At 43.9% G+C, this 72,089-nt stretch overlaps 1 long non-coding RNA gene across 1 annotated transcript; it reads right to left on the reverse strand.

Annotated features, from left to right (window-relative positions):
- Positions 1-17,261: 17,261 nt before the first annotated feature.
- Positions 17,262-32,899, reverse strand: LOC115471084. The gene is made up of 3 exons (XR_003942275.1): positions 32,890-32,899; positions 23,765-23,768; positions 17,262-17,344 (listed from the first exon to the last, which is right to left on the reverse strand). It is a non-coding gene; the product is annotated as an uncharacterized LOC115471084 (long non-coding RNA).
- Positions 32,900-72,089: the final 39,190 nt, after the last annotated feature.

A 72,089-nucleotide genomic window follows, 5' to 3' on the forward strand; every position in this document is an offset into this window, starting at 1 on the left:
ACTGTACCATATACCACTTGGTATACATGTGTTTAGTTGACATTTTATATCACATCATATCATAAGATTCCTGAAGAAGGCGCCTTGGTACACATAGCTGTGTAGAGTCATTGTTTGAAATTAACAATAAACTTTTTTTTTAATTATATACATCTCTCTCACTGATTGGAAAGAGCCTATCTTCCCCACTCCTTCGTTTGTGCATTGGACTCTTTCTCCCCCCATGGTTACCATACAGCCTTTGCACTTACCACATTAGGATTAGCTGTTAATGCATGGTAAGTGCAAAATTTTACCATACTTTAGTAAACAGCTAAGTTTAATAGGGCAGGATGACTAGCAGCAGCCAAATTATATTTCACCTATTGGGGTTGGGTAGGGAATATTCAAATGCAAAGCTTTGTCTGTGTACTTCCTGATATTATCCAGTTCAATCTTTTGACTGTTGGTCTGTTTGGTCATGTGTTCATCATAAGCATGCCTTTCAGAGGCATGCTTACAGAGGATCACGTTTGACGAACATGCTAGGAATATCCTCTGCATCATTTGTGTATATCTAAGCTCCTCATCTATTGCAAGTCTGCACATGCAGAATCTCAACCTTCTGGACATTTGGAGTTTAAGTTGTTTGTTTATTCTAATGTCTATATTTCCACCTAGACTTTGGTGATTGGTGAAATGCAAAAGTCGAATCACTTAACCCTCCATTGCCCCAGGTACAAATAAGTACCTGTATATAATATGTAAGCCGCATTGAACCTACTATGAGTGGGAAAGCGCGGGGTACAAATGTAACAAAAAAAAAATAATGAAACTCCCTAAACCTTTCTTTGTTCTGTTTGTTTGTCTGTCTATCTATCTATCTATCTATCTATCTATCTATCTATCTATCTATCTATCTATCTATCTATCTATCCAAGTTTCCATCCATCCCCCCCCCCCCCATAAGGACCTTCTTTTATGTGTTTGTGTACAGCTCTGTGTGGAACTAGTAGTGCTATTGAATTGATTTAATAGTAGTTAAATAAATAAATCAATGTGTGCCTATGGAGCTCATTTTCAAAAAGAGAAAAACGTCCAAAAAGTGGCATAAATCTGCATTTGGACATTTTTCTCACAAAAATGTCCAAATTGGTATTTTCAAAACCAATTTTTAGACGTTTTTCTATGAAGTCTTTCGGAAATGCATTCAAAGCACAAGGGGGCATGTCAGAGGCGTGTTAAGGGCGAGATCTGGGCGTTCCTAACACTTGGACAGTTTTCAGTCATAATGGAACAAAACAAAACTGTCCAGGACTAAAATTAAGATGTTTTGAGCTAGACCTGTTTTTATAATGAATAAGGCACAAAAGGTGCCCTAAATGACCAGATGAACACTGGAGGGATTGAGGGATGACTTTTCTTTATTCCCCCAGTGGTGATTGACTTCCTCCCACCCCCAAAAAATGTGATTTAAAACTTTACTTGCCAGCCTTTATGTCAGCATCAGATGTTCTACTCAGGTCCATTAGAACAGCAATCAGGTCCCTGGAGTAGTCTAATGGTGGGTGCAGTGCACTGCAGACAGGTGGACCCAAGCCCATACCTCCCTCTACCTGTTACACTTGTGGAGGAAACTGTGAACCCTCCAAAACTCACCAGAAACCCACTTTACCCACATATAGGTGCCCCTTCACCCGTAAGTGCTATGGTACAGATGGGGTTAGTGGGTTTTGGGTAGGTTTTGAGGGGCTCAGCAGACAAGATAAGGGAGCAATGGTGAGATGTGTACCTGGCAGCATTTTATGAAATCCACTGCAGTGCCCCCTTGGGTACCCTATTGCTTTCCTGGGATGTCTGGGGGACCAGTCTACTAAAAATGCTAGCTCCTCCTACTTCCCAATGGGTTGTTTTTGTGTGTTTTGCACTTGGACATTTGTTTTTCAAAAATGGACCAAAAAACAAAACGTCCAAATCACAAAACCTTGTTCAAAAAGTATTTTTGAAAAAAAAAAAGATATTTTTCTTTTTTTGAAAATGACCTTCTTTCTTATTTAGATTTTGGATGTATTTTTGCAAAATGTCCAAAGTCGGACTTAGACGTCATATTGAAAATGCTCCTCCACATGTACACTAAAGAGAGAATGAAAGACACAGGGAGGCTGTATGTGTGTATAATGGAGAGGAAAATATTGGTTTTGTGTTTGTGTGAGAGAAGGATATGTGTGAACAAGGAAGAAATTGTTGTGGATGATATATTTATGTAGTGCTTTTTTTGTAGGAAAAAAGGTACCGGTACTCACTATGGGCGGGGGTCACCATCTATGACCCCACCCCTACAGTAGCCACACCCACAATAGCCACACCCCTTTTCTATCTTTGTTGTCTGGTGACTTTGTTTTTCTGATCATGTTGGTCCCAGTCTGATTCTGCCGCTCTCTATCTATTCCCTTAACTCCATTTCCATGGCTTCCTTTCCATTTATTTCTTTACTTTCCTCCTTTCTTCTTCATTTCTTGCCCTATTTCCATAGGTAAAAGCTGGGTCCTCTGCGGACTTGACTGGAGGAGGTATAGAGTGGTATAGAGTGGATCCAGCTTTTGCCTATTTTATTCATCCATGTGCAGTTTTTCTCCTCGTTTCCTTTTTCCTCTTGCCAGTATGCATCTCCTTCCTCTCCAACCGTATGCATCTCCTTCCTGTCTTTCCTTCCCTCCAATATTTCTCCTCTCTTCCCTGCCCTCCACTCCATCCATGTCCAGCATTTTTCCTCTCGCCCCTCCATCTATGTGCATCTCCTTCCTGTCTTCCCTCCCCTCCATCCATGTACAGCATTTCTCCTGCCCTTGTTTAATTAGATTTGCTCACACCTTTTTCAGTTGTAGCTCAAGGTGAGTTACAATCAGGTACACTGGATATTTCTCTGTCCTAGGAGTGCTCACAATCTAAGTTTGTACCTGAGGCAATGGAGGGTTAAGTGACTTGCCTAAGATCACAAGGAGCAGCAGCAGGATTTGAACCAGCCACCTCTGGATTGCAAGACCGGTGCTCTAACCACTAGGCCACTCCTCCACTCACTCTTTCCCTCCCTCCATCCATCCATGTCCAGCAACTCTGCTCTCTCTCTTGCCCTCCCGTCCTTCCCATTCATGTCCAGATTTTCCTCTGCCCTCCCCTCCCATCTGTGTCCAGCAATTCTCCTTTGCCCCTATCCTCCCCTCCCAACCATGTCCAGCAATTCTCCTCTCTCCCCTGCCCTCCATATCCCACGATTCTCCTCTGCCCTCTCCTCCCATCTATGTCCAGCAATTTCTTCTCTCTCCCCTGCCCTCCCCTTCCATACATGTCCAGTGATTATCCTATGACCTCCCCTCCATGCCCAGCGATTCTCCTTTGCCCCTATCCTCCCCTCCATGTCCAGTAACTCACCCCAGCCTCCACATGCCCCCTTTTAAGCCCCCGTCCAGTACCCCAGCCTCACCTGCCTGCCCTTAGCTCTCCGACAGCCCTGCTTTCTGTTCCCATCACCCCGCCACAATTTAAATCTTTAATTTTTTTTTTACCTGAAGTTGCAGCGCCGGCGCTAGTGAAAGGACCAGGCTCACCTCCTCCAGCAGTGAAAGGACCAGGCTCACCTCCTCCAGCCTTCCCTTCATTCCCTCTCAGTGTCCCGCTCTCGCGGAAACAGGAAACTACATCAGAGAAAGGCAGGACAAGTCTGAGAGGGAACAAAGGGAAGGATGGAGGTGGCGAGCCTGGTGCTTTCACTAACGCCGCCACCAGCGCTTCAAGTTCAGGTAAAAAAAAATAAAAGATTTAAATGCGTCGCGGGGTGGCAGGAACAGAAAGCAGGGCTGGGAAGCTAAGGGCGGGCAGGTGAGCTGGCCCTAGGAAAAAAAGGCGCGTACCGGCACAAAATAAACACTGTATTTATGTACAAATGAGGTGTTGATACAAATGAGAAATCGAGGCTTTGTGTGTGTATATAAGAATCCAAGAACATAAGCAGTGTCATGCTAATCCCAGACCAATGGTCCATCAAGTGAAGAACCAGTCTATGTTACCCAGAGTACCTCTCACTACTCATTCAGGTGTCATTTCATGTTATTTTTATGCCTGAAATGATAGGGGAGAAACTGAAAATTTGGGTTTACCTCTCTGGCATGAAGATTGTACACTATTTGGATACAGTGCACATTCTTTCCAAAGAATGTACTCTCTTTCAGAGGAGCATACACTACTGGTGATATTGCTCCTGAAATGATATATCTAAATATGACTTGCTGAGAACCACATGGAACTGCAGTAGGAATTGAACCCAGTTCCCTAGGTTCTTAGGCCACTGCAATAACTGTTAGGCTAATCCTCCACCTTTAAAAGGGCTTTTCTGTGTGATAACTGCAGGGGACATGCTGAATACACTCCTCCCCTCCCCATGGTTACCATACAGCCTTTGCACTTATCACATTAGGTTTAGCTGTTAATGCATGGTAAGGGCAAAATTTTACCATACTTTAGTAAACAAGCCCCTGAGTTTAATAGGACAGGATTAATAGCATAGATATATATGGATTTATATATATATATATATATAACCTTTATTAACCAAGCACCAGGCAAGGGTCCTTTCTTGGTTCTTGTTTAATAAAGGTTGTATTTTCATCTATCCACTGACTGGAAGTCATTGAGTCATCCCCTACCCTACTCTGTGCATTATGGGAAACTAAATAAAATTCCTGTAAACAGCATGGGAAACTAAGCAAAATGAACATTTTGGGGCTGGTGTGGGATGTCTCCATGGCTGTGGTGATTTCGACTAGAGCTGTATGGAGATGAAGGGTTTTGCCGGTATTTAAGGCAGGAATGGGATGACTTTGTTTGACAGGAATGCAGATTAATACCTTTACTTGTCTCTGATATAATACATATAAGGAGATGGAGGGAATTGAGTTTTAGACTTCTCAGGTTAGAAAGGTACGTTTGTAGGGATAAATGTCAGCTGACTAGGAGGTACTCTCTTCAGAATAAAACTAAATTGATGGCATTACAGTCAACCTTAAATACCGTAATACACCAAGGGGCTGTGAAATTCATAATGCATTCCAAATTTCAGTTCTTCGAACATGGTGATACAATAGGTAAACTTTTATCTTCCTGCCTGAGGGGTTGGCAGGGTTCCCAATATGTATCTGTGAACAGGGATCCCAGGGGGTAACTTTGCACTTCTCCAGATAATATTGGAGAGATGTTTTGTAAGTACTATGTGACCCTTTATTCAGGGAAATAGGAGGACAGGCTACAGATAGGTAACTGGAAAGTGAAGACACCCAAGCAGCATTTGAAACAACGTAATGCTCCTGAAACAGCAGAGGAAATCCAAAGGGGGATTCAAGAAAATAAATTTGGCAGTAAAAATTATCTACAACGCCAAACAGTTTGGTCACCTAACGCCCTTACTACGTACCCAACTTTGGCTTCCTATCTCTAACCATGTTCTGTACAAGATCTTGCTGCTTACCCATAAGCATTCTTTACAGATCAACCTGTTTATTTATCTTCTTACTGGTTCCATACTGTCCTGCTCGTACTCTTTATTCTAATTTACTGGTGGTGGTTCTTTCTGTCTCGTCCATTAGTTTAGCTTTATCTCTGTCCTCCGCTTTTCAATGATTATAGTTCCAGTGCTTTGGAATAAACTCCTCCAGTATTTCTGTTTGGATCCCTCCATCATTCAGTTTAAGTCAGCTTTCTTCAAGTCCTGGTTTATCTCTGAAGTTTTTGAGTGAGTTTCAACTGTGTTGAGCCAGGGAGAAAATTAGTTACCCTTCCCTTGTGTGTTTCTATGCTAACTTTTGATGAGTATTATGGTTATATTTTGTTGTGCAATGCATCTCTCCTTTTTGATAAAAAGGTGGCCTCAGTGCGCCCTTTCGTGGGTCTTTCCCGTGCACTGTGGCCGTTTTTACTGCAGCAGTAAAATGGCCGAAAATCCTATTTTCTGTGTTAATGGCCACTTGCTAATTTTCCATTAGTGCATGGACATTAGCGCATGAGCCCCTACTGGCACCTATTTTGTAGGCGGTAGGGGCTCATGTGCTAATCTTCTGCTAATCTGTAGCATGTGGCAACGTAGCTAAACTAACTGATCCGTGCAGAACATGCCTACTCTATGCCCCAACCCACCCCAATACTAAAAAAAAATGAAATTATAATTTTTAGCATGTGGGAAGTGTGAGCGGAGTGCAATATTACTGTGGGGCATCTGAGCACTCTCCATGGTAAGCACTTTTTTTACTGTGGTAAGCGCATGCTAGTGATTACCCCAACTAAGTAAAGGGCCCCTATATAAATAAATAAATGTTGGAAGACCCCAGGTCCAGATGGATTCAGTAGTGAGTTCTTAAAAAAAATATTGCCAGATAAGATTTACTTGCCATTAACTGATCACTTTGACCATCTGGTATTGCAGGGGAATTTTCAGTGCAACTCAAACCGCTTTTATGTTTCAAATCTGTTTATTAAAGAACAAATTGTGAAGAGCAAGAATAACCACAGTCATCAATATGAATCCCAATCCCAACTACTCCACCCCCCCTTTTCTCCCCCCCACCCCTCACCCTCAATCAAATGCCAATGCATACTGGGTTACGTATTCAGCAATCTACTATGGGTTACTAGAGAGAACATATTTCAAAAAGGAGTCCAGATAGGTTGAAATTGCAATCCTTTAGTGGAAACTATTTTTTATATTGCCAGCCTTTCCATCCAAAGAAGGGTGGTCATAAGTGTACACCACTGTTGTAAAGCTGAAGGGTGAGGAGAAAGCCAGCACATCAAAATAGCCTTCTTCGCATGAGCACAGTTCTGGTCACAAAACTCTTCATTTCCTGCGGCACTGGAGAGGAATGTGAGGCCTTATTAAAAAGTAATAAAGGGTCATAATGTACTTCGCAAGTGCAGAGTGTGGAAACTTCTGATAACCACTTGCGCTGAAATCCAGCAACAAATGGATAACACCAAAACATGTGGCCCAGGGTGACCCCTTGAGCATGACATTTCAGACAGGAACCACTGGTTGTAAGTCCCATGGAGTGTGATCAGTTGGCACCTTTTTTTTATTTATATTGACTCATCGTGCACGACCCACTCTTTTGATAATTCCAGCACTCTGTAGCAAGTGTATGAGTTTACTTCAGATGGATAAGCATGTTCAATTCAATAACGGTCTTTTAAAGACTATTTTGCTACACCGAAGATCCATCTTCATCACCTTTCAGCAATACTCAGCGAATAAGACTCCTGATGCAGGCCTAATGGCCGAAACACAACGTTGTGTCGAGTCTTCATACTTGAATAAACTTCTTTACCAACAAACATCTTCCAGTCTTTGGCATCCTTGGTCGCCATCCCACCTTTTTTTGGGGGGGAGGGGGGGGCTACATAAAAACATAAAGCAAATTTATATTGCAGTTCCCAGTGACAAACATTCTCCTTGAGATGTTGAATACTTAGCACATAGTCCTGAAAATAAGAAGCTGAAAGTTGTGTAGAAAGGTCACCACACCAAGACTTTGACAGTCATCCATAACTGATTTCTGTGACAGTATCATGGATGTGCCAATGATGATATCACAAAGGCACTATGAGCTGCACCCCCAAAATGTAAGCAGAGACCAATTCCTCCTGGACATCTTCACTTAAGAATTCCCTACAAGCTAGCCACATAGTGCCACAGCTACATGTAGGCACAAGTACCAGTGTCCAATAAATCAAACTCTTGTTTCAGGTCTTGAAAGGGCTTCATGTGTCCATCATCAATTACAACTCGTACCAAATATTTTATACCTTTGCGCAACTACTGTTTAAATACTAAATAATGCTGCCTGGGTGGAAACGCTGGATTATGACTAATTGCCAAAAAGGGGGTCACCCTCGCTGAAAAATGGTGATGATGACAAATCCAACACCACACTGCCTTGGCAGTGGGCAACAGATGTGAAGCTTTTAACAATGGCAGCACCTACACCGCAGCTATATAAAGAAGGCAGCTGAAATGAGTATCCTACAGTCAACTGAATTACCAAAGAAGTAACTGAAAAATCCTGAGTGTTGCAAAACCAGTTATTAATATATCTCATGCCACTGGTGACAGACAAATTACATGTGCTCAAAAGGCCCAGACCTCCCAGTGCCGATGATAACTAAATGGTAGAAATATGTAGACGTGCTCTTCTCCTCTGCCAGAGATATCCCTGCAAAAAACAGTTTAGTTGCTGCTCATCAGATCTCTTTAAATGCAAAGATAACAGCTGAAACACATATAGCCAATGGGGAATTAACATCATGTTGTATAAATAGATTCTCACCAGAAACGAAAGAGAATACATACACCATGCCTGTAGCCAGGTGCGAGTATCCCACAACAATCTGCCAACATTAACCTCATATAACTAGGATAGATTATGGGAAATATAAACACCCAAATATTTAAGTGCACCTTCCACCCAAGTTAGCAGGAAATCTCCCACCCAAGACGCATGGGTGTCCTCAAACACTGGAAGGGCCTGTGACTTCTGTAGATTCAATGTGAAGCCTGAGAGTTGGCCAAAACTGTGAATCGATGTTAAAAGATTGCCTAAGGACATCTTTAGGTCACTCAGGGGCTCATTTTCAAAGCACTTAGACTTACAAAGTTCCATAGGTTACTATCAGGCTTATTTTCGAAAGTGATCGCTGGCCATTTCCCAACATAAATCGGGAGATGGCCAGCGATCTCTCAAAAGCGACAAAATCGGTATAATCGAAAGCGGCTTTTTTGATAGCATCACTGCTTTCCCATTGCCTCACTGGCAAAAGTTCAAGGGGGCGTGTTGGCGGCATAGTGAAGGCGGGACATGGGTGGGCATGGGCATGGCTACCAGATGGCCAGCTTTCACGGATAATGGGAAAAGAAAGCGGCGTTAAGCAGTATTTTGCCGGGTTTAGTTGGTCCTTTTATTTTTAGGACTAAGCCTCAAAAAGGTGCCCCAACTGACCAGATAACCACCAGAGGGAATGGGGGGTGACCTCCCCGTACTCCCCCAGTGGTCACCAACCCCCTCCCACACTAAAAAAATACAAATCAAAACCTTTTTTTTTACCAGCCTGTATGCCAGCCTCAAATGTCATGCCCAGCTCCCTGACAGCAGTATGCAGGTCCCTGGAGCAGTTTTTAATGGGTGCAGTGCACTTTAGGCAGGCAGACCCAGGTCCATCCCCCCCTACCTGTTACACTTGTGGTGGTAAATGTTAAGCCCTCCAACCCCCCCCCCCCAAAACCCACTGTACCCACATGTAGGTGCCCCCCTTCACCCATAAGGCCTATGGTAATGGTGTAGAGTTGTGGGGAGTGGGTTTGGGGGGGATTTGGGGGGCTCAGCACCCAAGGTAAGGGAGCTATGCACCTGGGAGCTTTTTTGGTATTTTAAAAAATTTTTTAGAAACGCCCCCTAGGGTGCCTGGTTGGTGTCTTGGCATGTGAGGGGGACCAGTGCACTACAAATGCTGGCTCCTCCCATGACCAAATGCCTTGGATTTCACCGGGTTTGAAATGGCTGGCATTTTTTTCCATTATCGCTGAAAAACAAAACCGGCAATCTCAAACCCGGCGAACTCTGGCATTTGGCCGGGCTAAACCGTATTATCGAAAAAAAAAGATGGCCGGCCATGTTTTTCGATAATACGGTTCCAGCCAGCTGTTGCTGCCACCAAAATACATCGCCTGCGATCTATTTCACCGGCGATGTTCGATTATGCCCCTCCACGAAACTTTGTAAATCTAAGTGCTTTGAAAATACACCTCTCAGTATCACTAGCAGATAGTCTGCATAAGCAAGTGTCTTAACCTGGTGATCTAGTATCTGTATGCCAGGTATAGTCCAGGCAACCCTCAGGACACACAGCAAGGGCTCCATAAAAAGCAAACAGTGATAATGGACACCCCTGACATGTGCCCTGATGAATAGAGAATGGGGCTGCTTGAACCCCATTGATGAGTAAGGAGGCCTGTGGGTTATAGTACAGCGCCTGAACTGCTTGGCAAAACCAACCCCCAAAGTCCATATGACACATGACCAAAAACAAATACTGCCAGTCCACCTTATCAAATCTCTTTTCTGCATCTAAACTCACCACCAGATAAGGCACCCAATGGTGTTGGCAATGCACCATGGGCAATAACAATCTGCACACATTACAGGCAGCCTGTCTCTGTCACACAAAGCCAACGTGTTCAGCACCCACCAACTTGGGAAGAACCCCTGCTAACTGATCTTTTAAAACTAGCAAGAATCTTAAGATTAATAAGATTGGGTGATATGAATCTTCTAGATCAGTGGGGTGAGAAGGTTTAGGGATCAGAGTAATTAATGCAATGTTTATTTATTTATTGGGATTTATTAACCGCCTTTATTAAGAGATTCACCCAAGATGGTGTACAGCAGGTACTGTTTAACATAAAACTTACAATTTTGTTAACAACATAATAATAGTAAAATAACCAAGAATAAACTAAATACAATAAGGCCCAGATGATCAAAAGCCCTGCGCTGTTCCAAACAGCGCCCTAAAAATAGCGCCGGGACAGCGCAGGGCTTTTCTGCATCGATGATCAAAGATAATGCATGAAAATCTAAGCAGCGCTATTATCTTTGATTATCATGTTGAAGTGCGGGAGAATTGCGCCCAAGCATGCGCTCAGCACAATCCTCCCGCACTTGTTTGACAGGTCTGGGCTGTCAAAAGCCCAAATCTGTCAAACAGCCTGGCCCGAACAACGAGGCCCCCCCCCAAACCTCCAGAAAACGTGGCCGCCGCCGCCGGCCAAACCCTCTCCCACCCTCCCACCCAGCGACGGGGGGGGGGGCTGGAGGATCAGTGGGTCTCCAGCCCCCGAAACCCCCAGAAATCATTCTTCCATCGATGGGGGGGGGGGGGGGGGGGGGCTGGAGGATCGGTGGGTCTCCAGCCCCCGAAACCCCCAGAAATCGTTCTTACATCGACGGGGGGGGGGGGGGGGGTCCGGTGGACCTTCAGCCCACCACAAATCCTCCCCCCAGCATTGTCTTTAAATTCCGTGGTGGTCCGTGGTGTCGTGACACCCCCCTGGCCCCGTCCCGGCCCCCTCCCGGCCCCCCTACCTTTCTGTTGGAGGAGGGACGCAGCCTGCCTGCCTCCCTCCTCTTCCAGTCAGTCGTAGCTCAAAATGGCGGCGCCCAACACCGCCCACTGCATCCTGGGATACACTGGGCGGGGATACAGACCATGTAAGGGAGCGATTTCTGGGGGTTTCGGGGGCTGGAGACCCACCGGACCTCCAGCCCCCCCCCCCCCCCCGACACCACGGACCACCAGGGAATTTAAAGACAACGCTGGGGGGAGGATTTGGGGTGGGCTGGAGGTCCGGTGGACCTCCAGCCCCCCCCCCCCCCCCCCCGTCGATGGAAGAACGATTTCTGGGGGTTTTGGGGGCTGGAGACCCACCGGACCTCCAGCCCCCCGTTCGAGTTTGCCTTGGGGGGGAAGGGGGGCCTGCCAGCATGCAACTGCATGCTGAACAGGGCTCACCATTCCTCCCCAATGATCCGCAAAATCTAACGCCAGCTCGGAACTGGCGTTGATTTTGCTGCGGCCAGCGACCCAATCTTTGGCGCGCTGGTCGCTGATCATTGGGGATGAATGCGTTAAGCGCCAATTAGCATGCATTTGCAAGCTAATTGCGCTAGAAGCCCTGTTTAGCATGCATTTGCATGCTACTTGCACTGAGAGCCCTCAAGTGCGCTGTTTCAGGTGCTCAAGGGCTCTGATCATGGGTCGGCTGCAAACTCTGGCGCTAGTATGGCGTTAACAGCCTCTAGCGCCAGAGTTTGCTTTTGATCATGAGGGCCTAAATGAGGTAAACTTGAAAACAGTAAATTGAAACCTAGTAATAGAACTACAGTGAAATAGTCGCGGGCAGTTACGCCATGTAAAACCTGGTGTAAGTGCTGACGCCTAAAGTAGGCGTAGACTGGGTGTATTCTATAAAAATCAACATAGATTTTAGAAATGCACTTGGCCTGCCCGTTCCATGCTCATGGCCACACCTACTTTTCAACTATATGACTTACAATTTATGCGCAGCACATTATAGAATATGATTAGACAGTTCTGCATGTAAATTCTAATTAATGCCAATTAATGTCAATAATTGCTTGTTAAGTGGCAATTATCAGCGCTGATTGACTTTTTAACCAACTAGGTTATATGCACTATTATGGAATACGCTTCGATTTCTGCGCTGAAATCTTGGCACCATATATGGAATCTGGGGGATAGCACCTAGATTTTGTGTGCCTAAGTTTTAGCACACTTTATAGAATTGCCCCTTATCTAGATAGTGCTGTGATGGTCTGTAAGGATATTCAGCAGCACTAAACGGATAGTACCACTTAACATCCCTGGTAAGCACTGGCTAAGTTTATTATCCAAATAAGGGTTGAAGATATCTATATAATTCCTTTGGAATATTGGGCCCTTAATTGTTCATTATGAGTATTGAAAGAATGTGGCTAGGTGAAGACATTCTGCTCTTGTTGTAGATTTGCTTTTAAATACAATGTTAACCAACCTTCCCCCTAACTAAATCAGGAATAGTGTTTAAAACTACTCCAATGAGATCCAGCGATTAAATAACCATAAATACTTAAGTAGTTTAATAAAATGGTTTTCAATATCTAATTAGTAAAGGAAACATTTTCCTTCCTTGTGCAATAATTTTTCACTATTTAAATGGCAATGGAATGACTGCACATTCCCAATGTGCTGTGGAGGTGCCTTGCTATTTCAAATTGTCTTATTGCAGAATTTTGTAGCCCTTTGACACAGGATTTACCCTCCCTCCACTAAACAAAGTCAGGGGACTTGATGCAGATGTATGAGAACCAAGCTCGGTATTTATTTCTTTTTAGTATTTAGTTCACACTTTTCCATTAGTAGCTCAGGACAATACAATAGGTATTTTCCTGTCCCCATGGGGCTTACAATCTAAGGGGCACTTTTACTAAAGATTAGCGCTAGTTATCTGCAGAAGGATCCATAGGAGTCAAATTGGTTCCTCTGCGGATAACTTGTGTTAACCTTTAGTTAAAGACATCTTAAGATTGTACCTGAGACAATGGAGGGTTAAATAAGTTGCCCAAGGCCATAAGGAATATAGTAGATGACGGCAGAGAAAGACCTGTACGGTCCATCCAGTCTGCCCAACAAGATAAACTCATATGTGCTACTTTATGTGTATACCTGACCTTGATTTGTATCTGCCATTTTCAGGGCACAGACCGTAGAAGGCTGCCCAGCACTAGCCCTGCCTCCCACCACCGACTCTGCCACCTACTCAACGCTAAGCTTCTGAGGATCCATTCCTTCTGAACAGGATTCCTTTATGTTTATCCCTTGCATTTTTGAATTCTGTTACCGTTTTCATCTCCAACTCCCGTGGGAGGGCATTCCAAGTATCCACCACTCTCTCCGTGAAAAAATACTGACATTTTTCTTGTGTCTGCCCCCCTTCAATTTCATTTCATGATCCTCTAGTTCTACCGCCTTTCCATCTACGGAAAAGGTTCGTTTGCAGATTAATACCTTTCAAATATTTGAACGTCTGTATCATATCATCCCTGTTTCTCCTTTCCTCCAGGGTATACATGTCCAGGTTAGCAAGTCTCGCCTCATACATCTTGTATTGCAAATCCCATACCATTTTTGTAGCTTTTCTTTGCACTGCTTCAATTCTTTTTACATCCTTAGCAAGATACGGCCTCCAAAACTGAACACAATACTCCAGGTGGGGCCTCACCAACGACTTATACAGGGGCATCAACACCTCCTTTCTTCTTGCACGCTTTTTCCAAAAATACTAGGACTAGGGGGAACACAATGAAGCTACTAAGTAGTACATTTAAAATAAACTGGAGAAAATATTTCTTCACTCCACATGTAATTAAACTCTGGAATTTATTGCTAGACAATGTGGTAAAAACAGTTAGCTTAGCAGGGTTGAACAAAGATTTGGATAATTTCCTAAAAGTCGATAAGCCATTATTAAGATGGACTTGAGAAAATCCACTACTTATTTCTAGGATAAGCAGCACAAAATCTGTTTTATAGGATCTTGCCAGGTCATTGTGACCTTGATTGGCCACTGCTGGAAACAGGATACTGGGCTTGATAAACTTTTGGTCTGTTCCAGTGTGACAATGCTTATGTTCTTATGAGAAATATCTCTACAGAATACGCACGGGGAACCAAACAGCAGAGGTGGCCAAAAACAGAGGCGAAACCATAGGTCCAAATGTAAAATCTGCATTGATGGTTAATCCTACACGGTAGTGTTTTGGCACAATATCTGCATCAAGGGTTGTTGCTAGTATATAAAGTAGATATCTACACTGCACTGCGGTGAAAAAGCGTCAATTGAAACATCAGAAATATCTCAGGAACAGCGCAGTGCTCCAAGATCCGCTGCTCTTGCAAACTCATTCACAAGTCAGTACTGCTCTAACCAGTAGGCTAGTGCTCACTTTGATTGACCATTCTTAATCCAGAACCCCAAAACTGTTAGCAATAAAGCCTAAAACAGCAGGTTCTCTTAGTGGCCAACTACCTACCCATCATCATCCCTAGGATATGTATAATCAAGTCATGCTCTCCCCCCTACCCTACTTTAACACAAGGCATTACGGGGTCCTTTTCCTAAGGTGGGACAAAAAATGGCCTGCGTTACTGTAGGTATGTGTTTTGGATGTACGCAGGTCCATTATTCAGTGCACCTGCAAAAAAGGCCTTTTTATTTGGCCGAAAATGGACGTGCTGCAAAATAAAAATTGGTGCACATCCATTTTGGGCCAGAGACCTTATTGCCACCCATTGACTTAGTGGCAAGGTCTCATGCGTTAACCGGGTGGTAATCGTCAGTGCGTGTACACTGCCGATTACTGCCCAGTTAGTGCCACGCAGTAGAAAATAAAAAATATTTTCCGCCGCCCGTATTGGACGCACTTAAAAAATGGAGTAACAGCCCGAGGCACGCGGTAGCTGGGCAGTAGTTCCAAACTGACGTGCATTGGATGCACGTAGGTGCATAGGCGCCTTGGTAAAATGGCCTCCATGGTTGTACATGTGGAGAGTTTTATATGCAGCCAGGTTACACATCCTCTGTCTGGGTCTGTCTCCACCTCAGTCTTTACTGTTTTGCAGCTACTCTAGAGACACTTTTGATCTGCAGATTTACATGTATGCTCTTTTTTCTCAGCAGTTTCCTCCCTGCATTAAAGATATTAATGATTTTCTCTGCAAAACTGAACAACTTAATAGGCAGCACAAGCCTGATGAAAACATTTTAATTGCAACAATTAATGTCCCCTTCCTGTTTACCAGTGCTCTCAGGCAGGCAGTGCACAAGGCTCACTGGCAGAAGAACAGATCCAGACTGCTGTCCATAAGGGATCATATATTCCTGTAGCCCATTGATACTAAGGGAGCATGCATATATCCAGGAGTGGTACTAGTTATGAATATTACATTACATTTTGCTCTTCTGTACCTTATATGCAGTGCACAATGTCAGTTGTTGGCAAATACCTAGGGCTACCGAATGGAAGGGCTGTCTTCACCTCCCCTCCCCCCACAGTTGGCAGATCTGTCGGTCCTCCACACAGAGCAGTGGCTCCTGGCAAAGAGAGTGCTGTAAGGAGGTTTTATAACAGAAGACAGCATGACATGAAAAAGTTGAAGCCATCTCCCCTGTGCAGCCGCCATATTGGTGTACCCTAAACAAACAATCAGTACACGGATGTACACAGAGGAACCGTCAGCACTGTAACCCGAGGTTAAATTATTTTTACCTCTGGGGGGAGCCCTGGGAGTAAGGAGGTTCCCATTGGTACCCGCAGGTGGGTACCATGTGAGCTGCAGTTCTGTTGCAAGTGCAGGTGCTTCGGAGTGGCAGACATATTTTTGGAGCAGCAGGAGACTTAATTTTTGTAAGTGGCACCTTTAAAAAAGGCCATGGCTCTACTCCAGAGCACTTGCACCAGCGGTGGGATCGCAGCTCATACTCAGGACCTCCCCAGAGGTTAAAAATAAAAACCAAACTCAGGTTACAGAAAATAGTAACACCAGGCTTTCCAAGGCAGATTACAACAGTTAAGATGAACCCATAAGGAAACAGGATATCCTCACTGAAATTTGTCCATGTATTACTGTATTCTATAGAACAGTGTAGAAAAATGAGCACAAAATACAGAGTTTATTACAGCTGTTTCTACAAGGTACAATAATTGTAAATGCTGCTTTAGTGATTTTCAATTTAAATAAATATAAAAGTTGTCAAATTAAGAAAGGAAACGCACACAGGCCGTCATAAGCGATTGCTATTATTTTATATAGAAATATCTTTATTGTCATCATAAGCAAACATAAAGGCATATAGCACTAGATTTTATACAAGGCGCCTGAAATATCAGTGCCAAAAATATTTACGCCTTTGCGTATTCTGTAAACCGCGCCTAGATTTAGGCACACTTTATAGAATATGCCTAGTGGCCATGCCTGTGCCTAAATCTAGGCACAATCCATTCACGCCAAGTAAAACATGGTATAAATACCAGCACCTAAGTTAGGTGTGGAGCAGGAGTATTCTATAACCTTGCGTGTAGATTTTCAGAACAACTACAGTCTTCCCATTTCACACCCATGGCCACACCCCTTTTTTGGCAGTACACATTAGAATTTACACCTAGCAAGTTGTGCGTGTAAATTTGATTTAATGGCAATTAATATCAATAATTGCTTGTTAAGTGGCATTTATTGGCATTGATTGGCTTATTAAGTAATTAGAAAGCCAATGCAAGCAGAAATCCAGAATATGACCGAATTTGCACGCATAATTTCAGTCATGCTATATAGAATCTAGGGGGTAGCACAGCACTGAAATCTACAATACAGCAGATCAAAAACAGACTCCCACTAAAGTGCCCAGGCAACTGCCTCCTCACAACAACTACATTTTGAATATAACACTCCCCCCATCAAAGACCCCTTGAAAACTCTGCAGACCTCACCCCCAACCCCTCTTATATCCCCCTGATCCCTTCCTAATAGAGACAATGCAAAACCAAGGAGGTTTAATAAAACAATATAAACCTCACAAGTTTGCTATTGTTTTCAATAGCATCTGTGAAAGTTTGGGGTCAATCAATGTGGCAGAAAGCTCTGCCCACTGGCTTCTGCCCACAGAATGAGCCAGATAGGCTCATGCCATCTCCTGTCATAAAACGTCCTTGGAATGCTGAAAGCTGTCTCTCTGGCTGGCGGAGCCTTTCCTCTGCCATATCCCATCTTTCTGATGCAACTTCCTGTGGGCAGGACGCAGCACGGAAAAGGTTCTGTGGGCGAGAGAGGCAGCTTTCAACATTCTCTCTGCTATGAGCTGCTACTATGTGTGGAAGACCAACCGACCTGCCGACCGGGGGGGGGGGGCGGTGTTGGAAGCTAGAACAATACAGAACCCACGCAGTTGCAGGGGAGGGGGGACGGGAAGGGAGATGTGCCGGACTTGAGCACAGGGGATGTATGGAAAGATGCCGAACTGGTCAGTGGGGGGACAGAAGGGGAGAGATGTTGGAGTTGGTGGGGGGGGGGGGGGGGGAGCAGAGGGAAAAGAGAAAAGAAGACCTGGAGCAAAGTGGAGGGAGAGAAGAGATAGAAACTGGACCAGAGGAGAGAGGGGGAGAGGGACCAACAGAGGGAGGATGAAAGAGATGCCACACCAGGGAGGGTGAGGGGAGCAGGAGGAAGAGACATGGGAGGGACGAGGACACAGAAAAGATGCTGTATGTGAAGGGAACAAAGAGACAGGGACACAAAGGGAGGGATAGGGACACAGAGGGGGTTGCTGGACAAAGCAAGATAGGTACACAGAGAAGAGATACTGAACATGGGAGGGGGAGGAGAGGGACAGGGACAGAGACACAGAGGGGAAAGGCTGGACAGAACAGGTGGAGACTCTCAGAAAAGATAGATACTGGACATAGGCCCCCATTTATTTATTTATTTATTTATTTATGACATTTATATCCCACAGTATTCCCGCCCAAGGGCAGGCTCAATGTGGCGTACAATAGTTAATAAGCAAACAATAGTACAATATACAAGGTCACCAGAGGAAGAAAGAAATAACAGTGGAGGAAAAGGATGGGGGGGAGTTGAAAATTATCAATTATTCATAGGAATGTATTGACATCTGTAACATTTAGCGCACCTACAATTTTAGCTTGTGCTAAAAACGTGAGCACACCTTAGTAAAAGGGGGCCTTAGAGAAGAAGTGTCAAAAGGGCAGGAGACCTTAGAGAAATTAAAAAAAAAAAACTGAGAAAAGCACCAGGACCAAAACAATGATCAGACAACAAAGGTAGAAAAAAGTTTTTTTTTCCCTGAATGTATTAATTTTAATATGTCAGCTTTGGGAAATGTGCACCCTCCCCCCCCCCCCCCCCCCCTCACTCAGTACCTACGACCTTGGGAACGATATTGTTATAGGGGATCCATCTCATCTTAATCCATCCAGGGCTCACTGAGTCCTAGCTATGCCACTGCACTGAATATGCTGGTGCATAAAAGAACATATTTGCATCTGCCACTGAATATTGAGCTGAAGGATTGTAAAACTAGTTTAAGACGGATACGAGGTAAATATAGTTTTAATTGGTGCATAAGATGTAAATTAAAATAGGTGCTGTGTGCCACAACGGTGATAATGTTCTCCATCATTAAAGTGGAGTTTAGAATCACCACTAGACTTTAAATATGAGACCTCAGAGACAAAATACTGCTGTCAGGCATTACCTGAAGTGGATCTTTTGGGATATATGATCTGCTTACCTGCAGAACTTCCAATTTGTCTGCATTTAGCTTGAGTCTTTTTGTTTTCATCAAATTCAAAACGGTTTCCGACACCCCTTCAAATGAACTACTGAAGCAAGACAATTAGAATTCAACAGGCAGTAAATCCGTATCATTAGTGTAAATTTGGAAACTGAAGCCAAATGATCTAATAACATTCACTCAAGGCTCAGAGATAAATAGTAAAAAAGGACTGGGGAAGTGTATTTTTTAAATTTCTAACCCACCTAATCACCATGGTTCTAGGCAGGTGTGGGAATGTGAGGGAGGGAGGGCCTGGAGCCAGGAAAAATTGGAGCCACACAACCAGTGTAGGTAAAAGAATATGCTATTTATTATAAGTATCAGGTATGGGCCCTGTTCCAGTCATAGGTAGGGGGAAAGAAAACAAATGGAAAAAAGTTCTTCAGACAGTAACAGGATTCTCCAGTGGTCTGCTCCTAGGGAAATGGAATGGGACTTAATATACCACTTTTCTATGGTTTTTGCAACTGCATTCAAAGTGGTTTGCATAGTATATACAGGCACTTATTTGTACCTGGGTTGGGGCAATGGATGGTTAAGCGACTTACCCATAGTCACAAGGAGCTGCAGTGGGACTTGAACCCAGTTCCCCAGGATCAATGTCCACTGTACTACTAACCACTAGGCTTCTCCTCCACAGCATATGTTGGATTATAGGACACCAGGATAGATCTACTCTGATACCAGTACTGGGATTGCAATTTCACCAGTACAATCTTTTAGATACCTGGGGATGCTTATTGACTCGACGTTAACTTTTGATGATCAGATCAATAAAGTATTGAAGGAAGGTTTTACAATATCACAGAGATTATGGTCCCTAAAATATTTGTTTAACAAGGATGCATTACATATTTTACATGCACTCCTGATAGCACGGTTAGACTAAGTGAATGTGATCTATGCTGGTTTACCTGGCAATAAATTAAAGAGATCACAAACCCTTAGGTTCTAGTAGGATACTGTCAATGCGAAAATAATATACCTGTGGATTTCTCAAGAGATTGTGATTAGGTCTTTAAATGGCGTTCCATTCTTTTAAATGTGTTATATATTTCTTAACTGCCGTGATCTGTACAAGCCGGGTAGTACATAAAAAATTTTTATAGTAAACATAAACATATATGTCTCTCAGCAAGGCAGTACACTTTACTTGTCTCTGGCCTGGCTCCCCAGAGTTATCAATGTAGTCCCTAACAGTTACTCTGGTCAAAAAGTCCAGAGTTGCAAGGTTCCAGGTTGAATTTTGCCTACCTGACTGTAGCAGCTGCAGTTTATACGTAAGTGGTGGAGGCAAATGCAGTTGGACATTGCTGCTTCCCTCTGGGCCTCCTTAACCTAACTGTGCCCTGGGCTTTTATACTTCCTAGACCATGCCTTCCTGGCTCCACCCCTCCCATGTCACTTCCCCCTTGGGCAGGACTAAGGGATTTAGGGGCCCTTTTACTAAGCCGCGTAAGCGTCTACGCATGCCCAACACGTGGTAAAATGGAGTTACCGCCCGGCTACCATGTGACTCTTGTGGTAATTTCATTTTTGGCGTGTGTCCAATACACGCATCTGAATAATATTACCGGCCAGTTACTGCATGAGTCTCTACCGCTAGATGAATGGCTGGTTGGTAAGGTCACAGAACCAAAAAAGACGCGTGGAAATTTTAATTTTGTCGCATGTCCATGTTCGGCAAAAATGTTAAAAAGGCCTTTTTTTTACAGGCGCACTGAAAAATGGATCGGTGCATGCCCAAAACTGGTCCCTACACTACCGCAAGCCATTTTTCAGTGCACCTTAGTAAAAGGACCTCTTAAGATGGCTCTGACACTGTAAGGTAATATCCTTAAGCAGTGGCGTTCCTAGGGGTCTGACACCCGGGGCGGATCGCCGATGCGCCCCGCCCCCCCCGGAACAGCGCGACGCCCCCCCCCCCCCCGGCGAAAGAACCCCCGATCCCCCGGTGAAAGAACCCCCCGGGTGCACGCCGCTGGGGGGGGGTGCCGCGCGCCTGCCGGCTCTTCGTTTTCATGCTCCCTCTGCCCCGGAACAGGAAGTAACCTGTTCCGGGGCAAAGGGAGCATGAAAACGAAGAGCTGACAGGCGCACGACACCCCCCCAGAGGCGTGCACCCGGGGCGGACCGCCCCCCCTTGGTACGCCACTGTCCTTAAGGAGAAGTGGTTTTATCCTATAGACTCCCTCACAGCGAGATACAGAAGTCATATGCACAAACAGATATGCAGAGCAATTTTATAACAGGGCACCTAGGATAAGAGAGTAAAAAGGCACCCACTTAGTAAGCACAGTTTGGGTGCCTATTTTATAAAGAAAAGTAGGCATTTACTCTTCAATATAAAATGTTAGCTTAATTGGTAGGCCTGGACATTTACCTCACAGCCTTAGGGTAGGGCATCCCCTCATGGAATTACCCACATAACATATAAAAAGGCAGATTTTTAACAGACATTCAAATCAGAATTGAGATGTCCAAGTCAGGATGTGTCAGTTTCTGGTAGTATCTTGGAAAAGGATCTGCCCATGTAGAGCCTTTTCTAACATGCAAGCAGGAATGGACATGTATGTGTTGGCTACCTGTAGTAGCAGCAACCATTTTGCAATTGCCAACATCTAAAAAAAAATCAATGGAGGCATCTAGGCAACATACATGTCTAAGTAGCAGCAATTACATGTGTGAGTGGGTATTTTGAACCTGGACATGTAAGTGTCAACACATAGATGTGTATGAGTGCCATTTTGGAAACCTAGATGCATATGTTCTCCCAATTAGGTACAGATTCTAACCTGCAGTCAAGCAGCACTATCAATTTCTTTTTTTGGGGAGGGGGGGAGGGTGGAATATGGGAATAACTTCTCCTAATCCCTCCTATAGAGTGCTGCCCAAAATGAACTCTTTTATAAAACACAGAGGTGCCAAGGAGCAGGTATAAATCCCAGCTTTGATCTTGATACTCAAAGACATTGCTTTGGAAAAAGGAAATACGCTTGTATTTTTGACCCTGTCTAGTGTCACCCAACTGTGTTCCCTAGCCATCTGCATGTACTCATAATTTGCACTTATAAATCTCAGCTTTCTAAAATAGTTTCCTACATGTATTTAATATCCACATATAACTGCCAGTATTTACCAGGGGTGTAGCCATGGGTGAGCTTGGACCCACCAACTTTGGGCTTGGGCTCACCCAGCAGTGGTACACCCTTGACAACACCGGCATTGGGGAGAAAGCTAGGCTCCCACTGCAGTCTTGCATCTCCCTCTTAGACAAAGGGTCTTTGAAGATAAAGGGTTGCTGGCAGAGGTAAGAATCACTGCTGCCAGGTGACCTGGAAGTCTTCCCTCTGGCACATTCCCCCCCCCCCCCCCAATTCTGATGCAATTTCCTATTTACAGCCTGGGATGAATGCAGCAGAGGGAAGGCTTCTTGGCCAGATGGCAGCAGTGGCAGCGACTCTTATACGCTGCCGGCGACCCTTTGAAAGTTGCTGCATGGGTGGGTGTAGAAAAGAGGGATAATTGTTGGACACAACAGTGGAGGAATAATTGTTGGAATGAGGAATGATTAAGGGAGGGAGAGATGCTGCAGGGGGTGGGGGAGATAGAGGGAGAATTGTTGGATGTACGGTAGGGTAGGGTGAGTTGGGGAGAGAGATGGAGAGATGTTGCCTAGAAGGGGTGAAGGAAAAGAGAGGAAGAAATGGCGGACATGGTGGTGGAAGGGAGGGAGAGATGGAGAGATACAATGTGGGGGGGGGGGACAGATGTTAGACTTGAGATGATGGACAGTGGGAAAGAAGGAAGAGAAAAAAGAGAGGGCGGAGGAGAAGGAAGGAGAGATGCTGCACCGGAGGGGGAAGAAGGAGGAAGATATTGGATCCAGGGGCAGAAGGCAGTGATGGAGAGATGCCAGTTCCTAGTCTGAAATCATTCAAAGTCAAACAACATGCTTTTGGTAACAATGAACAGAGATAACTTTCCCAAATAAGCAAAAATGCTTTAATAAAATTTCAGATCAATAAATTACTACCTTCATGGAACCCATCATAAATTAAATACTTCACTCCTATGCTATACCACACTCCAAGTTTCTCTGTTTTGAGTGGGAATCATTCACTTGACCAGAAGCAGCAATATCCAGTGGTCTGCAAGCCTGATTCTGCAAGCCTTCATAACAGGAGACCATCCTCCTCTGTATAGAAGGCTGTAGAGAGATTAAGCACAACTAGAAAGGAGAAATGACCTTTATCTGTCTCATCGTATCACCCAGGGCAGCAAGTGCATTCTCAGTGCTGTAGCAATTATGAAACCCTGATTAGAAGTTGCAATAATCTAGTTGGGAAAGGACAAGAGAGTGGACCAGTATACGGAGAGCAGGAAGATGAAGAAGAGACCTGATGGAACAAACCAGATGCAATTTAAAGAAGCAGTGTTTAATTAAACATAAATTTGCAGCTGAAAGGGAAGGGCATGGTTGAGGAGAAATCTGAGTAATCTCAAGGAAGCAAGTGGAACTTTTATGCAATAAAATAGGAGTGGAGTAATAAGTTCATGTCTGGTGGAACAGAGAATAAAAGAGATTTAGATTTCTCTGGGTTTAGTTTGAGCTTATTGTTAGTGAGCCAAATCTTCACCTATGAGAGCTTGTCATTGAGAGAGTAGATATCTTTAGGTTGGTGGGATCTAGAAATGATCTAAAGCAAAGATTTGAAAGGCCAAGCTGTTAGATGAGAGATCACTACTTCTAGAATTAATGGATATTGCCGGTATGGTCACCACACTCTGGCCCTAATGCTCGGAACCTAATGCCGGTGTTAGAGCCAATTAGCGCTGGACTAGCACTGTGTTAATCTGTGCAGACTGCTCAGATGCCTTTAGCGCAGGAAACAATATGCGTGCCAAAGAAGGCCACAAATTCTATTTAAAAGTAGTCAAATGGATGTTAATGAGGTCATTTGCTATGCCCTCCCAATGCTCAGAGAACAACACATAAACAAACCCTGCTCTTACCACTGGAAACCTCCTAGCAGTTCGGAGCTGACATTGGTGGGTTTGAAGAGAAGATTTCTTTTGATTTTTCGGTTTAAAATCTGGCAGTTCTTATTTGTTTTGGAAGTGGAAGGAAATCCATACAAGCCTCTAAGTGTCGGTACTGAAAAACACATGTGTGCAAGTCCGAGCAAACCCGAAGTGAAAGCACACATTTAAAGGCACAGAAGAACAGCGCAGATGTGTGCTTCACTTCAGAGTTTGCCTGGGCATGAGCACCAGACCTGCGAGTACCATAAAACTCTTGTGCGCATGCACCAGGCATTTTTCTCCCCTTTACTTTCGGTGTCACAGTGCGCATATAGTTTAAATGCCATTATTTATTTATTTATTAGGATTTATGTACCTTCATTTTGAAGGAATTCATTTAGGAGCCCTTTAAGAAAGGCATGACCAAAAAGTGGCCTGCAGTAGTGCAGGCGCGTGTATTGGACGTGCACTGGACCATTTCTCCACTGCATCTGAAAAAAAGGTGTTTTGAGGGGGTGGGAAACGGACGTGCGGCAAAATGAAAACCAACATGCATCTATTTACGTCCTGAGCCCTTAATGCCACCCATTGAATTAGTGGCAAGGGCTCATGCATTACCCGTGTGGTAACCGTACAGTGCACACCAACTGCCAATTAGCACCAGGAACGCCCCTGTGGTAGAAAATAGAAAGTTATTTCCTACCACAGGTTTTTGGCGTGTGTCAAACTCAGAATTACCACCTGGGCCACAGGCTAGCCAGGCGGTAATGACAATTTGGTGTGTGCTGGACGTGCATAGGCTCTTATGCGCCTTTGTAAAAGGATCCCTCAAGGCAGTGTACAGTAAGAATAAATCAAACATAAGTAATAGACAATTACAGCAGTAAAAATATTCAAATAAAATACAGAGTATGGCATAGTGTACTATGTTTCTATGCTGTTCCTGCATTATGGGATGAGTGCTATTGGCTTTAGCACTGGAGCTTTGAGCATTGGGTCCTATGAGAATAAGGTATTTTTTGCATGTATATGCCAGTGTATGCACGTAAAGGACCAAATTCTATAAAGAGTGCAGAAAAATCAGTGCTGAAAAAATAACGTGCTAAAAGCTATTCTATAAATGGCACTGGAAGTTAGGCACAATTTATAGAATGTTTTGCACCGGGATTGGCGCCGAACTTCAGGCACAAGGATTTAAACCAAGTAAACTCTGGTGTAAATCCTAACGTCTACATTAGGTGCAGATTCCTCTTTTTCTATAACAGCGCTCATAAATTCCAGGAATGCCTCCGATCTGCCCATGACCTTCCTATGGCTACACCCCCTTTTCAGAGCCACATGTAAAATTTATGCACAGATCCACAAGACTAAAAATGCACGAGTAAATTTCAATCAAGGTCAATTAGGGCCGATAATGGATTATTAGCACCCAATTATCAGCGCTAATTGGCTTGTTATTCAATTAAATTGCACATGCAAATTGGGTGTGTACCCAAATTTGCGCATACAATTTTAAGTGCCATTTATAGAATTTTGGGGAAAAGGTCTCTTAGAAAGTTATGCTCAGCATACAAGTATGAGAATTAGCAAGAATGCATGTACTTGTATGCTCTAGTGTACCTAGGGTGGGGCGGTAGGTGCACGGAGCACTGCGCAGATGTCATCTCTGCTGGTCCCCTGCCCCCTCTGTTGTCAACTTCCTGTTCCAGGGCAGGGGACCAGCAGAACCAACAGCCACGCACCTGCCTCGTGCACCTCCCTGCTTGGAGGAGGGGCATGTGCTGTGCCCAGAGGGGGTGCGCTTTGCCCCAGGTGCCATATAAGGTAGATATGCCGCTACTTGTATGAAACTTTGGAAGAGTTTGGGTAGAGTTGCAGTTTACATGCATACATTGTAACATACAACCGTGCATATTTTATGTGTATACGTTCTCACGTGCTTTTCAGCTGGTGTAAATGTGCATGGGTTCATTCTACTCATGGTTTCTGCGTATATGTGCTCATACTTTGTAAAGACAGGTAGACACCTATACATCTTTTATGACAATGAGGCTGACCTGAGTAGGCAAAGAGCTCATAACTTGGCAGTCTACTCAAGTTACAGCAAGTCTTTGAGAAGGGAGGGGTGAATGACGGAGAGTTGGTTCAGAGCATGGGAAGAAGTTGGGAGAGGAGCTTGAGAAAACTGAGGGGAAAAAGGGTGCAGGTCTGGGAGGTGCTTGATCAGGAAGTGGGTGGAAATTTTGCCCTCCCTTCCATCTGGGGCTTAGGGTATGGGGTTGATTTGGGGACTTGGTTGGGTTTGTCACATCTGGAATAGATTGTATGCCTTTGTGGCTGTCACTTAGGCAAGCATAAGTGTGTAAGGTGAGCACAGGTGTAACTGCTGTGTAACCGCTACATTGAAAGGTTGGGAATTTTAAATGAGTGGGAGTTGAAAATATGTGGCCACCTTGCGATACCACAGGTTAGGCTGAGCTGAGAAACTGGGCTTGGATGTCACCATTCTAGTCTTGAATGGAGCTAACTAGGAGGGAGATGACAGTTATAATGTTGTGAATAAAGCTGAGGCCTGTTTTTGCCAGGACCTCAGAGTGTAAGTTATTTATTTCCAGTAGTGTGAAAGAGGAGGCAAAGGTGTGAATGCCAGTGTTAATTAATTAGGCTGCAAATAGGCACCTTCACACATAGGTGACCTGATGTAAAATTACCCTGTATATGTATATTAAGTACCATCACCTATACACCATAGTGATGTTGAATGCATGTATTAATTTAAATGCCAGTGCTCTTAAATTAAACATGGTAATCACACCAGCTGACCCCAATAAAAAATAATAATAAAAACCCCTCAAAACTCTATCAAAGAGGTGTTAAAATATGATGACAATCTGGAGACTCAAGATAGTATGTAAAAGAATGCATGATACATTTCCTGGTTCAAGAAGAGAATACAGAACTTCTTCAATTATAAATATGAAACAAAACTGAAGAGTGTCTAGGGTTTTAAGCTAAAGGCAACATGTATAAACTAAAAGATTATATAAGTTTACATTTATACATCAAATCAACAAGGCTTGAAGCAATTTAGAATGTACACAAAGAAGGCAATCAAATTCTAAAATACCACAGTGTGAATGGAAACAATCAGAGAGGAGGTGAGGACAAGGAATTGGTCAAAGGCCACTTTTATTCAGCATTTGCTTTAGTGCTAAGGACCACTGTCTTGTCGCATTTACCCTAGCAAGTGTCCAATGAAGAAATGCATTCAAAAGCTAGGCAAGAGAAGAGTACAAACAAAACTTGGAACAGGAAATAGATTAGAACAAGACAAGAACCAGGAAACACAGAAGCATAACCAATGAGCCAGTGCTGGTGCAGCACAGAAGTAGGTTAGATAAACCCAGGGGCAGCTGAACACCTTTTTGGGGGCTCCAAGCTCCTCCACCAACCCCACTTCCAACTTTACCCCCAACTTCAGCTCCACCTCATCCTTCCTTTCCCTAGTACCCCCCCCCCCCCCCCCCCCCCCGTGGTATCCAGCATCTCTCCAATTCCCTACCTCTCAATCCCTTCCCTGTGGTGTCAAGCATTTCTCACCTTCCCCCTATCTCCTTCCCTCCCTCCCAGATGCCCAAGGACCCACACCGGCTGGCTGCAATGCTTCTTCTGTCATGCTGATTGTAGTGTCACCACCTCAGGGGAAGGAGATATGAAAGTAGATATCTCACGGGGGAAGTAAGGAAGGAAATCTGTGGCATGCCATGGTATCTGTGATCCCACCATTCCGACGCCTATGGCTAAACTTCTGTTCTCTGGGTTATAGTTCCCCTCTATACCCTAGTTTGTTATTGCTCCTGAGCTTTTCCAGAGTCTTGCTCAGGCATTGCCCATTGGACAGCTGTTCTGGTTTCATCCAGTATCAGATGCCTCTTGTTATTCTTGATCTATGTGGTGTTCAAACGTCTTCACTGTTTGCCCATCTTGCAAGAAGAGCTTGGGAGTTTGTATGCTTGATAACTCAAATTCACTGAAAGCTACGCAGTCCAGAAGGAAAATGGAGCAGTTGTTCTGGAGACAGTGCCAGCAGAAAGCCTCTGAATGAGGTGTGTATGTGTGTGTGTGCGAGGGGGGGGGGGAGAATATTTATTATCGAGAGAAAAGAGGGTCAATAGGTGCCAGCACTGATCACTAGGCCTGATAATGAAGAACACTGGTCTAGGCAATTGTTATAAAGCAGAAAGCCTCTGGAAAAGGTATGTGGGGGTGGGAGGTAGGAGTATGTATTTTTTTAACTTTCATTTTTATTCAAACATATGTAAAGAAGCATAGAAAACACTTTCATACAAGCTATGTCAATACAAAGTGGATTCCAGAGAAACAATTCGAGCATCTAAGTGAACAGTGACAACTACCAATACCTTCCCAACCCCAAGCTCTCACCCCAAACGATCCCTCCTCCTCCTTTCCTCATCTCTAAACACAGATTAAATATGGCAAGGAATCACTCAAGCACACAATACAGAATTAGGGTCTCAATGGGTGCAGAAATGGTCAACCATCAGCGGGCAGAGCCATAGGCACTGGCAGCCAAAGTTGCTGAGGCTGGTGTTGTCTCCCTTACAGGGAGAGTACAGGCAGAGAGGGTAATACAGTATACAGTAAGAGAAACACAAGGAAAAAAAAGCAACACTGGGCCTTCAAGGGTGGGACAACAGGAGTATTTTATTAGCCAAAGACCCGACACGGGCCGTGTTTCGGCGCCAAAAAGGCGCCTGCCTCAGGGGTCAAATTGTAGATATGGTAGTAATACAGATTTCAAGTTATAAGTGCCTTTGAGGACAGCTTCGATAACTTGTATAGATTTCGCTATAGTGCGGATAAAAAGGGGGTCCGACAAAGGGGCCCTCTCCTGTTTGGTCGGACCAAACAGGAGAGGGCCCCTTTGTCGGACCCCCTTTTTATCCGCACTATAGCGAAATCTATACAAGTTATCGAAGCTGTCCTCAAAGGCACTTATAACTTGAAATCTGTATTACTACCATATCTACAATTTGACCCCTGAGGCAGGCGCCTTTTTGGCGCCGAAACACGGCCCGTGTCGGGTCTTTGGCTAATAAAATACTCCTGTTGTCCCACCCTTGAAGGCCCAGTGTTGCTTTTTTTTCCTTGTGTTTCCCTTACAGGGAGGACATGATCTTATCATGTCTTCGCAGCTCCCTCCCCACAAATATTGAACCAGATCCCCACTGAGGGCACCTCGGACAGTTTCCAAGAGCGAACTAACGCCATCTTGGCAGCCAGCAACAGCTGCAAAACCAATCTGTCCAGGTCCAAAAGTTGAAGGTCCTCATCAAACACCCCCATCAGACAAAGCCCTGGATTATCATTCCAATTTATGCCAGTCCACCCACTTATTTACTTCCAGATACTAAACCCAGAATACTCAGACATTAGGCATGTCTACCACAAATGTTCATAGCCACCTGTCTGCCCACAACCTTGCCAGCATAGACCCCTCTCCCCCCTGGATTTTGTCCCAGAGAGGCTTTTGCCTGCTTGATGGGCATCCAATAGAGTCTTTGTGTAAGTTAATACTGCAAATGTCTATATGCAGTCACTGGAGAACATTTATTAGAATATATATATTCTTTCTAGTCATCTCCCCTAGCTTCCTCAAATCATCTCTCTCACACAAGGACATGATCCCTACTGGCTGGGCAACGTACTTGAAGCAATATTGCATAGACCCTAAAAAGCAATTTTCCCCCCAAATCTGCCTTTAAATAAAGCCACTTTTAATGAAGTGGGGGACCTATGTACATGGCTGACTGCTTATCCTATGGACCAGGTGAGGCTCTGGCCCAGGGCACAGTAGATAAAGGGCACCAAACATTTGAGCCTGTGATGTCATTGGCCCTATAGGTCAAGCTAGGCCAGAGCTTACCTAGAGGCATTGCATGTGCAGGGAAAAAAAGAAGGGATGGCAACCCCCTTCCACTTAGGCCGCCTTCCCCCGTCTACCTTTAAAGGCCATTTTCTCCTAAAGCTACCTGCATTGGCCTTGGCATCCTTCTTCTGCCACATCCCAGGCCCTCCTTTGGCATAACTTCCTGTTTCCACAGGGATGTGGCAGAAGGAAGACACAGGGGCCGATGCAAGTATTATTAGGTGAAATGCTATCGGTATTCAGGAGGGAGAAACTGCCTTTAAAGGTAGACCGGGGGGAGGGGATGGCCAAGGGTGGGGGGTCATGCCAATGGGGAGCATGCTAGTGAGAGGGCGCCAAACAAAAGTTGTCTCAGGGAGTCACAGTCCCTTGAGCCAGCACTGCCTGTGTAAATTATTTAGAGCATCTGACCCCCTGTAACAAAACCCTCAATTGAAAATACTGAAAGAAGGGTATCCTATAAGCTAGTATATCCTATAACTGTTGTTGAGAAAGCAAATTTCCCTGTACAAACAGATCCACACAGTGTGTGAGGCCTATGGACTCCAGCTTTGTAACAAGGAGTGAAAGTATGGTGTGGAAAAAGGACTATGATTCTTCAGCTTACTAAACGGGTGACCCAGGTTAACCTCACATCATTTTCATAAGCTTCCCAGTACTTTCTCATGGGGTACAAAAGGAGGTGGCACCCTACAAAAAAGTCCACACTACCCTCCAGGGGCTGCGTGTCCCCCCCCCCCCCCCCAGCTGTGTGGCTGCAAATATATCTCACCCCCTTCCTTGGGCCTTTTCAATGGGCACCCAATAATCGTGAGCAGGGCAGTCCTGGTAATCCTTAAGCACTGCCGCCTGATAATAGACCATTAGATTAGGGAAAATGTCCTCCCCCCCCCCCCCCCAAGTGGCTGGCTGCATGAATTTTTGAAGCCGCACTCTGGGTCTTTTCCCCCACAAAAAAAAGGTAAGCAATATCTTGTTCCATATAGTAAAATATGTCTGTGGGGAGTACTATCGGCCGTTGTTCAAAGAAGAAGAGAAAGCAGGGAAGAATCATCATTTTTACGGTAGCTACTCTACCGCACCATGAAAGAATCAGTTTTCCCCACTGCTCCATATCCTGCTGCACCTTCACTAGTAGCATAATAGTAGTGGTGCATAATTAAGCATATATAGGTCCACCACCTTATCTGATAGTTGAATTCCTAAATATTGAAATCCCCAGCTGCCAATTGAAATAGGAAGGGGAATCCAAGTTCATCAACTGTAGTATTAAACAGCAGAACCTCTGTTTTATCTGCGTTCGTTTTAAAGCAGATTGGGAAGCAAATCTTGATATCTCCTTTGGATCTCCCACAAAAAGTAGGGTGTCATTCACATATAAAAGAATTTTTTGAGCCTACCCTTCCACCAAGATAGGGACTATATCTAGATTCTTATGGATCACCATAGCCAATGGCTCTACACCCAGGGCAAATAAAGGGGGGGGGGGGGCATTGAGCATCCCTGTCAAACCCTTTTATGGAAGAAAGGTTTGTCAGATTGAACCCCATTAACCATGATCTTACTGCTAGTTTGCAGGTATAGCCCTCGTACCCATTGTCTGGCCCACTTTCCGAATATCTCTCCCAATCCCATGACCTCTAGCACCTGAAAAAGGAAATGCCATTCAACCCGGTCGAATGCCTTTTTGGCATCCACCTCTATTGCTGCTGCTGCTGATGATGATGATTTTCTTGTAGACTACTGTAATGGTCTATTAAGTCAATGGCCCTGCGAACATTGTCCTCCAACAGGTGACCTTTCACAAAGCCCATTTGAACTGCCCCAGATAAATCCATCAGCTTAGTCTCCAGCCGTGTACCCAGTATTTTAGCAAAAATCTTCATGTCAGCATTCAGTAGGGTGATGGGTCTGTAGCTGGAACACTGGGTACGGTTTTTCTTGGGTCTTGGCAGTACTATCACCTGCACCCTATACATGGAAGCTGGCAACTGCTGGCCATGCAAAACCACATTGAATACCCTTGCTAAGATGGGAGCCAACTGATCCTGCAGGGCTTTGTAAACTCAAGAGGGAATCCACCTTCTCCATGTGCCTTCCCTGATGTCATCCCCTTAACAGCTACACTAACTTTTGACTTGTGGATATCTCTGTCCAACCATTCCTGATGCCCCTTGGAAAAACTGGGCAGGTGCAGCGAGGCAAGATATTCACAAATCGCCTCATCAGATGAATTCACTTCTGCTATGTAAAGCTTTTCATAAAATTTGTGGACTTCTACTGCAATCCCAGAATTTGTAACCTCCTTCCCAGCAGGAGGCATGTTCAGGTGGCTAATCCACCCCTCACTGTGCCATGCCAACAATTTTCCTTCCTTATTCCCATGTTCCATATAGCAAGCTTTCATACATTGCAATAGATACTCCATATGTTGAGTATTCATTAAATCCAATTCTCTCTGTTTATTTTGCAATTGGGACAAGAGTGTACGGCCCCCTTGCCTTTTATGCATCCCGTCCAATGCCTTTATTTCTGCTAGGAGCTGTTTTCTAGTTATGAAGTTTTTTTTTTCTCTTGGGACCCTTTTAGTATAAGCAGCCCCTAATGTAGGCCTTCCCCGCATCCCACAGAGTGGCCATCCTAACATCTCCCATATCATTAAGGTACAAATAATCATCTCACCTCTTCTGCAACATGCCTATATGTCTGCTCTAAGGAACATGGTACTATTAGCCCTCTAATTCCTAGTTCCCTCTTCAGTCCCACTAGGGGTAAGGATTCCCGTCACCTAAAAAACCTAACCGTCCCCCATGAAACTGACAAACTCCTTGTACCTTCCCATACGCACTCCCTCCTCCTCCCCCTACCCCACACCCCTTGCACATATATACTTCCCCAAAACAAAACCCCTTGTACTCCCTTTCACTCAGACATACACACAACCAATGGCCCAGTGAACTAGAAAATGTGAATTTGAAATGTAATCACAAATAAACAAAGCTCCTCTATGAGGTGCTTCCAATACAAAAAGCACCTTCTCCACCTTCAGCAATATAAGTATAAACAAAGTCCATTACAAGTGCGAAGAAAGTCTCTTATACTTGTAAGTAAGGGCTCTGACAAACCCCACAGACAAACGCCACCATCACGCTGCCCTCTCTGACTCGGTCCAAGGGCAGCTGTTCTTGTGAGGAGCTAGCCCCGGATATGTCTGCATTCTGCAGTTTTCAGCTGCTCCTCCTCCATGAGTCTAGGCCCCGCAGCCAGGGCTGATGGATCTTGTTCCTCCTGAAAAGAACTGAGGACTGAGGGTGAACGCCACTGGCTCAAAGCTTAGCAGGCGTTTTTAACACTGCAGCCAATAATGGCTGTCTTCTAGTACCAACTCTGAATTTCGGGGGCCTGGTAGACCTTTAGGAAGCCAGTTGAGGTGAAATACTTGTGTGTGTCTTAAGAAGCACTTTAGTCTCTGTCAGAGAATTAAGAAATATCCTTTTTCCATCATGAGTCACTACCAGGTGTGCCGGGTGCCAGATGCCCGCCTGTAGGCCATGATCTGTAAAAGCCTTCCTGTAGAGCCATAGCTCTTTTCTCTTGCATACCATGGACAAGTTCAGGTCTGGGAAAATCCATAGCACCACATTGTCAAATTGAGATTGCTGGTCTTTCCGTTCTTGTCTGAGTACCAAATCGGCCTCAGTGAAATGGAGGAGCTATACAATCAGGGCATGGGGAGGCATGGAGCGGTCAGTCTTAAGTCACAGCTCCTGATGGGCCCGCTCCACCTCATAGGATGAAGAGGCAAGTGTTGAGGGGAAGCAATGTTGAAGAAGCCGCTAAAAATATGTGACCGGATTGGAGTCCTTCTAGAAGCCCAACTATCCTCAAATTGGACCGATGACTTTGATTCTCCTGGTCCTTGATCTGGTCATGCAACTCCTCCAGGCATTGAAAAATGCAGTCCATCTCCTTCCAATCTCCTGCCTGATCCTCCTGCAGGTCCAGAATTTTGGCTTCCACCAAGCCCCTATCTGTTCCTGCAGCCAGGTAACTATTTGCTCCACAATTTCTATTTTGGCCTTGTGGAATTCTTGCAATATTTGGGTCAAAGTTCTGTCCTCAACTGCAGTATGAGCATTCACCGATTTAGAAGGGCTCTTCCTTCCCCCTTTCTCCCGGAGAAATAAAATCCACCGCCATTTTGGGACAGCCTGGGGCTTCACTTGCTTCAGCCCTGCCCTGAAAAATTGCTCCCAACTCTCATTGGAGATCTCTAGCAGACGCTACAACACCAGGGCTGCCATGTGTCGGAGGTCAATATGATCTCCAAAGGGGGTACTTCCTCAGAGCTCTCTCAGGTATGTCTGGTCCCCATTACTGCCAAACTGGAAGTCAGGAGTATATATTATTGAGTGAAGAAAGTTAGGGAGCCACACATGAGGGTTAATGGGGGCCACCATTGGCCCCTAGGCTTGGCAATGAAGAAGTCTGGCCTAGACAATCTGTTATACAAATCACCCTCTTTGGAGGTTCAGTGAAGGAATTTGGGTGGCGCATGATGTATAGACGTACCTTATACTTCTGAGCAGGCATAAATGTCAGCCCCATCAATATAGATGCGGTTTTGGTAGTATTTTTGCTAGTATTTTATAAAAGCACATATTGTCTTTATAAAATAAGCACTTTCCTACCCAATTAACCTAGGTGACCTAATAGAAAAGTACACTCCACATGTCTAAAAGTAATTGTTTCGTTTTCAATATGATAACGCCAACTGAATATCATTCTGCCAAACACATGGTTAAAGTATATGCTTAAATATGTAAGGTATTAAACTGGATGGGGGTAATATTCAGGCCAGCAGACAATGCATAACTTAAAATGCACAAGTTATCCATTTTAAGTTATGCAGATTTTCAGTGGAGCTGAACAATGAGAAAGCCTCCATAACTTTGAATGAATAATTCATCCATATAAAGTTATCCCTGCTAGTTTTGTATTCAGACTTGAGAGCATAAGTTATGTGGAGAATGAATGAATATCACCACTCTCTGTATAGTTTTAGCCTAAGACTGCCAACTGGATCCAGATTTGCAGGACGGGGTTGATCCAGTCCTGTGTTTTTAAACCCAGTGTATGCTGGGAGTTGTAGTTGTGTTTCTCTTAGGGAATGCAATGGGGAAATTGGAACGACAAGTCCTTACATGCAACGGTGTAAACTCAAGACTGGATCAACCCTGTCCTGTGAATCTGGATCCAGCTGGCAGCCTTATTTTAGCTCCACCTAAAGGACACCCCAAATCCTACCTCAGTTTAAAATGGATAACCTTGCCATGTGGAGGGCATTCTGTAAGTGTGCTCGTATATAGGTGCCTAGAGGGCAGGGGCATAGCCAGACCTTACGGTGGGAGGGGGCCAGAGGTTGGGGGCACATTTTGAGTGTTGCCCTGCTGCCCCCCCCCCCCCCCGCCTCGCCTCCTTGCCCCTGCCTGCCTGCCTACCTTTGCTGGCGGGGTCATCTCACACCTTGCTTCTTTTTTCCAGAACATTAATGAATATGTTAAAAAAAAAAACAGGTCCCAGTACAAATCATGCGGCACTCCGGGTCCCTTTTACAGAGCGATGGCAAGCCCAATGCGGGCTTACCACTCGCTCTTCCAGGACTACTGCCGGCCCAACGTGGCCAACGGTGGTAGTCCCACCCTGTGTGCGTGCTATTTCCAGGGGAAAAAGAAAACCCCTGAAAATGGCTTGCACGACAGTAACCTGGAGTTAACAGGGCATCGCCACACCCTATCCACTTACCACCGGATTAGCGCAGGAGCTCTTATCGCCACCTCAGTGGGTGGCGGTAAGGGCTCATTGTCGCATGGCCATGCGGTAAGAGATCTCTTACCGCATGGCCATGCATGTCTGGGGTCTTTTTACCCACTGTGGTAAAAAAAGGCCCTGGCGCATGAGAAAAACAGCTCCGGCCGCTAGCGCAGGGCCCTTTTTCCCGCAGCTTGGTAAAAGGATCCCTCCATTATTGACTTTTTATTTGGAAAGCCTACTATTTTATTTTACTTTATGCTTTCCTTTTAACCGGTTATTAAGCTATGATAAGATATTGCATCCTATTCCATCATTTTTTAATTTCTTGAAGTGGAACTTTGACTTCTGAAAATTCAAATACAAAATCCAAATTCACCACATCAATGGCATCATCTTTATCTTAAAAAAAAATGTTGCCCTACTTTGATTGTGTTATATTATTATGAGTGATAGAACTGTAATGATAGGCAGGTTACAAATATATTTACATTGAACTGAAAATGAAACAATAAATTGGTAAGGCAAGATGTCCCCTTTTGCTAACCCAAGGCTGATGCATTCTCATTAACCACTTCTATCTTTATGGTTGGTAATTTTTGATTTTTAGAATTGTCTCTTCCAACATCAGGTTCGCTTGTCTATAGCTTCCTTGGTCAACCTTAGAGCCTTTTTCAAAAAACTGACTACATTTCAGTCCTCAGGTACTGTCGCTATTTTAAAGGATAGGCTACGTATTGCTTGTAATGGGTTAGTCATTTCATGTTTGAGTTCTTTCAGAATTCTGAACTGAATGCCATCTGTTCTTAGAGATACGAAGTAGAGGAGTAACCTAATGGTTAGTGCAATGGCCCGAGAATCAGGGGAACTAGGTTCAGTTCCCACTGCTTATGATTCTGGGCAAGTCACTTCACCCTCCATTGCCCCATGTACAAAATAAGTACCTGTATATAATATGTAAACCACTTTGTAACCCTTAAATTGTCAATTTACTCTAGTAAATTTACAGTGATTTGCTTTAGTTGCTCTGAATTATCACCGTCAAACAATGTTTCCAATATGGGTATGATCCCAATAACATCTTTACAAACGAATTTGTTTAATTTTTTTGATATTATGTTGTCTTCCCTGAATGCTCCTTGGTTATCTAGTGGTTCAACTCATTAACTTTATTTGCTTCAATGTAAAGATATTATTTTTTGCCTCAATGGCAAGTTTCATTCCAATTTCTTTTTTGGTATGTACACTACAGCCAGTTTTCAAAAGAAAATTTGCTAGATAATTCCTCGTTGATTTGATACAATGTACAAAGGTACTAAAATGCAGCGTAACTTGCAACACTATAGGCAATTTGAAATTGCCCGTTTCAGTAAATGACATGTTATAAGTGGTGCTTCACTGGAGAAAATGATCTTCCCCATTACTTTAGGTTGCTGGAAAATGTATTCATTCTCTTGGATGTAGATAACATTTTCCCTATTTGAGTAGCCAGCTGGGGTCAGTCTCAGAAAAGAACTTCCCTGTCTTGGAGTCCATTAATACTCGATTATTAAAGCCTGATTGACCTCATTGAGAAGGGGAGGTATTGTTTGCCCCACCCCTTAGCATAGGCTGCTCAGAAGGATGTTTATTTGCTAGGATGAAGAAAAATAAGCACATAAATCAAACATCAATGAATGAAAGCATGAGATAATATCAGAGATGTTATGCTTATAGATTCACACTAACAACCCCAAGTAGATAATACTACTAAATATCAAAACGAGAATATCAATATTTCGTTTTGATATTTAGTATTATTATCCACTTGGAGTTGTTAGTGTGAGAGAAAGTGTGGATATTCGGTCTATATGGTTAAAAGGATGCTTATAGTTTCAAAAACAGGGATCTATTCATTCACCTGCTGGTGCAATGGTTTCTCCCCAATGTGAATCCCCAAACATCTGCATATACACATGCTTTCATCTACTAGCACACACGTGTGCTAATATTGATACACACATTTATGCATTAGCATAGATCTGCACACCTGTATATTCATAAACATATGAATACATTCATATTAGTAAACAATATACACAAACACACATTCACACATGTCCACTAATTTGACGAACAGCACACATAAGCACACTATCCCCCTGATTCTGTAAAGGTCGCCAAAAATGTGTGAGCGCAGATTTAGACACGTTGCCAATATTCACATGCATTTTAATTGAATAACAAGCCAATTAGTGCCAATAATGGCAATTGTTGGTACTAATTAGATTTAATTGGGTGTTACACGCATACATTTAGGCACAGGATCTGCGCCTAAACTTTACACATGGTCCAAAAAAATGGGACATGGAAAGTGGACGGTCATGGGTGTTTCAGGGCGGAATGGGGGTGTGGCTTTGAGTTATGCATGTAATTACAGAATAATAGTGCTCTGTGCATAAATTTAGGCACGGGTATTTTCACCTTGTTTTTGTTGGTGCAAATGGTTGCACCTACATTTGCAGATGGCCATAATACTTAAACATTGTTTATTTATTTATTGCGCTTGTATCTCGCATTTTCACACCTAATTGTAGGTTCAATGTGGCTTACATGGAACAATGGGGGCGGTTACAAGGTATAAAGTGGGGCTAACAGTTCGATAAAGACAGCGAGAGTCTGTAGAGCCCATAAGTACATACGTATTGCTATACTGGGACAGACCAAAGGTCCATCAAGCCCAGCATCCTGTTTCCAACAGTGGCCAATTAAGGTCAAAAATGCCTGGCAGGATCCCAAAAAAGTACAAAACATTCTGCTTATCCCAGAAATAGTGGACTTTCCCTAAGTCCAATTTAATAATGGTCTATGGACTTTTCCTTTAGGAAGCTATCCAAACCTTTTTTAAGCTAACCACCTTTACCACATTCTCTGACAATGAATTCCAGAGTTTAATTACACGTTGAGTGAAGAAAACATTTCTCCGATTTATTTTAAATGTACTACTTTCTAGCTTCATCGCATGCCCCCTAGTCCTAGTATTTTTGGAAAGCGTAAACAGATTCTTCACATCTACCCATTCCACTCCACTCATTATTTTATAGACCTCTATCATATCTCCCCTCAGCCGTCTTTTCTCTAAGCTGAAGAGCCCTAGCCGCTTTAGCCTTTCCTCATAGGGAAGTCATCCCATCCCCTTTATCATTTTCGTCGCCCTTCTCTGCACCTTTTCTAATTTCACTATATCTTTTCTGAGTTGTGGCGACCAGAATTGAACACAATATTCGAGCTGCGGTCGCACCATGGACTGATACAAAGGTATTATAACATTCTCATTTTTGTTTTCCATTCCTTTTCTAATAATACTTAACATTCTATTTGCTTTCTTAGCTGCTGCAGTACACTGAGAAGAAGGTTTCAACGTATCATCAACGACGACACCTAGATCCCTTTTCTTGGTCGGTGACTCCTAACGTGGAACCTTGCATGACATAGCTATGATTCGAGTACCTTTTTCCCATATGCATCATTTTGCACTTGCTCACATTAAACGTCATCTGCCATTTAGATGCCCAGTCTCCCAGTCTCATAAGGTCCTCTTGTAATTTTTCATAGTCCTCCCGCGATTTAACGACTTCGAATAACTTTGTGTCGTCAACAAATTAAATTACTTTACTAGTTTCTCCTATCTCTAGGTCATTTATAAATATGTTAAAAGCAGCGGTCCCAGCACAGACCCCTGGGGTCTCTCGCAGAAGTATTGGGTTAGATAAAGACCTTAGGAGATTCAGTGTGGTTTACATGATTCATTGTTAAACAGTTACAAAGAGAGTCGAATAGGATCACAACATAGTCAAATAGGGTTAAATCACTGGTCAGGCCTGGTTGTTCTTTGGTGGACAGTGGGTACGTAGTACGTAGGGTGGGTAGGGTTGTAAGTTTTGGAAAGGTGTGTCAAGTGCTTGGGTCTGGGTTGGTTGCTGTGAGCTTGTGCCTTTTCCATTCCAACTATCTAGTTTATGGGTAGATCTGATTGGTCCGCTGGATGGTTAGGTTGGTTCTATAAACCGCACTGGTTCTATAAACTGCACCAAGCTTTAGGCATGCCTTATAGAATTACGCTAAAGCGGATTTTATTCAGTGCCAATATTTTGGCACCATTTACTGAATCTACTCCTATACTTGAAAAACTGCAACACGTATCATATCATCTCAACATTTGCATCAGTACGGAATTTCTAGTCTCCTCCTCTCCCCAAAGGAGTACCAGCTCCATTCCCCTTCTCTCATTTTCAATTTCTCCTTAGAAATTCTGCATCTTCTGCTAGTGTGATGGCCTGTCAAAAGCGTATTTTTCTAAAGAGTCCATGACATATACTACCTCAACCCCCTACCCACTTCTTTCCAGTCCACCCCTAAATACAATCTCTCACTTGCTCATTCTGTGTCTTCTGGGGTCTAAGTGCAAAGATAAAATTATAGAAATACATCAGCCTAACACAGTGGAAAGTGTTTCATTTGTTACTCAGATTCCTTATGGGCAAAGAGAGAGGGAGAGAAAAAAAAGGAAAGATACAGAAAAATGTCAAATCATTTATTTCCTTCTTATCCCTCAAGGATCTGCAATTTCTCAGAACAGAGCAGCAGCACAGAGGCTCAGGACCTAAGCACCGTCTCTCTCTCTTTTCTTGTAAATATGTTTGAAGATCAAAACCACATTTAGGAGAAATAACCAGCCATGCACTGCTCCTTTCTACCCACATTGGAGTAAAGCAGCCGAGGGACTAATGACCTGTTTAACTCTTTTAAGTCTGTCCTCTGAAAACCTAACTTGGTGCTTTCCTGACTCAGAATGGGCACAGTTCCCTGACTCAGAAATACACCTATGCAGTTTGGTTTTAAGATTATCTGTAATAAATATGGATGAGACAGATTTGCATACATTGGAGAATGAGTGTATGTAAATGTATCTCATGACATGATGAGGTTTCAAAAACAAATAAAGGTATTTTTTCATCAGTTATGTGTTGTAGGAGGTGTCAGATAGTCTGTTAGCAGTATCGGATCTCATATTCAAAGACGTTTATCCGAATAATGGCAGCCATTACCTAGATTAAAGCCTTAGTCACTTCTATCTGTGGATATTTAGAATCACTGTCTAGATAGTAACGTGTATAACATAATAGTAAGTGACGGCAGATCAAGACCTGAGTGGTCCATCCAGTCTGCCCAACTATCACACTCATTATCAATTCATGATTAAATCAACAATGAATGTGATGTAAAATATTGATCATTGCCTTTCTTTGGCATTTCTGGGACATAGACCATAGAAGTCCATCCAGCCCTGTCCTTATGTTCCAACTGCTGGAGTTGATGTCGAAGCCCACTCCAGCCTGTTCAAATTTGTCTAGTCATTTGCGGGACACAAACCATAAAGGTCTGCCCAGTACTGTAGTTGCTGTAGAAGCCCTTTCCAGCCCATCCTAGACTGACTTGCCATATACAGGACACAGATCGTACAAGTCTATCTTGCACCGGCCCTAGTTCATCACAGCTGGAGTCACCATCTAAGTGTCACTCAACACATCCGCACACATGCAGCCATTTAAGTTTAGGGGTTTCTATACCATTACTTTTCTAATTTGAGATCCTCTCTATTTATCCCTCACCATTTTGAATTCTGTCACCTTTTTTGTCTCTACTACCTTAGGGGGGCATTCCAGGCTTCAACCACCCTCTCTGTCAAAAAAGAATTTCCTAAGTCTACCACCCTGCAACCTCAATTCATGTCCTCTAATTTTACCATTTCCCCTTCTCTGGAAAAGATTTGTTTCTATATTAACACCTTTCAAGTATTTAAACATCTGTATCATATTTCCCCTGTCTCTTCTTTCCTCTCGGGTATACAATTCAGGTCCTCCAGTCTCGTTTCATACGTCTTTTGGCACAAACCCCATACCATTTTTGTTGCCTTCCTCTGGACAGCTTCTAGTTTTTTTTTTAAACATCCTTAGCAAGATATGGCCTCCAAAACTGAACACAATACTCCAGATGGTGCCTCACCATTGACTTGTACAGGGGTATCGACATCTGCTGGTTACGCCTCTCTCGATGCAGCCTAGCATCCTTCTGAATATGGCCACTGCCTTGCCATACTGTCTTGTTACTTTAAGATCCTCGGACACCATTACCCCAAGGTCCCTCTCCCTGTCTTGGCATATCATCCTCTCACATCCTAGAATATATGGCTCCCTTGGATTTCTACTCCCCAAATGCATCACTTTGTACTTGTTTGCATTAAATTTTAACTCTATAATAGATACCGTTTTTGTCTACATGGTAGATGATGGGAGATAAACACCTTCATTGTCCATCCACCAGCAAGAGATAATATATGCATTCTTGATCTTGAGCTGTCCTTGCCATTTATAGACAATGGAAGTCTGCCTGGCACTCACTTAATTTTCAACTACTTGAGTTACTTTTGAAGCACACTCTAGCCCAACCAGATCTATGTAGCCATAATCGGGACATAGACTGTAGAAGTCTGCCCAGTGCTAGCTTTTCTTCCCAACTACTGGATTTGATGCTTAAGCGTGACTAATTTTGATTCCATTCTCTTTTCATATAGGGGTACTTCATATTTATCTATTTATTTATTTAAGATATTTATACCCCACATTATCCCAAATTCAATGTGGCTAACAATTGAGATTAAGTAGGCAATAAGTATACAGCAATCATCTTACAATACAGTCAATATACTACTACTACTACTACTACTTAACATTTCTAGAGCGCTACTAGGGTTACGCAGCGCTGTACAAATTAACAATAAGGACGGTCCCTGCTCGGAAGAGCTTACAATCTAAAGGACGAAATGTCAAGTTGGGGTAGATAAGTTTTCTGAGAGGAGGTGTAGTGATTAGGTGCCGAAGGCGACATTGAAGAGGTGGGCTTTGAGCATTGATTTGAAGATGGGTAGGGAGGGGGCACGGCGTATGGGCTCAGGGAGTTTGTTCCAGGCATGGGGTGAGGCGAGACAGAAGGGATGGAGCCTGGAGTTGGAGGTGGTGGAGAAGGGTACTGAAAGGAGGGATTTGCCTTGAGAGCGGAGGTTACGGGTAGGGACGTAAGGGGAGATGAGGGTAGAGAGGTACGGAGGGGCTGCAGATCGAGTGCATTTGTAGGTGAGTAAGAGAAGCTTGAACTGTATGCGGTATCTGATTGGGAGCCAGTGAAGTGACTTGAGGAGAGGGGTGGTATGAGTATATCGGTTAAGGCGGAAGATAAGACGTGCGGCAGAGTTCTGGATGGACTGAAGGGGGAGTAGATGGCTACGTGGGAGGCCGGTCAGGAGTAGGTTGCAGTAGTCAAGGCGAGAGGTAATGAGAGAGTGGATGAGAGTTCGGGTGGTGTGCTCGGAGAGGAAGGGGTGAATTTTGCTGATGTTATAGAGGAAGAAGCGACCGGTCTTGGCTATCTGCTGGATGTGCGCAGAAAAGGAGAGGGAGGAGTCGAAGATAACACCGAGGTTGCGGGCAGATGAGACGGGGATGATGAGGGTGTTCTCAACTGAGATAGAGAGTGAAGGGAGAGGGGAAGTGGGTTTGGGTGGGAAGACAATAAGTTCAGTCTTAGACATATTCAGTTTCAGGTGGCGGTTGGACATCCAGGCAGCAATGTCGGATATTCTTGAATTCTTGAATTCCGTTACCGTTTTCATCTCCACCACCTCCTGCGGGATGGCACTCCAGGTATCCATCACCCTCTCCATGAAAATGTACTTCCTGACATTACTCCTAAATCAACCCCCCTGTAGCCTCAATGAATGTCTAGTTATACCACTTACCATTCTCTAGAAAAGGTTTGTTTGCATATTAATACCTTTCAAATATTTTTAAGGTCCTCGTCTCTTCTCTTAAGTCTTTTGGTGCAAACTCTATATAATTTTTATTGCTTTTCTCTGAACCACTTCAAGTCTTTTGATGTCCTTAGTGAGATACAACCTCTAAAACAGAACACAGTACTCCAAGTGTGGCCTCACCAACGATTTGTACACTTCCTTTCTTCTGCTGGTTATACCCCTCCCTATGCAGCCTAGCATCCTTCTGGGCTAAATATCCTTTCAGACCACCCTAGCACCATACAGAGAGTGCCAGGACAGTGTGGACTAAATTCTCAAAATGGCGCCTAAAAAATCAGCACAAACAAAATAATAGGGCTTAGTGCTGTTCTGTAAATGGCACTTAAAGCTAGGTGCTTATAGAATAGCACTTAACTCCAGGAACCACAACTACATTTAGGTGTGACCATTTACACCAGTGAAACCTTGGTGTAAATTACCATGCCTAAATTCTGTGTGGATCCCCATTATTCTATAACAACATGCATAAATTGTGGGAATGCCTTCGATCCACCTATTATCCTCCCCTTTTTGGACCTGTGCGCAAAATGTATGCATAGATCCTGCACCTAAATTTGCGTGTGTAAATTTTAATGAAATCCAATTAGCACCAATAATTGTTTGTTAAAGATACTATACTATACTATTCCAGCACTTGTATCCCACCTGCATCAATTTAGAATCAAAGTGAGTAACAAAAACTATCGCTCTGGAAACAGCTTATCATTAAGACCAAACCAGAATACAAAAAATGATTAATTCAGTAACTATTATAAAATTTATTTAAAAAAAAATGTTTCAAAACTTTTTGAAATTGAAAATAATTGGATAAAAGCTGAATCTGCAAAGGTAACAAATTCCAGATTTTACTAGACAGATAACAGAAAGAGCTATTGTGAACTCATATAAGCTGGATATTTTTAGCCAAAAGAAAACCCAATTTAAATGTAGCTCTGAAACTATAAATCAGTATTAAGGGAGGGAGGGTTAATAAATCATCAAGAAATAATAGACAGCAGCCTGAAATAATCTTATAGACCCGACAGGTCACCTTAAATTCCACCCAAGCCTCCATAAGCAGCCAATGAAGGACTCTCAACGGAGGAGATGCCCAATCAAATGTTTTGCATCTGCAATTCAATTGAGCCTCAGTTTTATGTGAAAGTTGAAGTTTATATAAAAAGTTTTGTTGAAATCTAGCATATAGAACACTACAATTATCAAACTGAGTCAAAACCAGAGCTTACACCGGAACCTGAAAATCCTCTGGAAAAAAGAGGGACCTTATTGCTATTAATTGATGCAATGTATAAAATGCCTTTTTACATAAGCTATTTACTTGATTTCTCATAGTTAGCTGAGAGTCCAAAATAAACCTCAAGACCCTGGATGAATATGGGATTCTTCTTCACACTATGGCTTTGTTTGGTAAGAAAACCCTTGAACTGCTCCAAGACCTGCCCAGAAAAACCAAGCTCAATTATCCTTTCTATAAGTAGTATATGGTCCACTGTATCAAACACCCCAGAGACATCGAACTGCAGGAGAACAGAGGGACATTTTGACTTAATAAAGATTTAGCCTTACAAACCAAAATAAGGAGTAAAGACTTAGGGGTCTTTTTACTAAGGTGTACTACAAAATGGCTTGTGGTAGTATAGGCACATGTTTTGGGCGCGCACAGATCCATTTGTCAGCACACCTGCAAAAAAAGCCTTTTTAAAATTTTTGCCAAAAATAGACACGCGGCAAAATCAAAATTGGTGCTGGCGTGCATCCATTTTTGGTCTGAGACCTTACTGTCAGCCATTGACTTAGTAGTAAAGTCTCACACGGTAACCGGGCAGTAATGACCTACACGTGTCAAATGCCACTTGATGCATGTCCGATACACGCGTCCAAAAATGTTTCAGACAGGCGTATCAGACGTATGCCAAAAATGAAATTACTGCAAGAGCCACGCAGTAGCTGGGCAGTAGCTCCATTTTGGCATGTGCTGGATGCACGTAGATGCTTGAGCAGCTTAGAGAAAGGGCCCCTCTGTATTTTGCATGGGTCTAAACCCATGCTGTGAATTATGAAAACTTTGTAAGGTATCTAAGAAAATTATAGCTTGAGAAGCAACTATAGATCCTAACAATTTGGCCATCCATGGTATACTAGCCACTGGGCAGAAATTTGAAAGTAATGACAGATCAGACCATTCAGATTTAGGGATAGGTATTAAAATTATCTCTCCCAAAGCAGAAGGAAAGTTTACTTCATGAAATTAAGTGTTAGCAAAATCAGTCAGCCAACTCACTACCTCATTTGAAATGATCCTTAATAAAAATGAAGGGCAGCTATGTAAAAGGCAAAATTTGCCTGCTAATGATTTTAATTTAAGCAGTTCTTCATATTTTTAATCATGGTAAAAGAAGACCATAATTGGTCAACAAAGATATTTTTAGATAGAATGTTAGCATCTCCCATTATTCCCAAAGAGCTATTCAATCCACCATTTAATAGGGATGATCTAATTTTTCCACCTTATCTACAAAATAGTTTGCCAGATCTTCAGCAGGGGGATGATACTACTCACTCAACTGAGTAGCAGGTGATGAATTTGTAAGATTATTAAAAATCTGAAAAAGCGTTTTTAAATCTGAATTTTTATCACCTATTATTTTTTATAATGCGATTTCTTTGCCTTTGTAACTGCTAATTGATCATTTTTAATTCTGATTCTCCACTGTTTTTTCAATTGAGTGTCTTGGAACTTTCTCCAAGCTCTTTTTATCTGCCTGCAAGACTTTTTTGGCTCTCCAAGTGAATCAATGTATCATGAAGGTTTGCTCCTCCTGAGTTAGCATTTAGACTTTTCTTCTGGAAACTGATGCAAAGCCTCAGTTACCTTCTTATTCCATTCTTGGAGTACTGATATACCTGACATAAATTGCCATTAAGCTTAGACCAAAATTTATCAGCTTCAATCTTCCTCCTGGGACACTGATTCTCAAAGCTCTGATTTACTGATTGTTGAGCATAGGGAAAATATATAGTAACATCTGCCAAATAATGATCAGACCATAACATAGGTGTCCAAACTAAGTCTGATAAAAATTGGAACTGATTTAATTTTGTGACCCAGGCTACCATCAGGCTCATTTTCGAAAGAGAAGGATGCTCATCTTTCGACACAAATCAGAAGATGGGCGTCCTTCTCACAGGGTCACCCAAATCGGTATAATTGATAGCCGATTTGGGGCATCCCGAACTGCTTTCCGTTGCGGGGAGGACCACAGGGGCATGTCGGGGGCGGGACTTGGGTGTGCCTAACACATGGGCATCCTCGACCCATAATGGGAAAAAAGGGTGTCCCTGATGAGTACTTGGACGACTTTATCTGGTCCTGTTTTTCTTACGACCAAGCCACAAAAAGGTGCCCGAACTGACCAGATGACCACCTGAGAGAATCGGGGATCACCTCCCCTTACTCCCCCAGTGGTCACTAATCCCCTCCCACCCTCAAAAAACATCTTTAAAAATCTTTTGTGCCAGCCTCAAATGTCATACTCAGGTCCATCATAGCAATATGCAGGTTCCTGGAACAGTTTTAGTGGGTGCAGTGCACTTCAGGCAAGCGGACCCAGGCCCACCCCCCTACCTGTTACGTTTGGGGTGGTAAATGTGAGCCCTCCAAAACCCACCACAAACCCACTGTACCCACATCTAGGTGCCCCCCTTCACCCGTAAGGGCTATGGTAGTGGTGTACAGTTGTGGGTTTGGGGTTTGGGGGGGGGGGGTTGTGGGGCTCAGCACACAAGGCAAGGGAGCTATGTACCTGGGAGCAATTTATGAAGTCCACTGCAGTGCCCCCCTAGGGTGCCTGGTTGGTGTCCTGGCATGTGAGGGGATGTGAGGGGGACCAGTGCACTATGAATGCTGGCTCCTTCCATGACCAAAGGGCTTGCATTTGGTTGTTTCTGAGATGGGCGTCCTTGGTTTCCATTATAGCCAAAAATCAGAAACAACCAAGTCTAGGGACGACCATCTCTAAGGATGACCTAAATGTCAAGATTTGGGGTTCCCCAACCGTATTATCGAAACAAAAGATGGACAACCATCTTGTTTTGATAATATGGGTTTCCATGCCCCTTCACCGGGACGTTTTGCAAGGACATCCTCAGCAAAACTTGGGCGTCTCTTTCGATTATGCCCCTCCATGTCTACTGTATGTCCTTTCTCATGAGCCAGGGCATTAACATGAAAATAATATTGTAATGAATCCAATAACCCTATAAAAGTTTGAACTGTATTACCAGGTTTATCTTCTAGATGTAAATTTAGGTCCCCTAACAATGGGAGAAAAACATAGAATAATGTGAAATTAGATCCATAACTTGCTTTTGGACTAAGGCCCAGTTGCCTGGAGCTTTATATATTAAAATAATCCCAACTGAACCATCAAGCAAATCATCTTTGATTTGACAAACCATTGCTTCCAATGATGGAGTGGCTATAGAATCAATTAGCTTTAACCCCAAGAAGGATTTATAAATTAAACCCAAATCATCCCCCTTCTTCATGGGTCCAGGGCAGTGGATAGCTTTATGGACAAACATTTTTCACTGCTGAACTGTTTTGATCCATTATCTATGTCTCAGTTATTAGTACCATACCCATGTCTGAATCTTCAATCAGCTCTAACAGAATAATTGTTTTATTACAAATTGATCTTGCATTTAAATAATAACATAAAACAGGTTGAATTTCTCTATGACTGATTGAAGGCTCAGCTGCCATTTTTTGGAGGTTTCTAACTCTCTTGCTTCTTTGCTCCTCATATCTTTTACTCCTATCCCAAACAGGTCTATTACCAATTACTTTAATCTTATTAGGCATTAAATCAACTCCTTCTCCAATTTCACAATTAAATCCATCCCAGTTCACTTTCCCTCTCAATCTCCAAAAGTCAGAGTAATAAAGTAATACATAATAAGAATCCACCCCTTTAAAACCATAACCATCCCCCAAACATATTAAACTCAGCATCAATAAAAATATAAACAATTCCATCATGACTAGCAGTAAAATCTCAAACTTTAAAAAAGAAGTTTCTATAATGAGCTTTTCCCTCTACTCCTTGTGTACTGTGTGGACAATCTTACTCTAATTCATGCTTATTCGGTGTATCATTAATTTTATGCTAACATTGTATTATATCTCTGGTACTTGAATTCCAATGCTGTTAAATGTATATATTTTTGATACTGTTTCATGGTAGTTCTATTATTAGGTTTCAATGTATTGTTTTCAAGTTTGCCTCATTTATTATATTTATGTTTATTCTTGGTTATTTTACTATTGTTATACAAAATTGTGTTTTATGTTAAACTATACCAGCTGTACACCACCTTGGGTGAATCTCTTCAGAAAGGCAGTTAATAAATCCCAATAAATAATTAAGGTGTGCAGGACCCTCCTTAATAACTCCCAAATCAAGCAGCAAAGTTTAAAAGAAATACAAAAAGCAACCAGCAAGCAGTGTAGCTTCATTAGAGGTGGGGTAATATGGTCCCAAATAGAACTATTCATCACCATTCTGGCGACAATATTTTCATCCACTTAATGTATCACTGTTACAGATAATCCAAAATACAAGGAATTACAATAATCAAGAATGACCAAAAACAAAACTCATAATACCACACAAAAGTTAGTGTCTGAAAGCAAATCTTTCAGTCTTCGCAACATATGAAGATGAAAACATATATTTCTTATTACTCCCTAAGGAACAAAAGATCAAATCCAATTTTATAATTACTCCTGGAACCTTACTTTTGATTTGCTAGCCATCTATTGAGTATCTGTTTCAATGAAATCTATATGTACTGCCTTTCACATATACAATCCTATAAGGGCATCTGATTTACTTCATTTTAAAGATAGTTTAATGCACTGCATTCAACAAAAAAGTGATAGTGATCTCAACCTCTCTACAAGATCTGAGAGCTATTGGCTCTCCTTGTTTTCCCAAGGGGAAAATATCATCAAATCATCAGTATAAAGACATAAAGATATACCCAATTCATTCAATAGGGCACATGAGATGTTAGAAAGTGCTGGTGATAAAGATGATCTCAAGGTGCCCACTCGGAACAATCTACCCTATATTCATATTAGCGCATAAATTAGTTTAGTTTATATATATTCTGCCTATATCTAAACAGACCACAAAAAGCCTACATAATTAATAAAACGAACAGGAAAGTATTAAAAACACAGCATTGTCAAATAGAACATTCTATCCATATACATCAAACTCTTTGTCCATTTGATGATTTCCACTGTTGGCTGCCATAAGGATAAATTAAACTCTACAACTACCTGCTGCTTCAAAATATATAACAATAAATGCTAACTTCTGACAAACAGATGATGTTTCAACAATTTCTTAAATCACATTGTATCTGTAACTGTTCTAATATATGTTGGTAATGAGTTCCACATCATTGAACCTTCTAGGCCGGCACAGACAGCCATAAAGACCTCTCCAATTTAAGTGATCAATTTGGCACATAGAGTTGTGAAACAGAGGAGAAGTAATATGCAGATTCTTTTTTAATGCCTTATGTAGAAAAAACAAAATTGTACATACAACCCTCTTTTCTACTGGAAGTCAATGCAGGGCCCACAAAATTGGCATAACATGTTCGCTTTTTTTGCTGTGGGCAGTCCTAAAAACAGTGAATTGCAATAGTTCAATCCATTCAAAAAAGGCATTCAAATCAAGGCTCTGAACCACAGTGCAAAAATGCAAAGCAGGTAAAGAAGGCCTTTATTTACTCAGCATTAGCTCGTATTGTCATGTCAGGGTGATAATGTTACCACGCTCTAGTAAACAGGCCCATAACTTTCTGTTCCTAATTCTAAACACTAAAATTTAGGTGGGCAAGCACTTCCACTTCCAGATAAAATTACTTGGTCTTACTAAACCAGCATAAAGGAATGAATAAGCTCAGCCTTACTGTTTGAATTAGAAGCCTGCTTATCTCTCTGGACCAGGGGCGTAAATAGGTGGGGCCACGGGGGCATGGGCCCCAGCAGATTTAGCCCTGGCCTCCCTGCTTTCACCCCCCTGCCGCCAACCCTCCCCCGCCACATTTGACACCCTCCCGCGCCGCCGCCAACCCTCCCCCGCCGCTGCCATCAGGTACCTTTGCTGGCGAGGGTCCCCAACCCCTCAAAGGTACCTGGTGTTGGCAGGGGAGGGTTGGTGGCAGTGGAAGGGGGAGTCGAAAGGGACGGGGGAGGGATGGTGGCGCCCGGGGGGAGGGGGACAAAAGTGGCGGGGGGGGGGGGGGGGTTGGTGGCACCAGGGGGACTAAAATGTGCCCCCTCACCTCGGGCTCTGGACCTCCTCCCGCCGAAGTCTGGCTACGCCCCTGCTCTGGACAGGCAGCTAATTTCACCACTTCAAGGATGTAATCCTTTAGAGCAGTGGTCTTCATTAGTTTTTAAGCTGGGACCACTTTGGATTCTAAGGAGCTGAAGGAGAACCATCAAATATCTTGCTATGACACTGTGTGTCAATGACACCCATCCTCTCCAGCCCACCCTTCAAACCTAAGGTTGTGATCATTTCCAAATGCATTCTCTTTTGTCTATTGAGAAATGCCTTGTCCTTCAAGCATGCAGCTCTTCTCCCCATCCACTTTCCCTTTTCCATCCTGGGCCTGGGTAGAGAGGAAGGGTTGCAAAAAAAGCAAAACAAATCAAAACAAAAAGACAATGGGTATCGCTCCAGAGGTTTCTGGGGGCTGGCATTCGCCCCCGTGCCTTGCACTGAAGATCACTGCTTTAGAGAGAACACTGCCAAACCTAGGTACAGGGAAGCTTACAGTGTTAACAGTTTACAGCAATGAGCAGAGGTATAGCTAGGTGGGTCACCAGGGGAGCGGCAGCTGCCCAAAACGGACTTCACGTGATCTGTCATATTTAAAATATGCGCCGTCACCATCAGCAGTCTGATCTCTACTCCCCCCGCGCCCTCAACCTGGCTATGTTTCTGGCATTGAGGGCAGGATTTGCACCATGAGCTCATCAACATTAAAGGCAAAGAACAATGGTATAAAAAAGAAATCCAATAGACATAATGGAGCCCAAAGTGCGAGTGCAGAGCCCAGAGAGTCCAGTTTAGTCTCTCAAACTCATTTTAAGAATTTGTTTCTTCTTCTTATCTTACGTATAAGCAAAAGCAAATGGCATGATTGGCTGTATAGTACGTGGATACAGTACTGGTGAATCAAAAGTCAATCCCATCTGAGAATTTTTTGCTTTAAGATGGTTGAGGAAAGGCTATTCTTCATTGTTCAGTTTGGACTTCATATAGAAAGATACAATGTTCAGACAAGGTCATAAGGCAGTAAAGTTGCTGAGTCAGCTTCTTCAAGAGCCCAGAACAATGTCCTCTTTATTGAGCACTAAGCAGTATAAAACTCATTGCAGGTTTAACGACTCCAGAAGAACTTTCCTTGAAGTCCATATTTTAGCATTCAGAGACATAACCATCATTAAATGTGAACTAGGCTGGCTTCTACAGGCAACAATGCCCCGAAGCACCCCTGAACACCTGAATAGCAACTTGCCTTGAGCTCGGATTTGGAAAAGGGACATTACAGAAATCCAAATCCCTTATCCCAAGAGTGGGTGAAGTGCACACCCTACAGCTCAGCAAGAAGGGGAAAGTAACCAAAGGGGGCAAAAACATCCTAAATCATTATAAGAGAGGCAACACAACTTGAACAGTAGCCTGAACACCCCACAGCACCAAAAAAGTAACAAAAAAGCACAAACGAGGAAAAGCAACATAAACAATGATGTAAAGTGGTAGTTTGAGGAACTAGAGGAGAAAGAGTGATTCCTCAGATTATGGATGGAGGTTTGGAGGCAATTCAACAACTGTGCGTCTCCAGTTCTGTGCGCTGATGCCACGCCAAGATACCATTACAGAATACTAGTGTGAGTCGGCATTGGAGGGCCTAAGTTTAGGCATGAACAGATGAACCAGGTCTATGATAGGTGTAAATGTTAGCAGGTATTCATGTAACTTACAGAATTTTGTAAGTTATGCGTGGAGAGTCCCGCCTACAGCCCATTCATAAAAGCCCATTGACCTCCCCTGAGAAGTATATGCTGTAGTGACTAAGCACCCTAATAACATTTATGCATGTAAAATGTACACATACCCATGTAAATACATGGGGTCCGATATTCAGCTGGCGGCGATCAACGTTTGGCTGACCTCCACTGGCGTTAAGAACTAGATTCTATATATCATGCCTAAAACTTCAGCGCCAAAATGAAATTTGCTTAAGTATATTCTATAAAGTATGCTTTAATTTAGGCATACTTTAGAGAATAAGCCTAAATTTCTATACAGTTCATAAAATATGCTGTACGCCAGTCCACAAAATTAAATTTAGTCGCAGCCAATTGTGCCAAGTAAAACCTGGTGTAAATCTTGATGTCTAAGGGCTCCTTTTTCAGATTCACGGTAAAAAGTGGCCTGCGGTAGTGTGGGTGCATCTTTCGGGCGCTCGCTGGGCCACTTTTTACTGTGACTGGGAAAAAGGCCATATTTTGATGGGCCAGAAAATGACAGTGCACAAAAATTAAAACTAGCACATACCTATTTATGGCCTGAGTCCTTACTGTCAGCCATTGACCTAGCGGTAAGGGCTTAAGCGCTACCCGCGTGGTAACCACGCAGCGTGCACCAATGCGGCCGCACTGCCGATTACCGCCAGGAATGCTCACATGGTAGAAAACAGAAAAATATTTTCTACCGTGAGATTCGGCTTGTGCCAACCTTGGAATTACAACTGGGTGCACGCGCTACCCCAGCAGCAGTGCTGATTTGGTGCGCTACCTGTGCGTTAGCCCTCCTGTGGCTTTGTAAAAGGACCCCTAAGTTAGGCGAGGAGTGGGTGTATTCTATAACAATGCCCATAGATTTTAGATATGCCCATGACCCGGGCTTTCCAGGCCCATGGCCATGCCCCCTTTTCAACTATGAGACTTAGAATTTACATGCACCACATTACAGAATACGCTTAGCAAGTAGTGCATGTAAATTAATGCCAATTAGTGCTGATAATTGGTCGTTAACATTCAATTATCATTGCTGATTAGCTTGATAACCAATTAGCTTATTCGCATTGTTATGGAATATGCTTCAATTTCCACATAAATTTCAGCGTGATATGTGGAAGTTCAGTGCTAGATCATATCTGGGCTCCGGCATTGAATTTCCAGCTTTCTGGAGCTGGCTAACAAATAGCTGGTTAAATGCGATATTCATCATTTAACCGGCTATGGGTTACCATATAAAGATAGGACTCACTTTTATGTGGTCCTATTTATGTTTTTAACCTGGCCAGTTAAATGCTAAATATTGGCACTTACCTGTAACCAACCAAATGCCAACTCCGTCCATCGAACTCCCCCAACATAGCCAGTTTGCAGTTTGACGCTAACCAATTATTTTCAGTGGCACTACCGGTTAGGTTCTGCTAAAAATGATTGATTAGTCCTGAGCAGTTGATTCAAGAACTGGGACAGACCCAGCGTCCTATTTCCATCAGCGGCCAATCCAGGTCAAAAGTACCTGATAAGATCCCAGAAGAGTAAAACATGTTTTATGTTGCTTATCCTAAAAATAAGCAGTAGATTTTCCCAAGTTCATCTTACTTAATAATGGCTTATGGACTGTTCTTTTAGGAAATTATTCCAACCTTTTCTTAAACCCTGTTAAGCTAACTGCTCTTACCACATTCTCTGGCACAAATTCCAGTTTAATTACACTTCGAATGAAGAAATATCTTCTCTGATTTGTTTTAAATTTACTACTTAGTAGCTCCATTGTATGCCCCCTAGTACGTTTAGAAAGAGTATACAAGCAATTCATATCTACCCGTTCCACTCCACTGAAGGATTTTCTTTTAGCTTTAATAGCTTCCTTCACCTGTCATTTGGCCTTCCTTCCTTCTTTTTTAATACATGGAATATATCTGGTCTTGGCTTGCATTATGTTATTTTTGAATAGTATCCACTCCTGATGCTAATATTTGACCTTTGCAGCTGCTCCTCTAAGTTATTTATTTATTTATTTATTTATTTATTTATTTTAACCATTCTCCTAATGTTATCATAGTCTCCTTTTTCAAAGTTAAATGGCAATGTATTAGATTTCCTGTGTGCACTTGCTCCAGAGATTATATCCAATCTAATCATATTACGACCACTATTATGATCACTGATTTAACAGGCCAGGAGCCATTTCTGGCTGGTTAAATCAGTTTGAATATGAACCTCCTAGTATTTTATAAATTTAAGCAACTGACTCACACCTAAATTTGACGCATCCCCTTCTAGACTGAGGGGGTTAAAGTACAGACAAGAACATAAAGGGAAATATTCATATTGGGAAAGGGAAATGAGACGTATCTTCTCATCCATGATGAGACAGTATTATATGCTGTATTAACAAAAATCAAAAATTCAAAAAAGTTAAAAAAAATTTTAAAAAATGTAATAGTTAAATAATCATTGAAACACGATTTTGAAAAAAAATGGAGGTTTTTTAGCCATTGAAGAACTGAGTCCTGTAAGAAACAAATTGTTCATCTGCTGTTGTCACAGACACATGAAAAGCAAAAACAAAACAAAAATAAAAGACACTTGATTATTAACTCTTGAAGTCTTTGCCTTTTTCTCAACTTCTGTGTGAACCTTTGGTAAGGAAGGGAAGATGTGGCAAGCCCAGATGCTGCATTAAGAAAAGGTGTTCCCAGTATTTTCTTTATTGCAGGTCATGTGTTGACATTTAGATTAATGCATGGTACCTGCTCCTGGTTAATGTGGGATCTCTTATCTCTGAATTTTATAAATGGTGCCCAAATTTGGGCACCCCAAATTCTGTGCAATCCTTAGTTCATGAGCTGTTAACAACCAATAGTTGGCAAATAATCAGTTATTGACGTTGATTGGCTGTAATTTGGATTTTCATGCGGATCTGGCTATACATGATCCTATAAAGATTCACGCCCAAATCCTCTCCTGAACAACCCAAAAGGGGGTGAGGCAAGGGTGGGTCCAAACAATTGAAGAACAGGATCTCCTTCTACACACCTTCAAGGACACTAAGGTCATCCCAAGGAACATCCCTAACTGCAGCTTCTCCAAATGACATCATATGATGTGAAACCCGCAAGCGAGCCTTCTCCGGAGTAGCCCCCCCCCCCCCTGCTCTGGATTACACTCCCTGAAATGCTCCGCTTAACATAAGACTACCTCGACTTTAAGAAACAGGTGAAAGCTTGGCTCTTCAACCAAGTCTTTAACGGAAGAAGTAAATGACACCGGCTGCATATACTATAGCAGGACATGTTTATCCACTTCTACCCTAGCTAAGATAATGTTCAAGCACCTTTCTGACCTCATTTGTAACTTTCTTTAAACTAGTCCCTTATTTTCTTACTCCTGTTACTCTATTTTATCTTAGCTTACTCCCTATACTATTAAAATGTTTTCTCACATATTATGTTGACATTGTAATGTAACATACTATGCCATACTTTGTATTTTTATTTGAATATTTTTACTGCTGTAATTGTCTATTGCTTATGTTTGACTTATTCTTGCTGTATACCGCCTTGTGGGGTCTTTTACTAAGGCACTAATGATTAGGATGCGCTATACACTAGAGACGCCCATAGGAATATATGGGCATATGTAGCATTTAATGGATCCTAATTATTAGTGCGTGCTAAAAAAACACTAGTGTGCCTTATTAAAAGACCCCTTGAGTGAATAAATCCTATCAAATAAATAAAATAATATGCAGTGTTATAGAATTTGGGGGATGCGAGTCCAAGTTGCTCAGCAGGACTTATACAAGTTTCAGTTGGTGTAAGTCCTCGTACCCAAAGTTGGACACTGGAATACGCACTAAGGGCCAGATTCTATATATGGCGCCTGAAAACTCCATGCAGAATGAATTTAGTCATGGTATATAGAGTACACTTGGTTGATATCTCAGCGCTTAGAACTACATGCACCCATTTACACTAAGGGAAATGTGGTGTAAGTGCTGACGCGTAGATTTAGAGGGGCATAATCAAGCGGGGCCGGCCATCTATATGGGCCGCCATCTCTAAGGCCAGCCCCAGAAAGTGCCATACCCGACCGTATTATCGAAACAAGATGGCTGACCATCTTTTGTTTCGATAATACGGTCGGAGCTGGCCAAATCTGAACATTTGGGCCGGGATTAGAGATCGCCGCCATTGGTTTTTGCCGATAATGGAAACTAATCTCAAACCCGGCCAAATCCAATGCATTTGGTCATGGGAGGAGCCAGCATTTGTAGTGCACTGGTCCCCCTCACATGCCAGGACACCAACTGGGCACCCTAGGGGGCATTGCAGTGGAATTCAGAAAAACCTCCCAGGTACATAGCTCCCTTAACTTGTGTGCTGAGCCCCTCAACCCCCCCCCCCCCCAAAAAAAAAAACCACTACCCACAACTGTGCATCACTACCTTAGCCCTAGATGTAGGTACAGTGGGATTGTGGTGGGTTTTGGAGGGCTCCCATTTACCACCACAAGTGTAACAGGTAGGTGGGATGGGCCTGGGTCCGCCTGCTTGAAGTGTACTGCAGTACCCACTAAAAACAGCTCCAGGGACCTGCATAGTGCTGTCAGGGAGCTGGGTATGACATTTCAGGCTGGCATAGAGGCTGGCACAAAAATGTTAAAAAAAAGTTTTTGGGATGGGAGGGTGTTGGTGACCACTGGGGGAGTAAGGGGAGGTGATCCCCGATTCCCTCCGGTGGTCGTCTGGTCATTTGGGGCACTTTTTGGAGGCCTGGTCCTAAAAATAAAAGGACCAAGTAAAGCTGGCCAAATGCTCATCAGAACCGGCCTTCTTTTTTCCATTATCGGCCAAAGCCGGCCATTTCTTAACCATGCCCCTGTCCCGCCTTCGGTACCCTGCCGACACGCCCACTTTAACTTTGGCCGGCCCTGCGACGGAAAGCAGTTGAAGCTGGCCAAAATTGGCTTTCGATTATACCGATTTGGCCGGCTTCAGGAGATGGCCGGTCATCTAACGATTTGTGTCGGAAGATGGCCAGCCTTCTCCTTCGAAAATAAGCAGGTTAGGCGCACATGGCCATATTTTATAACAGTGCGTGTAAATTTTGGAACACAAAATGCCCATTTCTCCACCCATAACCATGCCACTTTTTGGCTGCGCTCATTACAATTTAGGTACAGTGCGTTACAGAATATGCTTAGCGTGTTGTGCACGTAAATTATAATTATTGCCAATTAGTGCTCATTAAAACTTGTCATCAACCCTGATTAGATTGTTAAGCCAATTAAGTTAAGTGCTTTGTTATAGAATACACTTGGAATTCAGTGCCGAACACTACGCACTATATATAGAATCCATGGTAAGTGCTATTCAGTAAAGAATGCTCTACCTGGAGTGCCCTTTATAGAATAGCACTGAGAGCAAATTTTTCTTTGCACATGAGTCCTGCCCTTAGTGCCTCCTATTTTTTTCTTTCTCTCCGTTTTAATTGTGCATTCTAGAAGTTGCAGTAAACCCAAGCATTAATAAACTATAAAACTATAACCAGAATGAAAGCTCAGAAGCAGTGGCGTTCCTAGGGGCGCTGACACCCGGGGCGGATCGCCGATGCGCCCCGCCCCCCCGGGTGCAGCGCCCCACCCCTGGTGAAATAACCCCCTGGGTGCAGCACGACCCCCCCCGGTGAAAGACCCCCCCGGGTGCACGCCGCTGGGGGGGGGGGGTGCCGCGCGCCTGTCGGCTCTTCGTTTCCATGCTCCCTCTGCCCCGGAACAGGAAGTAACCTGTTCCGGGGCAGAGGGAGCATGAAAACGAAGAGCAGAGAGGTGCGCGGCACCCCCCCCCCAGTGGCGTGCACCCGGGGCGGACTGCCCCCACCGCCCCCCCCCTTGGTACGCCACTGCTCAGAAGCCTTGGTCAGATTTTTAAAAAGCAGATTTATACATATAAATAGCCAAGATTCTTAAAAAAATGATACTGCTTGTACATGTAGATGGGAACATGCAGATGATTAAAAGAATTGTACTGTAGGCATATAAGGGCATGTCCTGGGTGGTCCTCAGAGTATATGTGTATTGCTGTTTTATAACCCCCCCCCCCCCCCCCCCCCCCCAGCTATCTTTTGGGATTTGGAGGAGCGGTTGGGGGAGAACTAAGTTCACCTGTCTGGTATTCAAAACCATCTCCTCTCGCAATAGGTTGCAATTCAGAAGAAAGTTGCCTAATCACCTCTTTGTGTTTCTGCTGGTATATAAAATCCACCACTTATAAGTAGTGCCACATGTATGTATAAGTTGGAAAATTGCATCTAGTATGTGATGCAATTTATATGTATAAACCTAGTGATGAAGGGAAAAGGGAAAGGGAAATGGGACTCGATATACTGCCCTTCTGAGGTTTTTGCAACTACATTCAAAGCGGTTTACGTATATTCAGGTACTTATTTTCTACCAGGGGCAATGGAGGGTTAAGTGACTTACCCAGAGTCACAAGGAGCTGCAATGGGAATCGAACTCAGTTCCCCAGGATCAAAGTCCACTGCACTAACCACTAGAATCTTTCTTTATAAATGGGTTTTGCTGTTGTGCATGGGGCAGTGCTGTAAGGGGCCCTTTTACTAAGCTGCAGTAAAAAGTGGCCTGCGCTAGTTTGGTCACATGAAATTGGCATGCACTGTGACGGGTATAAAGGCCTTTTTTAAACAGGGCAGTAAATGGCCGTGCGCTAATATTAAAAGTAGCGTGCGGCTATTTACTGCCTGAGCCCTTACTGCCACCTATTTACATGGTGGTAAGGGCTCACACGCTACTTGTGCTGTAATCAGGCAGCATGTTTTAATGTGGCAATGCTGCCAATTACCACCAGGAATGCCCCCTGCAGTAAAAAATAGAAAATTATTTTCTACCATGGGAAAATTGGGATCTTGCCAGGTTCTTGTAATCTGGATTGGCCACTGTTGGAAACAGGATGCTGGGCTTGATGGACCTTTGGTCTGTTCCTCTCTGAACACACCACCCGAACTCTCGTCCACGCTCTCATTACCTCTCGCCTGGACTACTGTAACTTACTCCTCACCGGCCTCCCACTTAGCCATCTATCCCCCCTTCAATCTGTTTAGAACTCTGCTGCACGTCTCATATTCCGCCAGAACCAATATACTCATATCACCCCTCTCCTCAGGTCACTTCACTGGCTTCCGATCAGATACCGCATTCAATTCAAGCTTCTCCTTCTTACCTACAAATGCACTCAGTCTGCTGCCCCTCACTATCTTTCTACCCTCATCTCCCCTTACGTTCCCGCCCGTAACCTCCGTTCACAGGATAAATCCCTCCTCTCAGTACCCTTCTCCACCACCGCCAACTCCAGGCTCCGCTCATTCTGCCTCGCCTCACCCTATGCTTGGAACAACCTTCCTGAGCCCTTACGCCAAGCCCCCTCCCTGCCCGTCTTCAAGTCTTTGCTTAAAGTCCACCTCTTCAATGCTGCGTTCGGCACCTAACCCTTACCGTTCAGTTAATCCAGACTGCCCCAATTTGACTGCCCCTATCGGACCAACCGTTCACTTATCTATTAGATTGTAAGCTCTTTGAGCAGGGACTGTCTCTCTTTGTTAAATTGTACAGCGCTGCGTAACCCTAGTAGCGCTCTAGAAATGTTAAGTAGTAATAGTAGTAGTATGGCAATACTTATGTGCTTATGTAAACAGTGCCTGCGCTATCCTGGTGGTATGTCAATTTGTCGCATTCTACCGGTGCGTTAGCCCTACTGCAGCTTAGTAAAAGGGCCCCTATGTATTTTATAGAAAGCTCAGTGTTCGCTGAGTTTTTTCATAAAATATTAGGGGGTCTTTTACTAAAGCTTAGCTTGAGTTATCTGTAGCAGGGCCCATTTTATTTGTATGGGCCCTGTTGCAGATCACTCGAGCTACGCTTTACTAAAGGACCCCCTTAGTGTGGTGTTAAACAGACTTAGACATCTGTTCCCCCACCTAGACCAGTGTTTCCCCAAGTCCAGTCCTGGAGTACCCCTTGCCAGTCAGGTTTTCAGGATATCCACAATGAATATGTGTGAAAGAGATTGCATATAATGGAAGCAGTGTATGCAAATCAAGTTCATGCATATTCATTGAGGATATCCTGAAAACCTGACTGGCAAGGGGTACTCCAGGACTGGACTTGGGAAACATTGACCTAGACAACCTACTGTATACAAAGTTATCGTCATAGCATAGGTGCCAACATTTCAAAATGATTGGGGTGCCAAACACAATTCAAGTTACCTTTTCCTGGACACAGTGAAGGAACATGCACTCACAGAGTTGGTTCCTATGCTTCATGATTAACTTTACTTGTAAGTTAAATGACAAAATTCTGAATTTGTCCCTTCAGAGAAGAAAACGTCTCATAATATCTGCCAGAGCCCACCGCGTCTTCACATGGGCCTTCTTCCATCTTCCAGCAAGTCAGAAGTAAACAAGGCTGTAGATACTGAAGGCATTCAAGAAATTGCAAATATTTTTAGTAGACACCCATCCTGCTCATCTTCCCCTTCCCTCCCCCAAAAGAATACAATTTCAAAGTCTTGGAAAAGTATTACATTTAATATGGATATGCCACTTGATTTTCTGACCTTCATTCATCTAGCTGACTGTAGCTGTTATGGTCCGCAATGCCTGGGCTCATCTTGTAATGTAAGCAGTGATGGGAGAAGTAAAAGAAAGAGAGAGTGCATGAACACAAAAGGACAGGGAGATAAGGACAAATGCATGACATTGAATAATTAAAGAAATGAGTGAGAAAAGAAGAAAAGAGAGGTAAAAAGGATAAAACACAGGGAGGAAGTGGGCGGACAGTGGGAAGAAAAAGAACAAGTCCGAGAGGGGAGGGGGAGAGAGAGAGAGAGAGAGAGAGAAATGACAGGAGCTGAATTTCTAGCACCCTCACTTTAAATCAAGATAAAAGACTGAAATAGAAAATAACAGTCCAGACAAACCCCTGGACGGCTTTGGGCGCTAATGGAAACACATGGCTGAAGGCTGTGGTGTTGTCAGCTTCCCCGCGCTTTGACATTCCTTTCTGATAATCCGGCCTGCCATAAAATTAGAATGGCAAATACCTCCTGACAAAGATGCATGTTCCCCTCTATTGTGCCATCATAAAAAAAACTCCGCTGGTGACTCTGGAGCCGCAAACTTCAATTTAAATTTACAGTGCTGCAAAAGGAAAGTGATATGCACTCAAAAATTTTAATAACCTATTAAGTTACGACTTCAATTTCATTTTATGAATATTTTCCTTGGGGAGCATTGCTATCACAGAGAAAGATAGAAATTTAAAAAAGATAAATAGTGCCATTAATCTCCAACATTTCTCTTCCATTATCCTTGAAAATTAGGAGTTATTTTTGTTCAGATCTTCATGTAATTAGCTCCCTACACTTGATTCACTAGCCAGAAAATGACCATGTTCAGAAAATTAAAAATTTGTCATTAAGTGGAATTTAACATAATATCATTTATCTTTATCTATTCCCCAGTTGACAGCAGGAGCCTTGGAAGTTGTACAGCCTTCTGTGTCAGAGTGGTGAGAAGCAACCAGTCAGGAGAGAGAGGGAAAGACAGGAAGAGGGCGCAGGCAGGAGGGGAAATGGAAAGTCATAAGAGGGAGAGAGTGGGAGAGAATGAGAAAGGGAATGCACTGGAAAGCGCTAAAGATCAGTGTTATGGATTAAGCAGTAAGGGCGTAGTGCAGCTGGTGTTCTCTTCAATGGGTACCATTAGTTTCTTATGTGTAAATGTTTGCCTATTGTTGAACTCATGCTTTCCCAAAATTTGCTCTATGGTTTTTGTTGGAGGAAGAGAGGCAAGGCTGTGAAACACATTAATTTAGGGGGCCTATCCATTTCTTCCTTCTCATTTTGGACTTCTTGTTCAAGTAGAGACAGGGTTGGAATGTAGCACAATTTGCCATCATTTGCAGCTTTTGAAGGCTTCCCTCCCCCCCCCCTTATTTTATATGCTTTATCAACTTACCTAGTTTAATCCCTGCAATAAAAAGTCCATGGTCAGGGGCCATGCTCCAGGACTCCTTTAAGAATCCTGCAATCATGGGCCCTGAATTTGTCCACCAGGAGTCACTATTGCTTAATGACTTGGATTCCCTCTTCACTACCTGCACAGCAGCCTTGGATCTAGCAGGCCGAAGAAGCAAAAGCCTCACAGGAAATAAAGTCAGGCCTCTCTGCTGGGCCTGACCCCATTTTGCAGTTTTTATTGCACATGGAGGGTAATCATGGGATCTTTGTGTAAACCGCTGGTTTGTGGCAAATGCAAATAGGTATTGCACACAAAATATACGTAAATTTGCATTTTTGTTCTTGCCTTAATTTGTCTTATTTATATTACAGTTTTGTATCCCCTTTTACAATGGAATATACAATTTTATATTCCCTATAGAAAGATCAGTTCAGTGTCTCAAATGTAGTGTTATACATACTGCTGTATAGAAGATATCAACTTGAGTGGCGTTTGTTTTGGACCGTTCTTAGTATTGAGACTGGTGCACTACAGGCCCAAAAGGGGAAGGATGGTTGCTCATGTATGGTCGTTGAGAAGACTTCCACCTGGGGATCTTGCATAGGAGGATTGTTGTGGTTGGCTGAGTCACCACCTTGGAGATGATTGGTTGGGAGGGAAAGAAGGATAGAGGGAAAACAAAAATTGAAAAAGGGAATATGAAAAAAAAGAAGGAGATAGGGAGTAGAAGTGGAACAAGGATGATAGAGAGAATGGTAGAAGAGAGGAAAAGATTAGAATACTAGAAGAAAAAGGGAAGGAACAAGAAATGGGGAAGGAAAAGAAACTAAAAAAAACAAGGTGAAGCTACAGAACAGAAGGAAATTAATATATAGGCACAAAGAAAGACTGAAAGATAAAAAAGGAGAGAGGTGGTTACAGATGTGAAGGTGAGAGAGAAGCAGAGTGCAAAGAAGTTTCACATCACTGAGAAGCTGGTTCTCTATTGTGTTGAAGAGACCCTAATGAGACTAGAGTATCAAGGATGTTTCCTAGTGTGTTTGATTTACAGAAGTAAGGAAGCTCAAGCTCAAGATGGATGGCAAGACAAAGCATGCTATTATTAGCAATATAGGCCTAGGTAGGACTTCTGATCATCATGAGTAGTGTTAGAGGTTGAAAGTAACTAATTGTCAGAAGGTGTTGTTTTTGCTTCTATTGATATTCCCTCAAATTCTATAACGGGCGTCTTAAGTTGTGTATGCTAATTTGGTCACTTGGCCAAATTGCATACACAACTTAATTGATTAACAAGCTTGTCAGCGCCGATAATTAGTACTTAACAACTAATTAGTGACATTAATTGGCTTGAATTAGAATTTGTGTGCACAACTTTCTAGACGTATTCTACAGCGTGATGCACACAGTTGAAAAGGGAGTGTGGCTATAGGTGTGGAATGGGCAGATTGTGGGTATGTCAAAAAACTATGTGCACTATTATGGAATACACCCGATCTGTGCCTAAGCTAGATGCAGGTATATAGGCCTAGTTTTAGGTGGCCTAAATGGGTGCACCTCAATGTTATTTGCAAGAATGGCAAATGAGCATCCTATATAATAATTTGCATCTCCAACATTCTTTGTCTGGATGCCTGGGTTCGTAACATCCATTCCCACTCATTGCCCCGCCCTTGCATCAAAATATAATGACGTCAGAGGGCGGAACAATGAGGGGGAAGGGAACACGAGGCGAGATGATGTCAGGAGGAGAGAATCGCGGGACATCGAGGGGAGGGAGGGAGGAAGGGGAGGGCAGGGCAGAGGAGAATTGATGGACATGGATGGGATGGGAGGACAGACTTCATAGGCACCTCGTATAAGAGGCTTGGGGCGGCAAAGCCTCCCCAGGCCAACCGTGACCTTCCCCTGGCTGCTGCCCCCCCCCCCCCCAAGCGCAGGGCTGCCTGGTGCAGCAGCGCTGCAGCCAGGCAGCTCTCGGATGATCCCTCCGCTCCTTCCCACCCTCAGCTCCCCGATGAACAGCCCTCCTCTCCATTCCTTCCCCCCCCCTTGCGCATGTTTAACCCTTTTACTTTCAGGTGCAGCGATGGCAGTGATGAGAACAACACAGTGGGCTCGCCTCCAGCTCCTCCCTTCCCTCACACAGTGTCCCACCTTCTGCGATGATGCATTTCCTGTTTCCGCGAGGGCGAGACACTGTGTGAGGGAAGGGAGAAGCTGTGTTGTTCTCTTCACTGCCGTCACTGCACCTTAAAGTAAAAGGGTTAAACGTGCGGGGGGGGGGGGGGAACGGAGAGGAGGGCTGTGAGGGAGCTGAGGGAGGGCAGGGAGAATTGCTGGACATGGATGGGAGGGCAGGGGGAAAGAAGAGATGGCTGGAATTGGAGAGGAGGGCAGGGGGAGAAGAGATTGCTGGACAGGAGAGGAGTTGAGGGCAGGAGGAGAGAAGAGATCACTGGACATGGATGGTTGGAGGGGAGGGCAGGGGAGAGAGGAGAATTGCTGGACATGGATGGATGGAGGGGGCAGGAGAGAGAGGAAATTTGCTGGATATGCGTGGATGGGGGAGAGGGCAGGGGAGAATGGAGAGTTGCTGGGCATGGATGGATGGAGGGGAGGACAGGGGAGAGAGGAGAATTGCTGAACATGGATGGATGAATGGACGAGGCAGGGGAGAGAGGAAATTTGCTGGATATGGGTGGATGGAGGAGAGGGCAGGGATGAATGGAGAGTTGCTGGACATGGATGGATGGAGGGGAGGGAAGTCAGGAAGGAGATGCACATGGATGGAGGGGAGGGAAGAGAGGAGAAATGCTGGACATGGATGGAGTCTGCGTACTCTTTATATTTTAAAAAATACTATAAATAAAAATCACAAAAAAAGAAACTTTAGGCATAGTTTATAGAATTGCGCTAAGCACGGGTTTTTTCAGTGCTGTTTTTAATGTCCCATTTATAGAATTTGGCCCTTTGTGCATGTGAAACTGTTGGCTTTCGAACTGTACTTCTGACTTGCATCCCTGGTCAAGGAGCTGGAGCCTGTCAGGGAAATTCAGGGGCCCTTTTACAAGGCATCGGTAAGCCCAATGTGAGCTTACCGCAAGCTAAATCAGAACTGCTGGCCCAATGTGGCCGCCAGCGGTAGCTCCAGCTTGAGCGTGCGCCATTTCTGACGTGCCAGAAAAACATTTTCTAGCATGGTGCTAACCTAGCGGTATTTGGGGCATCACTATGCGCTGCCCGGTTACTGCCAGATTACCGCAGGAGCCCTTACTGCCACCTCAATGGGTGGCAGTAAGTGCTCCCCACGCATGGCCACGCAGTAAGAGTTATCTTGCCACTTGACCATTTCTTTTTTTTTGGGGGGGGGGGGGTCCTTTTTACCCACTGTGGTAAAAAGGGTCCTGGTGCATGGTAAAAACGGCCCCCGCCACTACCCCAGGGCCCTTTTTCCTGCAGCTTAGTTAAAGGACCCCTCAGTTTTTCCCCTTGGTTGTCAATAGTATATACTATCTCTCTATATAAAACACACCTCCAATGTTCTAATGAATTCAGAAGTTGTAGTTGTGTAGATCGCTTTTGCCCATGAGTGTATGCCCCGCCCTCGCGCTACAACGTGATGACGTCGAGGGCGGAGCACTCACACTCACCAACTCACCGTCGGAGGCAGAGAGGGAGGGGGATTACCTTGCTAGCGCCCGATCGTCATGATGTCAAATCGCATCGCTCAGACGCATAACGGACCTATCCAGCACCCGAACAACATCAATTGCCGGCGCAGAGAAGAAGAGAAATGTGGCTGTCGTCAGCACAGGTACGCGACAGCGAAGGGGGAGGGTTTTCTGCGGGAAGGGGGGGTCAAGAGGGTCACGGCACGGGGTCAAGGGGTCAGTAACGCCAAGGGGGGGTGTTGAAATTGGAGGGAGGGGGGAATCTGGAACTCGGTGGGAGGGGCGTGAGGGGGCCTTGAACTGGGAGGGAGAGATGGGCGTCAGGGGGCCTTGAACTGGTAGGGAGGGAGGGGGGGTCTGCAACTCGGAAGCAAGGAAGGAAGGGAGGGAGGGAGGGGGTCTGAAACTCAGAAGGAAAGGAAGGAAGGAAGGGAGGGAGGGGAGTCTGGGAGGCAGGGAGGGAGGGAGGGGGGCTGGAACTCTGTATGGAGGATGGGAGGGAGCGAGGGAGCGAGGGGGGTCTGGAATTCGGGAGGAGGGGGGTCTGGAATAAGGGAGGGGGGTCTGGAGACAGGGAGGGAGGAGGGGGGGAATACCTTGCTAGCGCCCGTTTCATTGCCTACCGAAACGGGCCTTTTATACTAATTGCTTAATAATGCATCTCATTGCTCAGTAATGTGCATTATTTTCAATAGGTGATTATTGAGCGATAGGGCAGTCTACTGAGCAATAGTGTGCAGTATCACATAATAATGTGCACTATTGATGATATTGCCCCTGAAACAAAACAAAAATTAAAAACCTCAAAAAAAGGAAAAAATCCTGTGGGAAACTAAACAAAACAAACATTTATATATGCATCTCTTCTCAGTCTGTGTCATATTCCTCTTTCCTGCTTTGTCAGCTAACTGTCTCCACCTACCTGTCTTCTTTCACTCAGGTTGAACCACCTACTAGGGCTGAATGCTTAAATCTTTACTCAAAATCTCACTAAACTCTTAAATGTAGGAGTAGGAGTAGGAAAAGTAAGTGGTAGCAGGGACTGATTTAGGGTGCGGAAAAGAAATTAGGAGCTTAGCACTGATTTTCAGCACGTGGCTCATAAATCCAGGTAAACGAATGGTAGGCCTAAATTTTTAAGCATAACTTTTAAGCCCCTAAATTAAGATGAATTTTCAGCTGAAAAGTTATGCTCCTAAGTTTACCTGAAAATAGGGCATAAATTTAGGAGCTCGGCATTTTCTGAATATTGGGCCTTTAGTTCACTTCTGCTCCTACATCTAGCTTGTTTCACCTGCATTTCTTGTATCAGTCTGATCTACCTGCTCCTATTCAGCGCCATCATCCAACCTGCTTCTCTCCTTCTCCATCATCTAGCTTGGCTCCATCTGCATCATTCCTGCTCCATCTCCCCATTCCCCTCTCCCATTTCTTTAGCCCCTATGATATCTCATCTTCCCCACTTTAAACTTAACTTACCTCATTTAACTTGCCCCTCTTTCTTGTCCTTTATCATTCCCACAATACTCTTAGCCATTTCCTCCTGCCCCTCCCTCCTTCTGCCTTCCTTTCTCCCCACCCCCCTCTGCTGAACCCTTGATGCTGCAGCCTGAAAGGACGATAAATGAATATGGATATCGTACAATAAAACCTTCAGAATAGAGAGTTTTGTGCAAGTGAACGGCAGCCAAGCCTGATAGACTGAAAATTGGATAAAGGGATTAAAACAGTAGCACATTAACAGGAGATTTAGAGTCTAATAAACTCATTTCATAATAATATGTGCGCTGGGGCTAGTAATAAATCATAGTGGGATCCCTGCCTTTTGCGGTGCTGGAACGAGGCAGTGACCCGGCGAATGTGGGGTAGGATTTCAGTGAGATGTGGATTAATTTCACAGGGTTCTTGGCCAGGAATAGAGTGCTGTGTGACTGCGGCTGCTGCTACACAAACCTAACAGCTCAAAGACAAGCAGAAGACATTTAACAGAGACAGTGTGTAGGCCCTCCGTAGAGGCTGAGACCAGGTCCAGGTGTAATGAGTGTGCAGGGTCTTGGCTCCTGCTTTGGTTAACCTCAGAAACTGGATCCATTTTACCTGAGCAAGTTCAGCCCGTCATGGATTTACTTCATTACGCCTAAGGAGTTTTGGTCCTCCTGTTCGGCAAAAACCTCCCTCATTATAGAAGACAAAGTGGAAATTTCAAGAATACAGCTTAAATGTCAAACAGGAGAAGCCTAGAGGTCAAAGCACTGGCTAGTGAAGCCCAGTTCAAATCCTGCTGCTCCTCCTTGTGACTTGGGGCAATTAAGCTAATACGCACCTAACTCAACAAAAATGGACTAACACGGGCAGTGGGGTGCTGGTAAATTTTTAACGATGAGCTCTCTCTCCGGGCATAGCCAGCTCTGAAATTTGGAGGGTGCCCTGGGTGGACTGGGAGGGGCAACGCATTCCTGTCTCCCCCACCCCCCCACTCCCGGGTAGGCATGCTAGGCATACCTTTGCTGGCAGGGATGCCAAGCCCTGCCAGTCAAATAAATAGACTGCTGCTGCTCCTCACTGCTTGTTTCTGGCTCTGAGCAGCATGCCGGGACTTCTCCCGCATGCTCAGAGCTGGAAACAAGCAGCGGAGAATGGCAGCAGTCCATTTATTTGTCTGACGGGGCTCAGCATCCCCACCAGCAAAGTAAAAGGGAGTTCAGGAGGGGGCCTGAGCTCAAATTATGGGAGCCGGTTGTTAAGGTAGCCATGGGGGACCTGATTTAACAACCGGCTCCCGAAACTCTTAAAAACGGAAAATAATGGCTTTCACGAACTGGTACAAGCCGGTTCCAGCACATCACTGAACGTAGGACATGCTAAAGTGTTCCATGCTAGTTTTCCCATCTATGCATGCTAAGCCTACTATAATTTTTTTGAGGGGGGCGTGTCAGGGGTAGAGAGTATGAGTGGATGCTCTAACCAGCTAGCGTGCTGACATCACCATTGTGCTAAATGGTTAGCAAGTCCATAACATGGAAGCCCTTAGCGTTTCCTAAATAGGAGGCGGTATATGCTCCCATATTAATTTTTTTCATGGCTGCTTGCTATCGTTGCATTGCCATATAGTCAACAACTAGGAAAAATCCCCTTTTGACAGCCATGCTAAAAATGGGCGTAGTGCATGGGAAAGAACATGCTAAGCCCATTTCTTAGCACAGCTTAATAAAAGGGCCTCTTAACCCGCCATTGCATCAGATACAAATTTAGGAGTCCTTTTACTAAGCTGCGGTAAGTACTAACGCATGCTTACTGCCAGGACCGCTGAGGGGGGGGGGGGGGGGGGGGGGGGGGGGGGCAGGGGAGACAAAATTCCCCAGGTCTGGCCTCCAACAGAGGGGGGGGGGGCAGGCTCGGGCCCAGCACCAGCAAGCTTCTTCCTGCCTGCTTCTGGGTCTGTTCTCTCCTGCTCCTGCGTATCGCCCAGAACCCGGATGATTACATTAATGCAATATCGGGTCAATACAATCATCCGGGTTTCAATTCCCGGTACACAGGAGCACTGGAGCAGGAAAGGACAGAATGAGGGAGCAGCGCAGCAGTGACTCAGAGACAGAAAGGTGCGGGGGCAGGCAGCGGCACACACGCGGCGGTCCAGTCCTGCCGTGGGCCCAGCTGTGTCTCTCGGTGGCCCTGCTTATCGCAGGGTAAAAAACACTACCTCAGGGCATGCTTAGGCATTCCACAGTAGTTCTGGGACCAGTGTGCACTACCCATATGCTAAAAAAATAGAATTCATTTTTTAGCGCTGGGGCATGTCTGGGGGGTGGAGAGTAGGCAGTGCTGGAGGCATGTCGGGGGGGGGGGGGGGAGAGAGTAGGAATTGCATTACCGTTCATTAACTGATTAGTGCATGGTTAGAGCATGAGCCCTTACTGTCTACAAAATAGCTGGTGGTAAGAACTCATGCACTAATGGGGAAATTAACACATGGCTATTGATAGGAATAGTAGAAAATGGGGCCATTTTACCGCCATACTAAAAGTGGCCTTAACGCACGGAAAAAACCCGTGCTGTGGATAGTGCAGGCCACTTTTTAGCACGGCTTTGTGAAAGGGCCCCTTAGATTGAAAGCCCTCCAGGGACAGGGAAATACCTGGATGTAACTCACCTTGAGCTACTACTGAAAAAGTGTGAGCTAAATCCAAATCGATAAAATACAGATTAATTCCAGATTTGTCATGTAACCCAAGCACCAAAGTTCCAAACCAAATAGAATCTTGATAAGAATGAAATCGCAAAAGCTGGGTGGCTTCTATGTTTTTACTGAACCCATACAGAGATGCAGCCTCATGGGGTAGTGGGGCAGAGCCTTCTGTATCAATTAATCAGAATATTTATTTTCAGTAGATTTCACTTTCTTTCTGTTTTATTTACTTGAAATGTATAAGTAAACCAAATATGACTCATTGCATAGTGCAAGGCAAGGTGATGGTCTAATGATTCCTCCAGGCCGCAATGCATATATTTGTGGTATCTAGCAGAGCCCGCTAGTCTCTGGACATGTAAGCACCATTATTATTTTTAAACAGGACTAGAAACTCTTTCTTCCTGCAGTAGCAAACCATAGAAGCCTGATATAGAGGAAAGTCTGAAAAGGAGTTGAGAAAACGAGGCAGGATGATGCAGAACCAGAAAGAACAGGACATCCTGGAAAATTCCCTGAGAAATCATCATCTGAGCATGCAAACCCAATACACAGAAACATAGGCAGCACCAAAGGAGTCAATTCTGTGGGTACCAGTGAGGGGCTGAGCATCCCCAATATTAGGCAAATGCCTTAATTGAGTGCAAGGAGAAGTTATTTGTATTATGATTTTCACCCCCAATCGTTTTGAAATTTTGGCACCTATGGGCAGCAGAATGGAGTGTGCCAATGGAGCCCAACCAATATTTTACCCAACAAATCATTAGCAACTAGAGACCATGGGGATGGCACCAGAGATTAGTTTGTTTGGCACCTCCAACCAAAAAAGTTTTCATTGGCCCTTCCCAGAAAGGTGTATTGAGCAAACTGTGCAGTGGCAGCTTACCCAGCAACATTGTCTAGAGATCCTGCAACCAAAAGTGATAGGAATGTGTTTTTGTGCTTTACAGCACAGCTCTCCTAATTAAGTGTAACTTTGATTTATTTAAAGTAGTAGCTCATATTTACTGGATGGCCACTGCAGCTCAGTGGTGTAGCAACAGGTGAGCCTGGGTGGGCACAGGCCCACCCAATCTTGGCACAGGCCCACCTAGCTGCAGCGCCATACAGCTTTCTCCCCCCCCCCCCCTCTCCTCTGCGGCATCCTGGCATCTGCACTCTGATCTCTGAACCCCTTCCCTCCCCGGTGTCGGTACAGGTGTCCTCGGAGCCTGCAGCAATTCATTCTTACTGCTTGTGCTGGCCCCACAGGCTTCCATCTGCCACGTTCCGCCATACAGGAAACAGGCAATGACATCAGCAAGGGCAGGACATGGCAGATGGAAGCCTTCGGGGCCAGCGCAAGCAGCGAGAATGAATTGCTGCAGGCACTGAGGATGCCTGTACCGACATTG

The sequence above is a fragment of the Microcaecilia unicolor genome, chromosome 5, assembly GCF_901765095.1.
Source record: "Microcaecilia unicolor chromosome 5, aMicUni1.1, whole genome shotgun sequence".
NCBI lineage: Eukaryota > Metazoa > Chordata > Amphibia > Gymnophiona > Siphonopidae > Microcaecilia > Microcaecilia unicolor.